Source organism: Diadema antillarum, unplaced genomic scaffold (assembly GCF_040938485.1).
Source record: "Diadema antillarum isolate AM-2024a unplaced genomic scaffold, OU_Dant_1.0 seq00000781_RagTag, whole genome shotgun sequence".
Taxonomy (NCBI): Eukaryota; Metazoa; Echinodermata; class Echinoidea; order Diadematoida; family Diadematidae; genus Diadema; species Diadema antillarum.
The window spans coordinates 964767-1036855 of NW_027271669.1; the positions used below are offsets into that span (position 1 = coordinate 964767).

The 72089-nt window shown below is 39.2% G+C and overlaps 1 protein-coding gene across 1 annotated transcript; it reads left to right on the forward strand.

The window, feature by feature from the left end:
* Positions 1-34908: 34908 nt before the first annotated feature.
* Positions 34909-54496, forward strand: LOC139739057 (P-selectin-like). The gene is made up of 7 exons (XM_071649670.1): positions 34909-35116; positions 35697-35885; positions 36909-37100; positions 38028-38219; positions 46089-46292; positions 47624-47830; positions 54384-54496. The coding sequence occupies exons 1-7, from the start codon at positions 34909-34911 to the stop codon at positions 54494-54496; spliced, it is 1305 nt and encodes a 434-aa protein (XP_071505771.1).
* Positions 54497-72089: the final 17593 nt, after the last annotated feature.

Genomic DNA, 72089 nt, shown 5'->3' on the forward strand with positions numbered 1-72089 from the left:
CTGTCTCTCGGTACAAATAACCTTTTTCTGCACATGCTCAAACTGGTACCCCGAACTGGCTTATACTATTAGAACACATCAGTAAAAAAATTGAAAAGCGGACATTCAGTTCAAAAGTTAATAATCTTTAAATAATTTGTGCAGTCGCAGCAGAGTGAAAAGAGTACTACCGTTTATGATGTCACATGCGTAGAACAATTCAAGGAAAACCTAAAGAGAATTTCACATTTTTTTTCTTTTAGGAAAAACATGCACATTTCCTCGACAAGTCACTGACGTATGTAAGGGCAATGATAATAGTTTCTGCCTTCTTAAAGAGTGAAGTCCAGTGTTCTTTTATATGCAAAAAAAAAGTAGATATGATATGTTGAGTTTTCTCAGGTTTTGGAACAAACTCTATTTTTCAATCCTTATATACATAAAGGGTTTGTGAGAAAAATCATGCTTTTGTCAAGTGTCACAAAGCTACTCCACTTATGACATTGCATTGCCAGAGATTGCCCAAAATTGACATACATTGTGTGGCTGTCTACTACAAAAAACAGCAGGCGACTTATTTACTTATTTTTTTTTGTTCCCTACTTAAACAATCAATTCAAAGTGTGCATGTGTTGTTGAAGCACTGAGGCTATCGATGGTGAAGAAATATCTAAAATAATATGAACAATACAAACTAACCCATCTAGTATGAAATATAATGGAAAGCATACTTTGAGTATTTCATATCCATTAGCAGATTCATATTTTCATCCATAATCCACCCTCCCCCCCCCCAAAAAAAAAAGATAAAAGTGAATAGAAGTCAAGTTCTCTTTAGGTTGTGTTTAAATTTGTAATTTGCAAGTTCGTTCTCTTGTATTTTTCTATTATATATTTCTTTAGAGTATTCTTGTAAATATTTAAGGCCAGTGCATTCTAAGAAAGGGAATAACCTGACAACAGTTTAGAAGACAGAATAAATAGTTATCGTTATCTATGAAATTAGACATTTTCACATATATTTTGCAAAAAAAAATGCTAATCTTCATTTCATGGAGTGGCTTCATGCTCACCCTCGGCTAAAAACAGGGAGGTGATTACTTTCTGGATTAAAATGGAAAGATGTTTCTAGAGCCGTGGTGTTTAGCATTTCTAATGGGGGGGGGGGGGGGGGGGTTCAATGTGACCCGTCTCAAATTTTATAAGGTTTAAACATACATGACATATAGGAGTCTCATTATTATGCCTCCGCCCTGAATGGTGCCGGAGGCATATGTTTTCAGGTTGCCTGTCTGTCTCCCGGTCTGTACGGATGTATCTACGGAAAAATTGATGGGCTTTCATCAAACCTGGTTCAGGGATACTACATGATGCTGATGATCTTATTGGCTTTTGGACTATATCTGCTAAAAGTCAAAGAAAATTTGAAAATAACTTTTTTGCTACTTCTCTAGTCAGGGAAATCGGTGTACTCGTTTGTACTGGTTGGTTGGCGCATTCAGTTGGGTACAGCAAGGTTTCATCCTCTGCTTTCACAGGAAAGCCGACTCCCAACTTCTTGTTCTCGTAGTCAAGGTATATCTGCTCCTCTGCTTCAGCAACCTGCAGCTTGGTCTTCATAGCTAATCTCATCTTACGCTGCATAAGTCGAAACTCCTCGAGCTCTAGTTTTTTATGCGTTTCTATAGCAGCTGTTTCAGCTGCCAAATAGTATGCCCTTCTGGCCATCACTCTCAGAAGAACTGGCATGGCTTCCACACTGACTCAACGAGGAACCAGGATTGACATCCTGAACATCTTCCATCTCCAGCTCTGGCATCCTATATGGCTCACCAGTCTCTCGAGGTTGACCTGCATCACTCGTCCTGAAGACCATTATTGAACTTGATGCATAGTGAACTCGATGATAAATAATCAATCAAACACAGGTCCCTTTGGCCCAGTATGAGACCAAGCTAACACCATGCATCAGCATGGATCAGAAAGGTTCAACCTGTAATTAAATAAAACAAAGTTCAACATACAATCAATATTGGAATATCTACCTGCTAAAGTATGGGATCAAGTAGTTGTACTTCTGAAGTGATTTACCGTTTACATACCTTGTTTGTGTGACTTATTTGATGTCATGTCTAGCACATGTAACTTCTCCAGTGGATATTATCAAAATTCACATATCGTGTATCATTGCTTATGCTCTGTGACTATGGCATTGCTAATTAATAACACACATTCTATTTTCATTGATAGACAACAAGGAGTCAAGGCCAACCTAAATTTTCTGACTTCAATCTTCATACATGTCTTAAATTCTCCTAAATGAACCAGGAACACTATTTTTCTTCATTAGGCACATCATACATGGCTATATCGTTCTGTGAACTTCACAGAAACCAATATCCAAACTGAGCCTCAACTCGGCTCAAACGTAATAATTCCATTAACGAAAATGATGCGACTATATCCGGTCACCTATTTACGTACGTACCTTGGTAACTGCGTCCAGCAGCCCCATACGCATAGCGTAATTGGGCCATTCTCAGATTAAGTGTTCAATTCCATGTGAGTAAAACCGAAAAAATCAACCACAAAGTAATACATTCAAAGATGTGTTTTCGGAAACTTCAAAACCGGTCAAATACGAAACAAAAAGTGGAACATTCTAAATGATGGCCATTCATTGAGTAAAAATGAATTGAAATAGAGCATCATATATGATTTTTGATCACCAATCAGATACGTTACCGCAAATTTACATGTTGTAATGGACTCCTAACTCTGAATTAAATTTATTGTTTTGATCCAATTTCTGTTCAGGAAAAGACATCTGTCCCCCCTAAAGATATTGGGGTTTTTCAAGAGGTAAAGATGTTGTCATCCCTTGCTAATTGGTAGAAATTATTTCTGTGTGGTAGGTTGAAATATGCTTTTTGCTGAAATGAAATATAACCTTAAAATTCACTTTGTATTTTTAGCAAATTTCGCTTACAAATAAAGTTTCGAATCCCACAAATCATGCAAAGGGAACGAGCCGATCTGGAATTTCACAGGAAACAAATATGAATTGCTTTCCTGGGGAAATAACTATTGAAAAACATCGAATCACCTTTGGTAACGTATCTGGTAAAATATAAGTAATAATTTTAGTTGTGTATGAATTAATGAATATCACCGGTTTAATTATTTACCTCATGAATTGATGTAAAAATGAATGATGTAAGCCCAAATTAACCATTTTACACATTGTACGTAATATTTAAACTATGAAATGTAGTGAAAGAGAACCTCAAATGTGAAAGCTGAGTTCTTCATTCACAGAATATTCTCATCTTACGTCTGAATGTATTTATCCATCTGACTATAGATATTCATTAAGTTTTGATGGATAATTCAAACAAGGTTTAAAAAATATATTTTTGCAGGCATTTAGAAGGAAGTAGGTACAGTCTTTATGAACTCGATATGCTAAACAGTTGTTTGACCTATGGTAACGTATTTGGCTCATCCCTTTTAATGAAAATGAATAAATAATTGTTCAACTTATCAATGAATCTTGAGTAGTTCTTCATATGTTGAAAAACACTAGAATAAATATGCAACAGAACGCTGAAACTTTTCTCGGAAGCGTTTCATAAACTACTTTTTACTCTTTCAAAGTTTGGTAACGTATCTGGCGTACCGTAAATGAATCTGTCGGTGAAGTTACAGAGCAATTTCTACTGAATATTCTTCATTTGAACATAACCTTAATTTTTTATGGAAGCGTCATTCTATGTAGAATTGTTTTATGAACACTTTGTTTTACATAACATTATTTGTCACCGTGGGTGCCCTGAATTATACGTAACGTATCTGCTAAATCTGAAAAGCAAAAAACTGATATGCTGAATCTTAGCTTCGTCTTGTAAAATAAACGTTCAAAGTTGTTGCATAGAATATGAAAGTGGCTGGGTTTTATAGAATAGAACTTTGGAGTTTATGAGCACACAACGATTTGTTTGTAAAAACATTTACAATTTCTTTTCAGCATTTTGATTATGTGGTAACGTATCTGTCGGAAAACTTGGCATTAAGTTGTGAGACACTGACGCAGAAAGAAAAATCATGTGGAAGTGTTGATCTTTTTCACCTCTCTGTCCTTTTGGTGTAAGAATATAATCCTGAGGTCCAACAAAACGAGGCATGTAATGTGTAGGGATGAATTTTGACCAGATTTGATCCCCAGAAAGCACAAGACCAATGAGCAAAATTCGGTCACGTATCTGGGGTAACGTATCTGTGGTAACGTATATGTCGATCATATTATTATGAGAGCGATATCTACCAAATATTTCTCACTTGTACTAAACTTTAATGTTGAATCGATGCGTCATTCCGAGGAGTAATGTATAATATACAATTTGTCTGACATTGCAATATCTGTCGCAGTGGGTGGCGTGAAAAGTATGTCACGTATCTGTCCAAATAAAAGTGTAGAAAACCGATATTTCAAACATTGTACCGTATTCTCTAAAAAGAGCTGTTGCACAAAAAATCTAAGTACTTGCAATGTATGAAGTATATCCTCAGGGTTTCATATACACAGGGTCATTGCATAGTCTTGTTATTTTCGCAATGCTGTAACACTAAAGAAACTGGTAACGTATCTGGCGGTGAACTTGGCGACAGGTTTCAAAAGGCTATAAAAAAAGAAGTCAATAAAAATTTTGGAACTTTTTGAGTATTGTGATTAGCACATATGATATGCTCATCGTCCATGAAAATGATATTTGGAAAGTGTGTTTGTGGACGGAGAGGAGCAATAAAACATACTTCTGAAATAGCCGGCGACACTGCGTTTTGGGGGTCTTAACGAAGTTTAACAGCAAAATTTTATACAAAAAGGCAGACAACCGCATTTGATCGTGTTTATTTTTAACAAATAAAGTCCTCGTGATATATTTTAAACATTTAAATAGTATCTAATAGGTTTCAGGGAACCGCAAACTGTCATGGAATGTCGGCGACACCAAAATTCCGTATTTGAACGCTTTTACTGAGAATGGGCCAATTACGCTATGCGTATGGGGCTGCTGGTCGTAGTTAGTACCTTGGTATAGGCCATGGGGTGAGCTGGTTTTTTCGCTTGTTTCGTTCCGACAACTGCGGCACTAAAATTTCTCCTCAGCTACGTGTAAACAAATAACCAAAAAGGCTACAGGAAAAAGTTCGACACAAACCCTCCTGCAGTATTTTGGTAATTTAGGGTGAAACAGTGAACTTTTTTGTCACTGAGGAGCTGAATATGTACACTTTGCCGTGTACGATATTCATTCGCGAACGATCATGTGATGTATGTTATCCAATCCGAATCGAGAATTATTGTTTACGAGTCAAAATGGCCGCCCCCTGTGAGCCTGTCGACGCGTCTACGTCGTCTGCTCAGCCGAAACTTATTATGCGTTATTATGCATGTAACATCGATGAAGTTTGAAAATTTCACGGCTATGACAAACCTAAGATAGACGAAACCTATTTTGTGTGCCAAAGAGTGGATCAAATTGAGTGGGGGAGACCGTGAAATCGCAGACCAGAACGAAGTGATTCACTGAGCTGCTCAGGGGGACTGACTGCAACCTACGTAGTAGGATAATTTACAGGTTAGTTTACGTGCGTACAGTCGAGTCGTAGCAGTCGACACTGTCACAGTGCAGTCTCACTCATAATGTTAATGACCATGATGACTACAAGTACAATTGTACAACGTTTAATAGCTATGTTATGAACGTTGCTTGTGTATGTTATAATGGGCGCTAATGCAGTAGCTTAGCCGTTAGTGTGTTTGTTACTAGATAAATTATCTTGAATTTCACCTTGGCATGGCATAGCGCCGTTATGGTTATAATGTCGCCTAGATGTAATTTTACATGTTGTTCTATGTACAGCCCAGGTTAGGTTGATGTAGCTGATCGGTGATATTGTTTTGTAAAAGTCTTGACACACAGCACAGGACTGGATTGAAAAAGGTCTAAACTGCTTGTAAATTTATATTTTCATAATCATGGCCATGGAGTATTAATATTAAAAATCCATCCTGTTTCTAGCGCTCTCACCCCGAAATTGGCGAATCCTCCCTCAAAACACACATTTAGCATCTCATTAAATTAATTTATTGATATTTGATATAAATAGATCTAAAAGACCAACAATGACAATAGCATAATTGCAACAATTAAACTCCCTAAAACATATGATTACCATTATGTTGTGCCAAACTATAAAGCAGTGGGTGGTGGTGATAGTGAAAGGCCAAGGATTACTAGTATTAATGATGATAATTCAGGCAGTTGTATTCATAATTATGATAATTGATATTGCATGTGATCAGGTGCTGAAAGTTGTAGATGTAATTTAAAATCAGTAATTGCACTGCAAGTACAAGTTGAAGTAGTTGATGATGACAATGATCATGAGGTGTTAATGATTACCTGGCATAGTACTAGGGCCTGTGTATTGGTAATTACAAGATTCAAATATTGGCAGTCAATAGTCTACCGTACATTTAATGATATATTGAGTGTAATGTTCAACCCCTCCCTCTAGCATTTAGCCTTTTTTCCCCCTAACAAAATCCAACGGCTAATCATTGCTGTTCATTTCTCCATTGTATTAAATAGGATTCCATGAAACGTGCTACAAGAGGTTTATAGATAGCAAACGCCTGAATCTCGCTAGGAAACGAAAGCTGAAGGAGGAGCCTGGTCCGTCAGCAGGAGCATCTGTTTCCTCCCCTAAGACGCTCACATCAAGATCAAGATTTTCTTCTGGAAGCTCTTCAGGTTCTGCTGTGTTGCCTGTGAAATGCATCATTTGCAACAGAGTCAACCTGCTCATTACTTGCCAAGGGAAATAGATTAATATGATTGATATTGAAGCATGAAAACATTGTCATGTTACTATAAGTTGTCCTTGATAAAATGGAGCAATATATAGGCCCATACACCACTGAAACATTCACACACATACACAAAGAACTTCAGTGCAAAGTTCAGAAACAACAGAATGTACTGTATATGCACCAATGCTTTGGTCAATGTGATTGATATTCAAGAATTGACATCTTACCAAAGTTATGCATGATAAAATGTCTTTGTAATACAGATTGCTTCCTGTATTTTGAATGCCAATGTTTATGCAACATGCTTTGACTCCTTGCCTCAGTATATGATTGTTCGCCCTTTAGCAAACATTTCTGCCCACTATTATGATTTGATTAGGGTTGAATTATTCTAAGAACAAAGATGTTTTCCTAAGTGTGTTTTTTTTTTCATAAAACTGAATGACTACGATTAAAATTTGTTTCTCCCACTCTGGGGAAAAAAACATGTAACTATTATTAATACTGAAACAGAATGTTCATGTAGAAAGGTCAGTACAAAATCAGTTTGCTAAAACTAATACACACCAGCCAAATGAAAATTGTGCATAAGTTGAGTCAAGTTTGCACAGATCCTCTGATATTGGATGTTAATTGCAATGTTATCATAATTTTTAATACCAAACCTGTTTTATTCTCTCCAAGATTTTCAGGTACACATTGCCTCCAATGCAGAATCCAACAGTTTTCACTCATGAATGGGTAAACTATAATTTTGCCTTTATTTTATATATTGGCATTTTTCAAAACTTTTACACCCTTTCAAGGATATTTGGACCATGGAATGTTCCAGGAAATTTATTAAAACTAGAAAATTTGACTGATTCTCATTTTGAGCTATCTTACATGAAAGGAGGTAGTGTCCCACCATGTTGTAACCTAATGATAGCAATGAAAACTTCAGGAAATTTTATGAAGATTAAATTTTCTAGTGCTAAAGTAATGTATAATATTTCATGAACAACGTGATTGCTATGTGATCTAAGTATATTAAAGCTTCTTAATAAGAAGAAGAAGAAGAAAAGAAAAACATATTTACTGATAAACAAAATGATCTGTTTAATAGTAATGTCTCATGTGTGTAAATGAGTTTGTATGTGCGCGTGTGAGTGTATATAATATGTCAGTATTTTTATGCACCTGTGTATGTGTAATGCACTGATCAGTACATGTATTATATCATTGTGTGTGTTCATGTTTATGATAATCTTTTTTATGATGCTGATGTGATAAATGGCCAAGGCATGTAGAATAGTATTTTAATACACTTGGGTATATTGAATCTTCATAACTATGTGTGTGCGTATGTGTGTGTGCATGTGAGGGTGTGTGTGTGTGTGTGTGTGTGTACAATAAGATTCTCCCACATGCACGCGGACACACACACAAACAAACACACTGATTTTTTTTCTTTTTTTTTCCTTGAATGATTAGTCATTTGATTAATAACATGTCTTTGAACAAAATATAAGGCATTTGCCTTGACCTCTGACGGTCAGTCAGTGCTCTCTCTCATATGGTCTTGAACCACTTTGCTCTTGTCCTCCTTTGCATAGCCAGCATCAGGAAAAGCTGAAACATGAGATATAATGCAACTATTAAACCAAAACTTTTTTTTTCTAGGTATATGGCTAAAAGCAGTGCTTTACAAATGTGTATATGCATTTCAGCTTAGAAACACTATGGGAACTATACTGCGGCTAGCAGCCCCATACGCATAACTGCGGCCAGCAGCCCCATACGCATAGCGTCATGGGGCTGTGAACTGTAGCATACAGGATCATGACAGATATTTTATCGCGGACAAATATCAACTTAAAATCGGGAGAAAATCTTCAATTTGAAGACTTATTAATACATTTGAAGTATTGATAACAGAGTTCGTGCAAGGTTTGCTTCTGCAAATAGTTCCTTTCTGTTCAAATTGATGACTAAATGTGACTCGGTCGAGAGGAAACTGGGAGAGCTACACTGAATTGACGGCCAGCGCATGCACACACAGACATCTAATATCCAGTCAATGGATACGAAATTTGTGCGCAGTGATGTGTGCGCCTGCGCTGACCGTCAATTCAGCGTAGCTCTCCCAGATTCCTCTCGACCTAGTCATATTAAGTCATCAAATCGAACAGAAAATGACTATATGTAGAACCAAACCTTGCACGAACCCTGTTGTCAATACTTCAACCTTACTTGTAAGTCTTCAAATTGAAGAATTTTTGTTCGATTTAAGGTTGACATTTGTCCGCGATACTTTCTTGTCATGATCCTAAATGCTACAATCCGCAGCCCCATTACGATATGTGTATTGGGCTGCTGGTCGCAGTTTATAAAATATGGATTTTCGCAAAAACTGCAGGATATTTCGAGGAGAACTTTTTACAGTATATTTAGGATGTACAAAACATCACATTTCCGCATTCAGAAAGTAGTGCCAGTGTTGCTGGAACGAAACCCATTTTCTAAGCCTCTTTTTCAGCTTCACCCCATGGCCTAGTAGAGGCTTTCCGTATTACCGTGCACTTTCATTAACTTATTCGCTATGCTTTACTGTAAGTATGATCGCACTTCTGACATGTTAGTACACATGTACCTCGATACAACTCTTTCGCATCAGTTTTCACCACTCAGCATTCTACGAGCATAATTCACACATATCATCATCGATTACTGTGAAATATTTTCAACGGAATTACAGTACAATTATCTACTCACAACGTTTGGCTCATCAAAAAGATAAATTCATCACCCCAACCTCACGGTCGTCTGTCCATTCCAAACGAGGAACGTCAGTAGTATGCATGTACGTATACCGCGCGACCTGTACGGCGTGGCGTGCGCATGCGATTTTAGCTTTGCCATTGACCAAGTGCTCAACGGTCCACGCGTGCACGCACAATACGTGTACTTGTACTCGTTTGCTTTCTCTCTATGATAACGTCATTGAAATGATATTCTTGATCCCGGTGCGAGAAGAAAAAAAAAATTTTTAATTCAAGTAATAATTTTTTTAGTACAGTATTACTGATGACACTGTTACTCTTTAACAACGTGTAGTTATATTTTCAAATAAAAATATACGATAATATCCAAAAATAGTGTGGCATTTTAAGCAAACACCATTCAACACCCACATGTCAGCTTTCGGGAAAGACTATGGAATGGTTCTAAATTTGAACCCTTAAGACCTGGCTCCATTTAGGGTTCGGATTTGCACCCCTACATCCATCCCAAACCCTATAAGGTGCCACTTAGCTAGATTTGCTCGTAGGGTGAAAATACGAACCCTAATAGAACCCTAATTTCTCTGTGTGTGCTTCGCGGGACGAAATTGAATAATAAATCTTTGAAAATGAATGACAAAAGTGCGAAAATGGATGGGAAAACCTATTATAAATTGAATTGATTTTAGACCAGTGTCACAATGGAAGCTCCTTTGCACATTTCTGGTCAGAAAGGTGCAAAGATGTACCCGTAATATTGGCCTGCGCGTTTTAAGGTGCAAAGTAGAGCCTATTTTTCTTAGTGTGTACGTTATTCAGGGATAACCATGCTTGACAGTATTCCTCTCTCTTTGTCAGTCGACAGGACGTTTCAAGCGAAATGATACGGACACTGTCGCGTCGTTTTCTTCTCCTGCTCATCGTCCTTTCTCTGCTCATTTCTCAATCAGGTAAGAAGCTAATGACAAGTGTTTTTTTTTTTTTTTTAGTAAAGAAATGGACTGCCGAATCAACATGTACGTCTTGCGATTTCTTTTTTGTTTTGTTTTGTTGTGAAGTTTAGACGTCTTTTTGCTTCTTCTTTCCAAGAACCAACCCAACCCCAAGCAAACAAACGAAGACATGCAATCAAAAGTGCCTTGTAAATGATCATCACTTTATTTCATCTTAATTCTGCATACCATTTTTGATATCGAATAATAAGATTTACCAAAGTGTTGGTATAATCATATGAATCAGTGAATTATATACCTCGATATACGCAATGTAAGTGACCGTGCATCACAAAACCAAAACAACAACAACAAAATAATAATAATAAATCACACTCACTGATTTAGTGGAGGGACTCAAAACAGGTGAAATGAGTAAACCTAGTCAATCTTAAATATTTTCTTAAAAGTGCAATACTTCTTCTGCAAATTTTTTTAAGTTTGAAATAACAAAACGAACCGAAAAAGGTGTTTTTAGCAATTTTTCTATAACACTTTTTTGTAGAATAGTGTGGTTAGGTGTGTCTTTATAGAGTCCTCTTTTCATTTCGTAAAAACACTTTACAATTTCTTCACTTTGAAATCTAATTACTTTTGAAAAGATGATGCTACTGCTTTGAATGTTTGTATAAGTCATGGATATGGCTATGGAATGTATTGATAGAGCACGATGAATTTCAGCTTAATCTAATAATTCTTCATAATTGTTGCTAAAAAGTTTTATATCCTTTGCACGGAGCACGCCTCGCTTGAATAGAACTTTGACTTCAGATCCTCTTTTCTCAGCATACACATTTGCAGGATGTGTGCTTTCTTTCTAGTACTCAGATAGGTTAGTAGAGTCCATCTGAGTTGAGTTATACATTATTCTAGAGCTCAAAGGTTCTTTCAGAATCTTCTCTTAATTAAAAACCCTTGTCTGGCGACTTTTTGCTGATTTTGTGATGAATGAATGAATGAATGAATTGCTTTATTGTCCATAAAGGAAATTCTCTTTTCACTGGTTTTTTTTTTTTTTTTTACATGTAGTCCACATAGTGAACAAGACAAAAAATTACAATTACATATTACAAATTGACAAATTCATCATAGTTCAAAGGTACATATTACATAACATATAATTCTGCTTGCCCAATGTATACATAAGGATAGCATATGAAATAGACCAAGTATGGATAATATACAACTGTCTTGTAAATCAATTTTGGCCAAAAAGTTCTGTATCATATAAATCATAGAAAGAAAACTTTCAATAATTGCTCATATAATGTTTTCGTTTAAAGAAAAAAAAACATATAATGATCTTTAATTACAACATATGAGTTCAAGTTACGAATATATGGTGAGATGTATGTGTGTGCAATAGCATTTGAGAGTAATATGAGATATAGTGTGAGTAAGGGTGGTATGTATTTTGTATGTGTGAGTGTGTGTATGGGTGCGCGTGTGTGTGTGTGTTTGTGTGAGTAAATTCTTCTTTACACACAAATATTTCAGAATTACGTCATCAATGTAATGTTACATCAATGTTACATCTGATACACCAAAAGAAAAAATGAGATTATCCATAATTATTACAATCAATTGATATCTGGGTAAGGTATTCATGACGGGTGTGACACAGACCTTCGCACTTGCGCATTATAGAGATGTATGGCGTTAGGGATGAACGATTGCCTGAAACGGGTTTTCTGAGTACGTGGAACACACAAGCGAATACCTGAACGGTTGAAGGTAAAGTTTTCGTTGAGTGGGTGGGTGGGGTCCTGCATAATCTTCCGCAGTATGGAAGCAACTCTCTCTTGATAGACATCATCGAGGGATGGGAAGTCTAGCCCTAACAAGCGTTGGACTATTTTTCTGGGACGATTTAGCTTCTTCAAATCACATTTTGTTGCTTGGGCAAAATAACACACAATATCATAAGTTAGAACACTCTCAATGATGGAGTTGTAGAATAAAGCAACGAGTCTGTCTTCCACATGGAGCTTTTTCAGGGTCCTAACGAAGTAAAGCCTCTGATTTGCTTTTTTCTGCAATAATTCAATATTTTTTGACCAGTTTAGTGAGTTGCTTATGGTCGTACCCAAGTACTTGTATTCCTGGACTTGTTCCACTACTACCCCGTGAATTGTAACTGCCCTATGCTCAGTGGCATTACGTCTGTGATCTATGATCAACTTGTGCTGTTCGCGCTGAATTTGTTTTTGCAATTTCGGCTTTTCATACGTAGGCTAGTGTTAGCGCATCAAACATAGCGATGATTGTGTGTTAAATGTATGCGCGCGCGCAATATATAGTAGTGTGATTTTCGGCCTTCCATAATGGGCTAGAAAGATGGCGCACGAACCGACGGTTTGCTGGTTCGTGAGTCTAGCAAAAATGCAGAAAATGTGCAAGATTATCACACGATAATCACAGAATCCCGGATGGAAGTTTTGCATCTGATGGTTCTGCGTAAGTTTACGATTATTACGTTGTTCACAGTTCTTGATAAAAGAGAATTTAAATGCCTTTTGTGTGTCCGGATATCATGAACGGTCTAGCGTAAGTGACGCTAGTGTAGGTTATGTACGGTGCATATTGATATAGCGTAGGATTGATAGCTTCGCATTGTGCATTGTACGTTGCGTGTAGAGTTACTGTAGTTGTAGCGCCGTAGACTCGCATTGACTTTGTGTTATCACTTGGCCATGAGCTGATATGATGTGTAGAGCAGTATTCAGAACTTGGTTTATATGGTGGTAATACATTCAGAATTAATTCACAACTCCTGTAAGACAGAATTTGATTTATACAGTTAAGCAACTCGGTTTGTTGAGTATAGATGTCTACTTCCAGGTGAAGATTTAAAAGTAGATATGAGGTTGGATTCGATATTAGTAACGATGAAGATTAGTGATAATTTTGCTGTGTGGACAGTTTCAGCCTAAATAATGCACTTGGACGTCAGGATGAATAAAAGACTGTCTTTTGTGTTTTTGTGCTTTTACATACGTGCTTTACGTATTACATTCATAAGTATGTGGTTTGATGTATGGTAGCATACAGGCTGAAATATTGTTACTTTTTTACGTGGTATGAAGTATACGTTATTAAGGCATCTTAAGCAGCTCTGGCTTAAGGGAAAGTATAATTTACCTTGCTTAAATGTACGAAGGCAAACGTAGTGCCACACATGTAGGCATATAATGTGTGATGTAAGTTATTTTGCATTTTTCATACAATCCTTTGCAACTTACTGTATTATTTCACAGCTTGGGACAGGGTCGCAATCGGAATGCATCCAGAAGGGTTAAGCTTCTAGGCTTGGAAGATCACAAGTCTGTAAGTCTGGTATAGGGTCTTTACATGTATATTACAGCCTTTAAGCAATATTTTTCTTGTTGATATTGCAACAGAAAATGGATATTGCAACAGTGTACAAGGTGTATAATTAACATTGCTATAGTGTAACAGTGGATGGATAATGACATTCAAAAGCTGCCATTTCATAATGTGTAGAGAATACATGCATGGATACAAAATGTTGATATGTATAATGACGCAGTACAAGACAGTGTACTATTGTTTGTTCAGAAGAAGCAAACCTTTTTGTGTGTGTGTTAATGGAGAATTATATCCATATACATTCAATTATTGTGATCCAAGAAATGTATATTTGATATATTCATACAGTGTATCATTCATTGTTTCACTCACAGTTTTACCGTTTCACATACATGCGCACACGCACTTGGGCTTGCGCATAGACAGCAAGGAGGAGAATTGATTAAAGACAAGAGTGCAACGTTCGACTCGACTGTCTTCGATTTTATTCTTGTTGTGCATGTGTATACGGTTAGCTGACTGGATAGGATCTAGTGGTACCTAGAAATCCGAGGCCATCATAGTAAAAAGACTTATTCTTCGGGCCGAGTAAAGGACTTTATCTTCAGGCGAAGTAAAGGACTGAATCGTCAGGCAGAGTGAAGAGATTTCACATCGCTTACCGTACGCAAGGTTTCATCATGTCGACGAAAACAGAACCTCGACAACAAGGAGCGGAGTCACCGCAAATGCCGTCGCTGTCCACGCAGGGTGACAGACGTGAGACGGGGAGCGTGTCTTCGAGACCGTCTAATGCAAGTAGACATTCGTCAGTGGCCTCTGAGGCTATATTAGCTCGTGCAAAGGCAGAGGCAAGTAGAGTAAGATTAGAATTTGCTCGAAAGGAAGCAAATCTTGCAAAGCAAAGGGCTGCTCAGGAAGCAGAACGTGTAGTGTTAGAGGCAGAAAGAGATGCTGCTGTAGCAGCAGCGCAAGTTTCTGTACTCGAAGCAGGCTTAAATGAAAGCGAAGAGTCTGTAAAAGGTGTTGAATTGAATCTTATGCAAAAAGATGTCAATGAACGTGTGGAGGATTATTTGTCCTCACTTGAGGTAGATGGTAAGATTCCAGTTGATGGAAATCGCATCAACCAGGGGAGTTCAATTCCCTCCCCTAAGTTTGTAAAAGAAAATCAGGAAGGTCAAGTACAAACGAAACTTGGTGTACCTCCTGAAGATGGTGTGTATTCATCCCAGTATGTTGGGATGTCCAAGTGTGACAATGAGACAAAGAGTGTTAATTGTAGGGAAGGCACTGCTATCCCACCTAACTTAGACACTGTTAACGTAGTTTCTGACATAAGTAATGTATTGCTTAAGAAGGAATTGGTGTCAAGTGGCTTGGTTAAATTCAATGACCGTGCATTCAGTTACAGATCCTGGAAAGCTACGCTCGGACGCGTTATCACAGAGCTCCAGCTGACACAATCCCAAGAGATGGGTTTGATCATGAAGTGGTTGGGTAAGGAATCTTCCCAACTGGTCTCTGCCATTCATGACATTCATGTTGACCGACCGAATGTCGGGGTGAGTAGAATGTGGGAACTCCTTGACAGGAAGTACGGCTCCCCAGAGGCAGTAGAACATGATCTTCAACAGAGGATTGAAGACTTCCCTAGACTTACACATAGGGAGAACGAAAAACTAGAGCAGTTTGGTCATTTGCTCCTGGAGATCGAGTATGCTAAAGAGAATGGGGATTTCCCAGGATTGCTGCATCTGGATTCTGCCAGAGGGTTGCAGGCCTTAGTGCAGAAGTTGCCGTACAATCTCCAGGAGAAGTGGGTAATGGAGGGATCCCGGTACAAGGAAAGGTACCGGGTGACTTTCCCTCCTTTCAAGGTGTTCAGCGAGTTTGTTCGCTATCACGCGAAGATCCGCAATGATCCCAGCTTCATGTTGCCTCGTGACATGAAGCATCAGGAGGTTGCGAAGAAAACGGTCAGTGTCAGGGCTACTGACGTGAAGGAGGTTCGTCCTTCGGCTTCAAAGGAGTTTTGTCCTATCCACAAGAAGCCACATTCGATCGTTGAGTGCAAGGTATTCCTTGCAAAAACGGTACCTGAGAAGAAGAATCTTCTCAAGCAGTACCAGCTGTGTTTCAGGTGCTGCCTCCCGGGACATGCAGCCCGGGAGTGCAAGGCAAGGGTGAAATGCGAATCGTGCGGAAGTCAACGCCACTTAACGATTTTTCACTGTGAAAATAGCAACGAATCTGCAAAGAATACGCAGAAACCTGAAGACCCTCCCAGAGACAATCCTCGAACCAACATCACAAGTGCATGCTCCAAGATGAAGGGTTCAAAATGCATAGGAGGCAAATCCTGTGCAAAGATTGTACCAGTACTTGTGAGGTCAAAGAGGGATAAGAGTATTGTGGTCAAGACATATGCAGTCATAGATGACCAAAGCAATAAGGCCATAGCCACATCTAAACTCCTAGATAAGTTCGATGTTGCCTATGACGAGATTAGCTACACTCTACGCACATGCAGTGGAGAGGTGTCTGCCCACGGCAGATGTGCTGACGATTTTGTGGTGGAAGACATCCATGGCACTGTCTGTTTGGAGTTGCCAACAGTCACAGAGTGTTCATACATTCCGGATTTCAAGGATGAGATTCCTACTCCGGAGATAGTCCAGGTATATGATCATTTGAGGAGCGTTGAGATCCCACCAGTTGATCACAATTGCACAGCAACTCTGTTGATAGGCAGGGATGTAGTTGAGGCGCACCATGTCCTAGACCAAAAGATTGGACCACCTGACTCTCCATTCGCACAGAAGTTATGCCTTGGCTGGGTTATCATTGGTGATGTGTGCCTTCAAGGTGTCCACCGAAGCGCTGGACAGACAGTGAGGATTTCTCCCTTGCGCACTCAGATTCTTGCTACGGGCCGGCCTACATGCCTAGAACCCTGTCCGAACGAGGTCAGGTTGAAACACCTCTTTGACAACGAAGATGACAGTATCAGTCTGTCAATCGAGGAACAACAGTTTGTCCGTTTGATGGTAGAGAAGGTAGGCCTGCAAAATGGCAAGTGGACAGCTCCACTACCCTTCAAAGAACGAAGGGATCGCCTTCCCAACAATCGTTCACAAGCTTTGAAAAGAGCTCAGATCCTCCAGACAAATATACAGAGGGATCCAATCAAGAGAGAACACATGTCGACATTCATGGAAGGGATGATTTCCCAAGGTCAGGCAGAGGTGGCACCACCTCTTAATGCACATGAAGAGTGCTGTTACCTACCGCTAGTTGGGGTTTATCATCCCAAAAAGAAAGGCAAAATCAGAGGAGTCCTCGATTCCCCAACGGAGTTCATGGGATACTCCTTGAATAAGGTTCATCATGAGATGAAAGGCTCATCGTGGCTTACCGGTCCTCAGAAGATAGCTACTCGGGAAGTAGTGAATCCAGTGTCGGAATTTCCACTTGTAGATCCTGACCTAGATGAAGAGATAAAGCAAGGAGTGAACATCCAGGTCACCAAAACCAGTGTGGAACTGCGAGGACTGGCTCCAAGGTTTGAAAGGTTCTCAACCTGGAAAAGCTTAGTCAGAGCGTTCCTTCTGTTCATACACATTGCTCACTCGTTCAGCTCCAGGAGTGGCAATGGTTGCCATGGCTGGCACACATGTAGCAACACAGATGTTGAGTCTGTACGTCATGCAGAGATGATGATCTTGAAGGAAGTACAGAAGCAGATCTTTCATGAGGAATATGAATGTCTCAGAGAGGGAGTACCTCTACCTTCTAAATCCTCAATACGGGACTTAGCACCCATCCTGAACCAAGATGGTTTGATTTGCGTTGGTGGGAGGTTGAGGAAGTCCTCACTTCCTGTGGTAGTGAAGCACCCGGTATTAATCCCCGGCAAGAGTCACATTGCCAAGCTCCTTGTGATGCACTATCACAATAACGGGCACCCTGGCAGACAGTTGACAGAAGGTTATCTGCGTGATGCTGGGTTTTGGATTATCGGGGGCAAGAGAGTCATATCTGCCGTTATCCACCGTTGTGTGATCTGCCGCAAACTCAGAGGGAAGACTGTGCTCCAACGCATGGCTGACCTCCCTCAAGAGCGTCTAAAGATCGGACCTCCTTTTTCCCAGGTCGGTGTAGATTGCTTTGGACCATGGGAAGTAGTCACCAGGAAGACCAGAGGAGGTGCTGCGAAAAGCAAGAGATGGGGAATGATATTCTCCTGCTTGACCTCCAGAGCTCTTCATATCGAAGTTCTTGAGGAACTGAGCACTTCGTCATGTATCAATGCACTGCGGCGATTCATGGCTGTGCGAGGCAAAGTGGAAACCTTTTGGTCCGATAGAGGATCAAATTTTGTGGGAGTCTTGAATGACAAGGTGTTTCGCACCTTTCTTGAGAGGAACAACACAGAGTGGAAGCTAAATCCACCCCATGCCCCACACATGGGAGGAGCCTGGGAAAGAATGGTAGGACTATTCAAGAGAATTCTCAATGGCATTCTGCTCGAGACTAGAGAGAAAAGTTTCACCCATGAGACTTTGGTCACATTCATGATGGAAGCAATGGCCATCGTGAATGCTCGACCTCTTGTTCCACTGAGTTCTGATCCAGAGGACACATCTTTCCTCTCACCTTCGGTGCTCTTGACTCAGAAACATGGGAGCATTGAAGAGGTGCTTGTCGAGGATTGCAAGCGTAACATGTACACTGCTCAGTGGAAACGCGTCCAAATCCTGGCCGACAGGTTTTGGAAACAATGGAGACTCCGCTACTTGCAAAGCCTTCAGCAGAGGCGTAAATGGACAAGTACGGAGAGGAATGTCATGAAGGGTGACATAGTCCTGTTGAGAGACAGGGAGGTCAAACGAAACCAGTGGCCTCTTGGGATCGTTGAGAGTGTTGGTTCTGGAGATGATGGTTTAGTCCGTCAAGTTGAAGTCCGTCTGCCTGCAACTGGAAAAACCTATTGTAGGCCAATCCAGGAGTTAATTTTGTTGCTTGAGGCGGAGTAAACGCCTGTTCATGGTCAGTATGAAGGCCACTTGTTGACAATTGTTCAGTTTTAGAGTTTACATTTCGCATGTGACATGTACCATAAGTTATGTGTATTTGTACTTATACATGTAATCAAAAGTAGATGTGTTATGGACATCCTAGGTAATATTTTAAGTTTTGAAAGTTTTAACGTCCATCGGACGTTGGGGGGGAGTGTGCTGTTCGCGCTGAATTTGTTTTTGCAATTTCGGCTTTTCATACGTAGGCTAGTGTTAGCGCATCAAACATAGCGATGATTGTGTGTTAAATGTATGCGCGCGCGCAATATATAGTAGTGTGATTTTCGGCCTTCCATAATGGGCTAGAAAGATGGCGCACGAACCGACGGTTTGCTGGTTCGTGAGTCTAGCAAAAATGCAGAAAATGTGCAAGATTATCACACGATAATCACAGAATCCCGGATGGAAGTTTTGCATCTGATGGTTCTGCGTAAGTTTACGATTATTACGTTGTTCACAGTTCTTGATAAAAGAGAATTTAAATGCCTTTTGTGTGTCCGGATATCATGAACGGTCTAGCGTAAGTGACGCTAGTGTAGGTTATGTACGGTGCATATTGATATAGCGTAGGATTGATAGCTTCGCATTGTGCATTGTACGTTGCGTGTAGAGTTACTGTAGTTGTAGCGCCGTAGACTCGCATTGACTTTGTGTTATCACTTGGCCATGAGCTGATATGATGTGTAGAGCAGTATTCAGAACTTGGTTTATATGGTGGTAATACATTCAGAATTAATTCACAACTCCTGTAAGACAGAATTTGATTTATACAGTTAAGCAACTCGGTTTGTTGAGTATAGATGTCTACTTCCAGGTGAAGATTTAAAAGTAGATATGAGGTTGGATTCGATATTAGTAACGATGAAGATTAGTGATAATTTTGCTGTGTGGACAGTTTCAGCCTAAATAATGCACTTGGACGTCAGGATGAATAAAAGACTGTCTTTTGTGTTTTTGTGCTTTTACATACGTGCTTTACGTATTACATTCATAAGTATGTGGTTTGATGTATGGTAGCATACAGGCTGAAATATTGTTACTTTTTTACGTGGTATGAAGTATACGTTATTAAGGCATCTTAAGCAGCTCTGGCTTAAGGGAAAGTATAATTTACCTTGCTTAAATGTACGAAGGCAAACGTAGTGCCACACATGTAGGCATATAATGTGTGATGTAAGTTATTTTGCATTTTTCATACAATCCTTTGCAACTTACTGTATTATTTCACAGCTTGGGACAGGGTCGCAATCGGAATGCATCCAGAAGGGTTAAGCTTCTAGGCTTGGAAGATCACAAGTCTGTAAGTCTGGTATAGGGTCTTTACATGTATATTACAGCCTTTAAGCAATATTTTTCTTGTTGATATTGCAACAGAAAATGGATATTGCAACAGTGTACAAGGTGTATAATTAACATTGCTATAGTGTAACAGTGGATGGATAATGACATTCAAAAGCTGCCATTTCATAATGTGTAGAGAATACATGCATGGATACAAAATGTTGATATGTATAATGACGCAGTACAAGACAGTGTACTATTGTTTGTTCAGAAGAAGCAAACCTTTTTGTGTGTGTGTTAATGGAGAATTATATCCATATACATTCAATTATTGTGATCCAAGAAATGTATATTTGATATATTCATACAGTGTATCATTCATTGTTTCACTCACAGTTTTACCGTTTCACATACATGCGCACACGCACTTGGGCTTGCGCATAGACAGCAAGGAGGAGAATTGATTAAAGACAAGAGTGCAACGTTCGACTCGACTGTCTTCGATTTTATTCTTGTTGTGCATGTGTATACGGTTAGCTGACTGGATAGGATCTAGTGGTACCTAGAAATCCGAGGCCATCATACAACTCCTTTGTTTTCGACACATTTAACAGTAGGAAATGATCATCACACCATTTTACAAAACTTTCAACTGTGCTGGTGTATGCTTCAATATCATCAGATGCAAGATAACCTGTGATGACAGTATCATCTGCGTATTTTATGATGCTACACTGGTTTGAGGAACATCGACAGTCACTGGTGTACAATGAAAAAAGAACTGGGGACAGGACGCATCCTTGCGGTGCTCCTGTGTTCAAAATTTTCATACTAGATTGAACATTACCCATTATAACCTTCTGAGGTCGGTTACTGAGGAAATCTTGGATCCAAAGGATGATTTGAGGGGGCACATTAAAAGAAATCAATTTTTGTATCAAAAGGTGAGTTACAATAGTGTTAAATGCACTAGAGAAGTCAGCAAAGGTAGATCTTACATACGTCTTACTTTTGTCCAAGTGGGAGTACATTTTGTGCAAGTATGTTAAAACTGCATCTTCGACGCCCCTCTTACCTCTGTATGCGAACTGCATGGGATCGATTTGAGAGGAAGAGTAGTTAAGAAGATGTTTTAGTACTACCTTCTCAAAGCACTTCATCAAGCTACAGGTAAGTGAGATCGGTCTGAAGTCATTTAACTCCGATGCCTTCTTTTTCTTTGGGATGGGTTTGATTAATGACATCTTCCATAGGCGGGGAATAGATCCATGGTTTAATGAACAATGGAATATCTTAGTTCAGATACCCGATAGTTGACTCTTACATAGGGCAAGGATTTTGTTGCTGATACCATCAGGCCCAGGGGCCTTATTAGGACGCACTGAACCAAGCACGACCCTAACCTCGTGTTCAGTGAGGTTTACATAGTTTTCAGAACCCATTTCAGTTAGTGCATTTCTTAAACTACAAGCAATAGCCTCATTCTGCAGGGTGAAGTCCACCTCAAATCTGCAAAAGAAATCATTTAAATCATCTACAAAAGTTTGTGTGACCTCGAAGTCGACGGTAGCCGACTTCTGTTTATACCCTGTGATCATGTCCATTGTTCTCCATGCAGAAGCCGGGTTATTTTCACTGAAGTTTCTTTCCAGCTTCTCTTTATATGACAGCTTACACTTATCAATCTGTCTTTTTATATCTTTTTGCAGCACCTTTTAACGTGTTTTATCACCTTCTGTTAATGCAGCATTCTTTTCCTTTAACAGGTCCCTAAGTTCCTTTGTTACCCAGGGCTTATTATTTGGGTAAACCTTAAAAGTCTTTCGGGGCACGATGGCATCAACGTTGAACTTAATGTAGCTGGAAATTATGTCCGTGGCCTCTTCCAGTGAATCGGCTGAATCGAACAATACATCCCAATCCGTGCAGTCAAGCGAAGCACGGAGTTTCTCAGTAGTATCATCTGTCCAGGCATATCGTTGCTTGGTAACCGGTCTGCAGCGTTTCAGTCTCGGTTTATAGGTCGGCAATAGTTGTACGTTAAGATGATCAGATTTCCCCAGCTGGTGACATGGTTTAGCGGTATATGCATTCTTCACATTCCCATAACACAAATCGAGTGTGTTGTTGCCCCTTGTTGGAATTGTAACATACTGGTCGTAAGTTGGCAATACATTTTTCAGGCGACAGTGATTGAAGTCGCCCATGATGAGAATGGGGGCATCGGGGGACCCAGATGCCAGTTGTTGTACTTTTTCCGCTAAGCATGCGCTCGCTACAGTAACATCAGCTCGTGGTTGTATGTACACTACTGTTACAAAGATCTGTGGAAACTCACGGGGGAGATAGAAGGGCCGTAGTCCTACCGCGATGAGTTCAATATCTGGCGTGCATACAGTATATTTCAATGACCAATTTTGACACCATTTCTTGTTGATGTACAAACACACACCCCCTCCTCTCTTTTTCCCTGACTCCTCAGTCCTATCCCCTCTCACGAGGTGGAAATGGGGGATTTCAACGGCGCTCTCAGGAATACTATCGTTCAACCAAGTTTCAGTGAAAGCTAAGAGACTAGAATCTCTATATTCATTCATATACCTAGTTAATGTTTCAAGTTCCTCCATCTTGTTAGGTAATGAACGTACATTTCCAAGAATAATCGTGGGAAGGGATGTCTTTGTACCCCTTTTCCTGATCCGTGTCCTGATCCCGCCCCGCTTACCTCGCTTACGTGGTTTGATATCACGCGGGAAGTCCTCATACCCAGTAGGTAGGTTATCCGCCGTAGCGCAGCGAAGGTTGAGCAGCTCGGTCCGTGTGTATATCAGACTGGCAGGTTGTGGATCCAATTCCAAGGTCAAAGTGGTCATAAACATAGTTCCAAAGACCAGAAATGTCACAAAAAGCGCCATGACTGTTCTTCGGGATGTGTACAACATCTTTGTCGTCCGGTTGACACGAATAAAACATAAAACCAGTTTTAAACAGACAAAGTCAGTAAGCAGACGAACCAGTGATGGTCGCCACTGTGCGGCGCCCAGAATATCACCGGGTCATATATGTAAATAGCAGGAAAAACGTGTGGAGTAAAAATATATTCGAAAGCAATGCCATGTTGAAGGCGCTCTAGAATAGCAAATACTTTGCATAAAAGGTGAGAACAGAGTAAGGAATGCAGGGGACTGTCTTCACAAGCAGAGCTTGACTATAGGATGTTGGCCGTGGGAAATGTAACAACATCAAAATGTATAATGTTATATCAAAATCTTGTCACTCAAAGATATTAATAGTGATCGTGTTTGGTATCATGAAATGCCTCTTGCTCCCAAAACTTTGTGTACTTTGGTAAATTTCAAGTTCTTGAAAATAGTTTTTGGTTTTTGCTGTTGTTGTTGTTGTTGTCGTTTACATTTCCAGTAAGCGGGAAATAATTAGATGTGACCCTGCATTATGAAACCAACAAAACGTCGCCAGACAGGAATTTTTAGTTAAAAGCACATTCTACAAAAGCAGAATCAAAGTTTAAAATGAATTATAACTCAATTTAAAGGGACTCTCCTAATCTATCGAAGTATTGGAAAGAAAGTAAACACTCTGAAAAAGTGTGAACTGAGAAAAGAGGCTCTGAAGTACAAGATTTATTTTAGCGATTAGTCTTTTCCAAGCCGGGACGAAAAAAAAATGGATGTTTACCACCGTAGCAACAACATTGAACAGATTATTGGATTATGCTAAAATTGAGTATGCTCTTTGAACACATTCTGACGATGACTACTGCCAATTTAAAAAAAAAAATGCTGAGAACACACTTTCCCTTCGTTTTATGGACCCAAACTTATAGAATGAACCTAAACAATGTATCTTTCATAATTTGATAAGAAAACTCAAAATTGACTTGGGTGACATGTTTCCCTTTTTTGAGACCTAATGTAAAATCAAGTGGTGCAACTTTGTGTCAGTGCAATGATTATGTTTAGATATTGTTATTTCTATTTCTTTGACTTATATTGTTAAAGTCATTATGGATGATCAACTGTTAAGCTAATAAGCGCGTTTGGCGTCTTTTGCAGCAAACACAATGTAAAATAAAACTAATGTTTTTATTCTTAAGCTTTGTGTTTGAACTATCAAAGCGCTACACTTCACTTGGATTTCCCTCTCCCCTTCTTATTAAAGACAAAAGGGAACGAATCTCTCATGGTGGAACATTCTGAGAAGATTATACTGATATGAACATTTTCAATCATCAGTTTGTAAACACTAGTGCACAATTTGTACGTGTAACTTTAAGAATTTATTTATGATACTTTCCTAATTTCAAATGTCAAGGCTATTTTGTCTATGTATGAAAAAAAAAAAGAAAATCGTGCAAAATCGATCTAAATGGGAACCATAATTGATTGACTTCTGTTTGTTGTACAGATTGCTGCGGGCGGAGACGGCGGAGACGGCACAATGGTAACGGTTTTCTTTATTTTTTCTTGTTTCAATTTCATAATCAAATTTTTCTTTCAGGTTGATTAATTATCTAATTTTTTGTCATTTTCTCTAAGATAGGTTTTGATGCGACATCAGTTTTTCCCTTTTGAATCATTTGTAATTATATTTTCCAACTTCATTTTTTGTGTGTGTGTTGTTATTCCAATGACCTTACCCTCTAAGTCACTGAATATACGGAACAGAGTGTCTTCAAACAATTGACGTAATTAAGCGATCGTTATTTTTTTAGCATAGTTATCAGTAGGGTGCCTATGTAGATACAATGTAGTAATATCACTATATAGCATATACATTAAAATGGTTCTATATAATATACTACCTCCAGTGAAATGGATTTCTTTGAACTGAAATCTGCATATCATTGCTTTGGTGATAAGGCCTCGTATCACAAAAATCGTGCATTATTAGGAAAGCGAAAGAAAAAAAAATCCTGTTCCACCAAATTGAGTGTTCTGACGACGTCCTTTCATTTTCAAGCTAGAATATGTCTAAATTTGTTTATTTCATTATAAGACAGAAAATCACATTTTCATATTTTAAACTGAGTAACGAGGTTTAGCTTTTATCTAGATTGAGATACGGGTTTTAATTTCTCATTTAAATTCACATACGAATTTTTAATTTTCAGCGAGTTACGAAGAATTGAAACTTAGGGTTGGAATTACGAGATTTTTTTGTTCTACGTTGTTGTTGTTGTTGTTGTTTTTTATGATTAGGCAGATATGCAGTCCCACGGTGGATGATGAGTCAAAACTTTTGTACAAAGTACTCTATTTCACTATGGTTATTGAATGTTTTCTAATTAAGACAAAGTCAGCGATCAGTGTCAATTCTTTGTTTTCATTTTGATTTCTTTTAGTTTTCCTCTTTCAATTTGCCATCGTAGACAGGACACGACCAACGTGGAAATCCCCATACGCGTCGTGCAACAGCGGACAAAACAAGAACTTGGGGATAAAGAAAGCCATTAAACCTGTTGCTAAATTCTGGACCAATCCCAAGGCCACCGATGACGACGTAGACTGCTGTGTAAAATACTCTTAGTAAGACTGAATGTCTCTTATGCTTTTGAAGTTTTCATATAACACAAAGAAAGATTTGATCTTCAGGAACTAACTTTTCCTGCAAATGAAAGAAAAACCACAGCCAATGGATGTATAATATTCATGGAGATACAACACACCAAGCTGTAGCTTCATGAAATAATAATGCAATATTCACAAGGCCTGACGTAAGCAGTGGAATAGAAAAAAAAAATGTCTATATCAAAATTATATGTTGTTGGTGGCCGGAATTGGCAGTACAAAAATGTTAGTGTGCGCATTGTTTCTGTTTTGTTTTGTTTTATATGTTTTGCTATTCTAGGCGGCTTGCAGTGATTGATAACTGCACGAATTTTAAGCTACTTTCGGCGGCCATGGTTGGCGGATCGCCACCAGTCTTTAAAGTAAAATTCAGTCAATTTTATGCCAAATTCGGCCATTGAAATAAAATATTTCCCAAATTTTACCTCTGAATTTCAACTCTCTAATAGTTAGAAGTAGGAATGCCTTTAGGCTAATGATTATAATTTCATTAATTTCATGAGTAGGTGCTGACATGGAATTTTATGCTTATCTACTTTAATGTCATTTTGGATGTGTGAGCGTGTGTTGGTAACTTTTGGTCTATTTGCGTTAACGGTTTAACACAACGCGCGGGGGGTAAAGCCAATAAACATGATAGAGTGAATAACGGTCAATGCACTTTGAAAAACAGAACTTCACTTTGCAAATTCAAATATTTATGTATCAACTATTGTATTGATATTACAGTCCACGTCTTCCGAGTCGCTTGGGTTCCGGGAAACATAAGTATACGTACTCGGGCAGAGACTGTTCTGACGCTTCAAACACAGCCGTCTGTACAGTGAACATGGATATCAGAAGTAAGCACTCGGCTTTTTAAGTATGATTTAGGCTCTGCATCGTTAGCCGCGACCACCCTTACAAAATTTATCAGGTAAACTTCGAGAAGTTTTGGATACACTCTTAAAATATTGGGTAAATTTAGTTGGGTAATTGTTGGTTGGTAAAAAAAAAATCATTATTCCGGGCAATTATAGCCAAATTGAGCTTTTAGGTGATTTAACCAACATTGGGCAAATATTTGTACTTAAAATGGGCGAATATTTACCAACAGAGTTGGTAATAGAGAGTTGGGTACTTTTTGCCCCGCTGTTGTGTAAGTGACGCTTTCCCTTTGCGTGTTGGGTAATTTTTGTTTGGCAACTGGTATTTGGGTAGAAATCCGCCTCATATGATTTACCAACATTAGTTTGCACATTAAGCCTGGGTATTTCTTACCAGTACTTGGGTAATTCTGTTACGTTCCTTTCTAAGTTGGTAAATTTTCATGGACAAGTAAAAAAGTCTGTGCGTGTACGCGTGTATGTGTGTATGTATGTGATATGTGTGGTATAGGCCTACGTATGGAAGGATGCATGGCCGAACCTTACGATTTTAGGGGTTACCAAGAATTACTATAGGGTATTGTCTATATGAAGAGTTTGTTTGCAAAAACCGATAAGTCCATTTTTGCAGATTTTGAAGTACGGTCTCTGTCATAAAGTACAAAATAATACCTTTTAAATGATATATTGGTCACTACATAAAAGGGTAAATTTTTAAAGTTATGGTCAAAAGAAGCAAAAATTTTCTTATTATTCTCTTTATTTTTCTTAACCTTTAATCGCAAATATCTCTATTTGGCAAATATGGACTTATCGGTTTTTGCAAACAAACTCTTCATATATACAGTATATAATAATGATAATACATTCTGCTTATATAGCGCATATTACACTGAAGTCTCTATGCGCTTTACAAAAATTTCTATAATAACAATACAATTAGAAAACTTTAATACATATGTAATACAATACAACTGACTACAACAACAACAAAGAAATTACGAAGAATGACCAAAGTATTGATTAAATAAATACGTCTTTAGTTTAGTTTTGAAAGTCTCTTGTGTTGGTGCGGTGCGAACAGAGTTGGGTTAGGTGTTCCATAGGGTGGGTGCCATGACAGAAAAGGAACTTGAGCCATAGTATTCAGTGTTGAAGCGGGGGACTTGAAGAAGTAGGTGGTGTTGTGATTGGAGAGCACGAGGAGGTGTGTAGACGTGGATGAGGTCAGAAATGTAGGATGGAGCTTCACCAGTGAGTGCTTTGTATGTGAGAAGAAGTATTTTGTATTCTACACGCTTGCAGACAGGGAGCCAGTGGAGGTTTCTGAGGAGAAGTTTGGTACTGGTGTGTGTGGTCGCCCTTTCTGTGATTCTTACTGCTATGTTTTGTACCCGTTGGAGCTTAGCGATGTTTTTTGCAAGTGCGTTTCCGAGAAGTGCATTACATGCGTCCAGTCTTGACGTGACAAAAGCATGAATAAGCCTGAGGGTGGTGCCACGATCTAGGACAGTGCGTATTGGAGAGATCTTCCTGATAGCTGCCATGGCGGATAGGCAAGTACTGTTTATCTGTGATTCTCGTGATAAGGTGTTATCAATGGAGACTCCCAGGTTCCTAACCTCACATTTCTCCTCAATGACTGTGTCGCCTACGGTCAGTTCGATTCCTCGCGGCCTTTCGAGGAACTTAGAGGATAGATGCAAAAGTTTTCTGTCTTTTACTCATTGATGACTAGTTTGTTTCGCATCGACCAGGACCGAATGTCAGCAACATTCTGGGAGTATCTGTCTATGGGAGCAAACTACAGGATACTCTTACAATATTGCTAGTTTGTGTTGTGTGTGTGTGTGTGTGTGTGTGTGTGTGTGTGTGTGTGTGTGTTTGTGTACGTGCGAGTGTGTGTCGATTTGTGTGCAAATAGTTAGATGACACAATTTGAAACCCATATACCTGACTGGACTTGCTTACAACTTCATTCCAGATTACAACCCAGTAACTAAAACATTGAAATTTTGATACCAGTTGATACCAGTTGGTTTCTCTTGGTTTCTACTGCTTTTTTTTTTTTCGCTCATGAATATTTACATGCTATTCAAATTCTCTTCGAGAAAAAGATAACATATTGTTAAATTTAATGTTTTTTATGATTTCAATAAACTCTGCAATGTCTAAAATGTATTAGAAATTTATTGAATATTATTGTATCTTTGATGAGGTATTTTCATATTTTCATAATGAAAGTGCAAGCTACATGATAACCATGTCTTAAAGCATTACAACTAAATGGTCCTATATATGTGAATGAAATATCCCTGGTACTAGGTCTTGGATGTACGCTAAGCCTAGACGTACTTGTACTCTCTAAAAAAAATCGAGTGAAAATGAACATTTTCACTCAATATCCACTCCAATTTCACTCGATATTCACTCTTTTTGTATTCACTCTTTTGAGAGTGAATTTTTTCACTCGATTTTTTTTAGAGAGTAGGTATGGGCTTTAAAACTAGCTGTCAGTAGGATTATGATAGGTTAGATATGAACAATGTCTTGACATACACATGTTCTGGTAAACGCCCATACATCAAATAATTCAACACAAAATTTTTGATTAACCAAAATTCAACCTGCTAAACTGGTGGACAAATGGAAGTCGGGCAATATCTAATTGGGTAAAATTGGTTGGGCAAATGATTGCCCAACTCAAAACATAACCAACTGTTGCGAAATTGCAAAGTTGGGTAAAGTCTGATTGGGCAACAGCTGATGGGCAATTTAATTTGCCCAACTACATAGCAAACTCATTACCCGACATCAGTTGGGCAGATTTTAACCAATAGTTGTGTGGACAGTATGTTGCCCAGTGTTGATTAAAAGTTGGGGATATTTTTTTTGCCCAACTATTTTAACAGTGTATACATGAGAGACATAGAACGTTAGGAGGACACATATTGTCCGTCAGGATACATGAGATCAAAATACAAAAATACAATAATTTGAAGACCTGCATTTACAAAATGTGACAGTAGCGGGAGGTGGCTGACAATAATTGGATATAGAAATGTAAATCTGATTTATAGTTACTCACCTCAAATGTTAATCATAAGAATAGTACTGTTGTACGTAGTATTGAATGTGGAAGTGAACATAGCATAACCAAGAATCAAGAACCCTTGGCGCAAATGTGACTCTCAGAAGAAGAAGAAAAAAAAAGAGGAAATAATCTCGTTAAAGGACAAGTTCTCCTTCATAGACATGTGGGTTGAGTGAATGCAGCAATATTAGTAGAACACATCAGTGACAGTTTGAGGAAAATTGGACAATCCGTTCAAAAGTTGTGAATTCTTGAACTTTCTGCTTGGTCACGGTTGGATGAGAAGACAACAGCTTGTAATGTCACATGTGTACAACGATATAAAGAAAGAATTTTTAACGTATTTAACATATTCTCACTTTTCTCGGATAACAAAAGAACACTAGACTTCTCTCTTTCAGAAGGCAGGGGGAATAATATGACCCTTAACATACAGTGTACGTCATTAACAAGGCGAAGATATTTGCACTTTATTCAAAAAGTAAAGTTTGTGAATTTTTTTTTTGTTTTCCTTATATCGTTGTACGCATGTGACATCATACACTGTAGTAGTCTTCTCATCCAGCAGTGACTGCGCAGATACTTTAAAAATTCATAACTTTGGAACAGATTGTCGGATTTTCCCCAAAATTTCCATTGATGCGTTCTACTAATATTGTTGCATTCACCCAATCCACATGTAAAGGTGGACTTGTCCTTTAACTTTAACTTCCATAAAAGCTATATTTATGCCTCAGAATTGAAAATAAAACGTATATTCCCCCTCTACCAATCAGTTGCCACTTGTGATGGTCAACGCCCGTCTAACGGCTACCACACTTGCTCCACGTCGAACGGAATATTCTTGGGGAAGGAATGCGTCTACAGTTGTTACGAAGGTTACGAATTGGTAGGTGGGGCGAGCAACCAGCAGTTATACACGCGAAAATGCGTCAAGGATAACACGGAGTCCGTTAAGTGGGACACGGCTTTACCATCATGTAAAAGTAAGGAAAAGATGCTGCCTTTGGGAGTAAAACCTTGGGAATAAAAGATATTAGTATAGCTCGTCACGTGCCTTCAAACTGGGATAATAGGAGTCAATTGAAATTAACGAGAAGCATCGCCTTTTATCTTTTTTTTTCTGATGGGCATATAAAGTTCTTAACGGTTAGCATGTTGACTTTTGAGACACACACAAAACTAGGAAGCAAACGAACAAAAAAAAAATGAAATGAAGACCATGCATCATGTATTGTCATGGTACTGAGGTGGAGAGCTATGCACGTTTGTCAACATCTTCACGATCTTCGCTGCTCCATCTTATCATGCTTGAAGTATCTCTCAATTTATGTATGACGTTCAAACATGATTGTGATATTCAAAAGTGAAGGGGAAGAGATTACGGTAATCGAAAGTAGCCACGGATATGTTAGATTTGATACGATAGATTACGGACGATTTGAGTATACATCAACTCTCTACTCATAATTATTAAATCTTTGTAGTAGTGTAATCATGCTGAAGAATTGTGTAATAGAGTGAACATGCACGCCATATGAGAATGACTAAACAAGACTAAATATTTCATATGTGATGTGCGTCCGTCAAGTGAGATATACACAGGACTTATGAGAAAAAAGCACACTTTTGCTTTTTTACATAGTACAGAGTTCGATCGATCAATGAGGTCGCTTGATTGCAAATAAAGTAAATCTATAAATACATCAATTACTGCATGATCTCTTTCACTAATTGAAATCTGTCCTAATTCTTACGTGATTACTAAAATATAACTTCAAATTTCCTGATTTCAGATGTTTTCATGACATTCAGTGTATCTCATTTTGCGATCGGGTAACATATAACATGGCTTTCATTTGTGTTATAAATAGATAAATAAATTAGGATACGTATTAATTAGAGTTGTGTTATCATTCATTCAGATATTGAATGCAGCGTCTTGACAAATCCTGCGAATGGAAACGTGGTTTGTACAAATCAAAACAAGTACAATAGTGTCTGCTCATATGAGTGCGACACTGGTTTTAGTCTTCCGGACGGTTCGCCAAGAGAAACGGTGTGTCTTAAGACGGGATGGACATCACCTCCAGTGTACAAGTGTGAAGGTAACTTTGAAACAGCAGAGTAGCCAGGATTTGATCTTATTTTTTCTTCTTTTTTTTTTGGGGGGGGGGGTTGTTGGAGGGGGCCTCGCCCTTTATACCGTGATACCTTTTTGCATTTTGATCTTGTAGATTAGGCAATTTGATGCATGTTTTTGCGTGTTTTCTCGACTTGAAACAGTCCTATTTGTTTAAGGTAGTGGTATATTTTGATGTTAATTACTATTGGAAAAGTTGCCTATTAAATGGTCTCATTTAGATAAACTTCTTGTATTAATTCTAACACTGAGGGGGGGGGGGTGGGGTGGGGGTGGGACGGGGCGTCCACCCTCTTGTATTAATACTTATACTGAATATCATGAACGCTCGACACTGAATATCATGAACGCGACCGAGCAAGGGGGAAGGTATGGTACCAATTAGGAGGAGGGTGTCCGCCACCCACAATGACAACTTTTTACATTTTTTAATGCATTTTTGTGAGTGTTTTATCGACTTGAAACAGTCACACTTGTTTAAAGGTAGCAATGTATTTTGATGTCAATTACTATTGAACAATTTGCCTATCAAATGGTATCATTCAAATAAACTTCTTGTATTAATTCTTACACTGAATATCATGAACGCGACCGAGCAAGAGCGAGAGGAGTGAGCCAGGGGGAGGGTGTGGGAGGTGGTGTCCCCCCTCCCACGGTAAGCATTTTTTTTTTCATTTTAATGTTGTAAATGGTGCAAATGATGCATGTTTTTGTGTGTTTATCAACTTGAAACAGTCCCACTTGTTTAAGGTTAGAGTATATTTTGATGTAGATTATCAAATAGTTGCCTTTGAAAATTAATGGTTTCATCTCAATAAAATTCTTGTATTAATTCTTACACTAAATATCGTGAACGCGACCGTGCCCGAGCGAGCCCGAGCGAGCAAGGGGAGGGGGGGGGGGGGGGGGATGGGAAGAGTGTCCCCCTCCCGAGGTTGTACATTTTCATGCTGTAAATGGTGCAATTTGATGTTGTAAATGGTACAATTTGATGAATGTTTTTTTTTTCTTTTTTTATTGACTTGAAACAATCCTTTATACCTGTTTGAGATAGCAGTACATTTTTATGTAGATTACTATTGTACAAATTGCCTATAGAATGGTACCAATTTTAGATAATATTCTTGTATTAATACTTACACTGAATATAATGAACGCGACCGAGCGAGGGGGAAGGTTTGGTACCAGAGAGTGGGAGAACTTTTCTTTTTTTGCATTTTTATCTTGTAAATGGTGCAACTTGTTGCATTTTATTGCGTGTTTTATGGACTTGAAACAGTCCCGCTTGTTTAAGGTAACAGTATATGTTGATGTAGATTATTATTGAACATTTTGCCTATAAAATAGTATCATTTGAATAAATTTCTTTTATCAATTCTTGCAATGAATATCATGAACAACGCTATTTTTTAAGCAATCAAACAGAAAAAGCATACGCACGAGGATGTACATAAATAAGGGGAATATCTCCTCCCACACGAACGTGATTTCGCATTTTCAGACCTGAAATTCAGAGATGCATTGTGCAAACTTTTGGTGCAATTCTAATGCCTCCCCCCCCCCCCCAAAGGAAATATAATAGAAACAAATAGGGCTTTTTTCATTGAAGTGTTAATAGCTAATTCACGCAATTTAGCTCTTATTTTGAGTGTGCATCATCTGTGTGTATGTACAAAGATTCAGAACTGAAATTCAACAATCTGGCCCACACTTTTGTCGGAATATCTGGAAGTTTGTCAATAACTGAAGTGTAGCAAGTCTGTGGAAGGAGACAAAGCAGGGGGATGTTGGAGGGGATAAGCCCTATTCGCCCTCCTACACAAGGGAGATCCTGTATTTTCTGATTGCAATTAAACGTTTTGGTGCACTTATTTTGTGGTATACAAGTGTATTTGGAAAACTGTCTATTTATTAGTGTAGCCACAGTCTACTTGCATGTATGGGGGGGGGGGGGGGGGGCAGGCGAGCAGGGAGAAGGCTATCACCACCCTTCCCATACAAGGGAGCTTTTGCTTTTTTAAAGTTGAAATTCAGATATCTCGTATACGCATATATTTGATGGAATATTTGGGAAATTAATTAAAAAAAAAACAACTGACGTGAGCGAACTGAGCGAGGATCAGGGTTGAATAAAAGGGGACATTCCCCTTTGTACATTAGGGAACTTTTGAGTCTTCGCATTATATTAGTGATAATTCTAGTGCACTCAGAATTTTTCAGAATTATTCAGATTTTTTTTTTGTAAATATGAAAAGTGCACTAAGGCTAGGGAAAGGGTCAGAGGGGGGAGGGTTTGGGAGGGGCTATCCTCCTCCGAAGCTAGAGAGATTTTGCATTTTTTTTTTTTGAATTTAGATTCAAAGATATTGAAAAAATATGTTCTTACTTGATGAAAGGTTGAAAGGGAGACCTGTCTCATGCACACGCATACAGTTTACATGCAATTAGTTTTTCCACATTCCAATCCCCGGTCCAAGCCTTGTGGGGGGGGGGGGCAGGGAGCGTCCGCCCCCACCGCCCTCCCCCTCCCCTTTGGCTACACCAGTGCTTTGAAATCATAATGTCCTGTTTCATAAGGAGAGCTAATGAGTATATTGCAGGTTTAGACCAACTTTCAACAAATTTACTGTCTTATCAATGTGGATTTCTGATCTCTTTGTAAGTTTCTGAATTCGTGCATGCATCTCTATTTCAATTAGGAAACATTTGTAAGACAAAACAAGACATAACTTTAGAATAGTCTGATGATTTTGTATTGAACTTTCCGGTAGATTAATCATGCTGCCCATTTTGATGTTTACTTCTGTTTTTATTTGTTCATTCCCCGAATCTCACCAACTAATCACTCTTCACTAGATGGAGAAGGACCGAGTTTTGATGACTGCCAGCCTCAACCTGGCTGCCCCTCCAACCCAATGGCGTTTTATGCGGAACCCAACGCTACTCAGGCTTTTGTGACGTGGTTAAAGCCGAATGCCTCAGACAATTCTGGTGGCTCAGTGACTGTCAGCGATTCGCCTCTTCGAAATACCTTCTTACCTCAAGGTGTCTACTCTGCGGAACATGAAGCCACTGATGTAACCGGAAATAAGGCTCTACTCAGCCTTACAGTCATCGTTCAGAGTAAGACTCGCCAATGACTGATGTTGGCCGTTTGTCATAGACCCGTTTAACCCTGAACTATTCAATATTCTGCCAAAATAGATTTATACACTACGACAACAGTGTGTTTTGATCTAAAGGCAACCTATGGTAGCGGCTAAAAGATCCATAAGAGATGGAAGTTTTTTTTTTTTTTTGTGTGTGTGGTTATTTGTAAGTCTCAAACATGTTAAGGTAGCCACGAAACGTATTTTCCTATTATCTGTAGAAACAACCACAAACAACCAACACCTGATGTGGGCGCCAACACATGGAAAGAAAAGTGAAGTACTGAAATCCTGTTAAATTCCGCAATATCATATGTAAATTATGTATTTGATTAATAGCCTTGTCATACTGTTTGTCGCTTGTTATGGTCGGTACGGGAAGAAACTGTCGAAAGTTGTCAGAGAGGGTTTTCTTCGTTATCTTTTGAGCCTTTTCATCGCCCGATGCTACTGACAGTAACTTTTAATGAAGTTGTTCGTTCATGTAGCATGTGATGTGTATTTTTTGTAGTTATCTCTATTTCCCGTGGTGTTTTGTATTCAAAACATTGTAGTTATTAATTGCCCGTACCTTGCTATAACTGAGGGGCTCCAATCAAGTTGCAGCCACGGCACAAGGCGGGGTTCCTTCTGCACTTTTTCCTGCAGCATTGGTTATCGTCTGGTTGGTGAAAGGACCACTGTCTGCCAGGGGGAAGCATCTCAGCAGGGGGAATGGCTTAATTCGCCCCCAACGTGTGAAGGTGTGCAAATCATTAAAACACTTCAGCCTATGACTGGTTTTAGATAACTAATTTCATTCCAACTTTGTGTGTTTGAGTGGCATTTTATGACAAACGCAATACTGCAACGTCAGTTTAACTAAGACACCCAAAATACAATATGAGCAATGCGGTTTACAAAATAAACTTCAGACTTAGTCGTAATAAAAAAGATATTAGTGCACAGATTCATGTTTTGTAATGTTTGTAAATTTATATAAGCCAAGACCGTACCTCTTGTTATAATATTGATGCACGCATAAACTCTGATAATGATCTAATCGTAAATATACATAAAAGTATAGAATGTGGGTTATTTCCTTTGTGTTTGCTTTGATATGAGTGGTTGGTTGCTTCTAATTATTTGAAAGAAGTTTCACCTTAAACTCTAACATTTATGGATGTTTGCCATCTAATAAATTATCCTCCAACTGTAAAAGATGCAAAAGTGACAATAGCAGGCACGGCACAACTACATGAATGTTATCTTGATTTTAGCACACACACACACACACACACACACACACACACACACACATCACAAACCAACGCGTCATAGCAGCATATTTATCGGTAAGTTCAGTACCTGGAATCTGGTCATATCTTGTGCTTGGCATCTTCTCTAGAGCCGAATCGATTTAAAATATTTAGACAATGAGAGGAGCAAGAATAGGAGGATTGTTGACAATACTACGGGAGAAGAGGTTGAATTACATCTTTTTTATTTCACACAACTGTTAAAATTGCGGCAGAACAATTTGCATTACTTATTACAGCACTGCTCACGACTGCCACCCATAAGGTATGATGATGTATTGGCAGGGGTTGTATTCCCTATACATGACTTTGAAAGTGGAAAAAAAAAACCTCATCAAACAATAGCCTGATAAAAACTGTATAAAGACATCATTGCAATAATGTTGCAATAATGAATGAATTATGAATGATAAAGACCACATTGTCATCATTCTGTGGGTAAAAATGCATGTATCTCGTCACCATCAGTTTTGGAGTGTCCAGATGCTCCTAGTCTTCCAGAAGGTTCATTTCAGCCGAGTTTTACATATCCCATGTACGGATCTACCCTTACCTACGAGTGCGACGCGGGCTACACCATTAACAACAGATTTTTGAGGTGCTCATCTGCGCTTGGCTCCGAGACCGCCTTCTGGGAAGGGGAAACCCCTGTCTGCGAGGGTAGGTCACACTGTGATGCAGGTCACACTGTGATGCAGGTCACACTGTGATGCAGGTCACACTGTGATGCAGGTCACACTGTGATGTAAATCATGATGTATCCAACCCAGTGGATGATTATGTTAACAGCTTTAAAGGGGCTGTACAGTACTGGTTGAGGTGGGGATTCATGTTTTTTGCACATTCCTAAGTAAGATAATTAGAAACCCTTATGAAATATGAAAGAGTATGCAATTTTAAGAAGGATTCAATGTTTATTTGATGAAAATTGGTTTTAAAATGGCTGACATATCCAAAAAAGTGGTAACAATAAAAGGCGACAGGCCACGCCTTTTATTAGGATCTCTTTGTTTCACCTTGTTTATGGATATCTCAGCCATTTCAAAACCGATTTTCATCAAATAAATTTTTGATGCCCCTTAGAATTGCATGCTCTTTGACAACTCATAGAGTGGTTTCTGAGTATCTCGCAAAACGTTAAATGCTAAATCCTCACCTCGACCAGAATTGTACTCACCCTTTAAGTGACTAGTAATGGAGCTTCGGGTATGACGGGGAGAGTTCTCGGCCAGTTTAAGTTTGCACGGCTGTTGTGGTTATGGGGAAGAGAAATATTCGTACTTTATATACTATGTGCATATCATGGCTATGCGATCTCATAATGAAAATAACTTTGAATGATTATATGATCGTGCTGTATGATGTTGTCCCATTCGATAAGGCGTCAATTTCAGCACCCTTCGCACACGTTCCCTTATCTAAACCAATTCATAGGCCTAAGTTGAATCACAATTAACTTGTTTAGATCTCTGAACTAACATTTTGCTTCCAACAATATAGCAGGTCTAAAGGTGATTCTTGTAATACAAAATCTAACATCATCAACCTACTTAATCTTGTTTATTTGCCAAACTATGTCTCCATCAGCTGAAACCTGTCCCAGACCGACGCGGTATGGCATGTCAGCGGTGGCTGGTTCAAGTTGCGCGCTGAACGAAGAGGTGCCATATGGAGAGATATGCGAGTTTCAGTGCGATGAAGGGTACACCATGAGGGGCAACAACACCATACTGTGTTGGTCGGATGGGGAGTGGTTACCGAGCGTTCCCTCATGTGAAGGTTGGCAAGGCAAACACGTATCATCTCGCAACATTTCGTGTAGTTCTCCATTCTTTTTTATGTCTAAGTCGATAAGATATTATCAGTAAATATACTTGTCCACGAATGGTTTTATGTTTTTTGAACGATGTTTTATTAACGAGATGTGGGTACAGGCATCACGCATTTTCTATTTGCCTTACGTTTGTGCAGAAGTAGTTACATTGTAAGAAATACCGTTGAAAGGATTGTGCAGTTTTGTATTATTTTGTTTTGTTTTATAAAGTCGAAGTGAGAGGCAATTTATTAGCAAGTATCCGTACGGGAAAACAAGAAGTTAACGAGTGCTTCTCTATGGCCCTTTTTTTTTCTTGAAAGGAGACCTCAGGATGATTTTAAAGGGACATTCCAAACGATTTTCATAATTTTATATCATGTAGTACATAAATCGACAGCTCCATGTACAGATTTGTGGAATTTATGGTGGTTCTTTAGCAGAGAAAAATACGTTAAAAACCTTAAACAAATTACGCTGAACAAGAATGATGACATAGGAGGTTCACATATTTCAGAAATGTAGAAGTGTAATTCCATTACAATACCGCTTGCTTGCGAGTTCACCTGTGCATAATCTATGCATGCCTTCTTCTTTTGTTCTGTTTCCTTCAGTCCCAGCTCATGTATTCGTATGGTGACTAGTCTGCCCTGTCATCATCCTTGTTCATTGCAATTTATTCTAAATTTTGAAAATATTCTTATTCTTCATCCAAATTATCACAAATTCTGAAACTCTGTCCTCAGTATAACTAATTCATACTTGTTCAAATGAAAAAATCTGAAATCATCCGAAGGTCTCCTTTAAGATTTACTACATTTGAACAACTATGAATTCGTTATACTGAGGACAGAGTTTCAGAATTCGTAATAATTTGGATGAATAATAAGAATATTTTCTTATGAAATTTATAACAAATGTATATAAAAAAAGATAATTTGGATGAAGAACAAGATTTTTTTTTAATTTATAACAAATTGCACATAAACAAGGATAATGACATGGCAGAGTCACCATAAGGCTGCGTTCACATAGAAGTATTCGGTATTCGCTATTCGCTATTCGCTATTCGCTATTCGCTATTCGGGCACCGAATACACCATCACCCGCACCGTCAACTCACCATCCCATGCAGTGAGGCTTTCTTCCTCCTACATCCCAGCAAATCTTATTAACAATTTCTAAACTGCATGAGAATGTCAGTCTACATGCTTATTTTTGCTAAAGGGCAAATCCAGACCAAAATTGTCATTATTTCATAAACGAGAGACGGTATATGCTGCAAGAAAATCGAACAAGCTCGATTCCCACTTTGCTATACTATTCGCGGCTATTCCGTACTTTCGAATAGTGCCCTCTTCGGTGTGAGGAAATCCTATCGTTCCATTCAAGCTATTCGCGTGCCCTCGAAAACGAGCCCCGAATACCTAACCCGAATAGTATACTTCTATGTGAACGCAGCCTTAGAATGCATGAGTTGGGGCTCACGGACCCCGTTTACAGTGCGAGGCTCGGCTGCGGCTCGGCCGCGGCCATGCCCAGCCCCGCTTCAGTGTAAACGCGCAAAAGGCCAAATGCGAGGCCAAAATTGGCCTCGCATTTGGCCTCGCTCTGGAGGTGGTCTCGGCCGCGGCCGAGCCGCGGCCGAGCCCGGCCTTTTCTTGGTGTAAACGCAAACTGGGCCAAATGCGCGGCCAATTGCGCGGCCAATTTTAGTCTGGCTACCAAACCCTCTGCCTGTACTATTTCGCTGTTCATGATATTAACCCCCTCAACGTCGAAACCTAGTATAGTATAAGGTGGTTTTGTCCTGCAAAGGATTTTTTCCTTCGGCAAAGGCCTTTGCCCGAACGTCGACTTCGTCGCCACGGAATTCATTTGGCAAAGGGTCTGAAAACCAGACAATACCAAATTGCGTATGTTTATAAGCAGAGCGCCACTACGACAAAATATTGAAAGGTTTGAATCAAAGGCGCGGCCGAGCCCAGCAGTGTAAACGGACAAAATTGCGAGGCTCGGCCGCGCAATTGAGGCCGGGCTCGGCCGCGGCCGAGCCGCGGCCGAGCCCGGCCCCGCACTGTAAACGGGGTCACGGAAGCAGAACAAAAGAACGAGGCATAGATTATACAGAGGTGAACTCGCAAGCAAGCTCTATTGTAATGGAATTACACTGCTACATTTCTGAAATATGTGAGCCTGCAATATCATCATCCTTGTTCACCGTAATTTGTTCAAGGTTTTTAAACGTATTGTTTCTCTGCTCAGGAACCACAATGAATTCCACATATTTGATTTGATTTGATTTGATTTGATTTTATTGGTTCCTGCATTATATCATTGCTCATGCAGATACATACACATATATCATATACATTGATGGTACCATACATACAAATGGATATACATAAACATTAATTGCTAACAAGGTAAGTTTCTTCATTACCTTTAGAATGTACAGCAATACAGTTTCTTCATTGCCTTTAAAATGTACAACAGAACATAATTATCAGTGATGCAATGAATAACGCAGAAGGGCTACAGCTTAAGCATTGCTTGATTTGCATGCAGCCCTCGTACATGATACATAACATATAGAAAAATAAGGGTAGGGATGACTTGCATAGAGATAGGATAGGAGAAAGGAGAGAGGAGAGGTCTGTCTGCTTTCGCTAATACACAAAGTGAGATCACCTGGATCACTGAATAGTAAAGCATGGCAAAGTATTTTCTCACCGAGGTACAGGTGAACAGTTACAGGTCATGGTCGGTTACATAACATTACGCAATGAATTCTGAACGGCGATAATTCAACAAGGGATTTTCACATACCATACAATTGCAATGACATTATAAGATCACTGATATCCAGAGAGCAGCATTGTCTTTACAGCTTTCTTGAAAGAATACATAGACTTTAAAATTCGAATTTCTGAAGGAAGAGAGTTCCAAATATCAGGTCCAGTGTGTCTGATAGATTTCAGAGCCATCACGGTTTTAGGATTTTGTAGATGAAATTTATCAGATTGCCTTGTGGGATAAGAATGTATATCCTTGTTTAGCTGAAATAATGAGAAGAAAGAAGATGGCAACTGACCGTTATACAGACGAAACATAAACAGTGAATTTTGCAAAAAATTAATATCATTTACCTTTAGTGTTTTTAATTCTACGAACAAAGGATCTGAGTGGTCCCAATGACCTGAATTGGTACATATACGTATAGCTTTCTTTTGTAGGAGCAATATACTGTCAATGTGACTTTTCGCAGTTGCCCAAACAATGTTACAATATGAGATATTCGACAATATCAACGAATTATAAAGCATAAATAGAATATTCTTTGGGACATAATACTTAAGCTTACAGAGTATACCAACATTACGAGACACTTTATCTGAGATGTATTGCACATGAGCATTCCATTTCATATTTTCACTGATATATATTCCAAGGAATTTGACACTTTCTTTTTGCTCCAATAATATACCATCCACCATTATATTCAATTGGCGCATTTCATTTTTATGCTTCTTATTATGAAAATAAATAAGATTTGTCTTTTTTAAGTTGAGTGACAATCTATTGCTCTTAAACCATGTAGATAATTTCGGCAATTCAGTATTAAGAGTTCTTAAAAGCGACTGAAAGTCAGAATTGGAACAAAATACATTGGTGTCATCGGCGAACAGAATATATTGCAGTAACCTAGAGGAATTTGTAATATCATTTATATACACTAGAAATAGTAGTGGTCCCAATATGGATCCTTGTGGGACGCCACAATGTATGGGTAAAACTTCAGAGTTTACCGATTCATAGTATACGTATTGTTGTCTATTTGATAAATAATCTTCAAACCATTCCAGTGGAATGCCACGAACGCCATAACAATGTAATTTGCGTAAAAGGATAGTGAGATCAAGAGTGTCGAATGCCTTGCTTAGGTCCATGAACACACCAATGACATGTTTTTGTTCAGCTAAGGCAGTCGACACTCTGTCATACAACTGGGCTAGTGCCATATCAGTAGAGTGAAATTTCCTGAAACCATATTGGTCTTGGTTCAGTATATCATTTTGTAATAAAAAATCATACAGTCTGTTATAAACAAGTCTTTCTATGACTTTAGAAAGACTAGGAAGAATAGAGATAGGTCGGTAATTCGAAACAAAAGAAGAGTCATCTTTTTTGTATATTGGAATAACTTTTGCAATTTTACATGCGTTCGGAAATACACCAGTTGACAACGACAAATTACAAATATGTACTAAAGGTGTCAATATACTCCCAACAATCTGTTTTAAAAAAGACGTGCTCATTTCATCATGACCACATGTATGACTAGATTTTATAGAATGCACAATATCAAGGATCTCATTAAAATCTGTTGGTTTGAAAAATAATGAATTATCGTTTGACGTGCCCAAGTACTGCGAGAAATCTGTCTGTGTATGATCAATCTTAGAAGCTTGACTAGGACCTACATTAACAAAGTACTCATTAAAACAACATGCTACATCTTTAGGATCACAAAACGTTTGTCCATTATTCGTAATTTGAGATGTTGACACCTTCTTTTGCTTACCAATGACGTCGTTAATAACCTTCCAAGTGGCTGACATATTTCCAGTAGCATTTTCAAAAGCTTCCGTATAATACATTCTGCGGGAAAGCCTGATAATCTGTGTAAGTTTATTTCTGTATAATTTATATCGATTAACATTATCATTATCAGAATGCCGTAAACTGTTTTTATATAAAACATTTCTTTTCTTAATGGAACGAAAAATTCCCTTTGTTATCCATGGATTTTTGATTTTTTTATTGTTTTTCTTTGCAATTGTGGGGATATGTTTGTTAAAATAAGAAAGGAATATATTCCAAAAGGTGTCATAAGCAATGTTTGGGTCTGCAGAAATTAATACATCATCCCACGTTTCCGTGATTAAATCATCGTTGAGTAATGATATATTTTCTAGAGTGAATTTCCGCTTCTTTTTACGTTCTTTCTGCTTAACATAAGAATTCTGTGTGTCGCCACAAATGAAAAATATAGGTAAATGGTCAGAGATATCACTATACAAAAGACCAGATTTCGAATAATCTGTGTCAATATTCGTAAAAATATTATCGATCAACGTTGATGAATTGACAGTAATTCTCGAAGGCTTATCAATTGTGATATTACAAAAATTTGCTTGCAAGATATTGCAAAATCTATTTCTAAGAATGTGCTCCTCTTTCAAAAGATCAATGTTAAAGTCACCCATAATATATACATCTTTGTTTTCTTGATTGATCAGCTCTAATAAGACATCAAAATTATCTAAAAATGAATTACTATCTGTATGAGGGGGCCTGTATATTACACAAAATATCATGTTTTTTCTATTATACATATTAATTTCAACATATGTGCAATCAAATTCATTTCCATTGTATGTCAAATCAGGCCTTTCTTTATACGATAATATGTGTGATAGGAACAGGGCGACTCCGCCTCCCCTTCCGCATTTTCTATCAGAGCGGACAACAGAATACCCATCAATGCTATATAAAGGGGGAGATTTGTCGTTAAGCCATGTTTCTGTGATGCCAATAGCGGAGAATTTCATATTTATCGTAGACAATAATAATTGCATATTTTCATAATTTCTTAACAGACTGCGGGCATTTACATGTAATAAACTGAAAGAATGCTCGTTATTAATAAATTCTGAATTGAACTCATCCGGCAAATAATATCGACACTGGACATTTTTATGTAAACATGGATTAAATTCATCCATATTTCAAAGGAGGACAACATATGGACCATAACGTTACCATCAGCAGTTGTTTAAAAGTTGCCGAAAGCAGACAAGAAGAGAAGGAAGGCATATAGCAAGTCATACAGAGTGTAAATTGTTAACGAAGTACTGTCAAGAGTAGTGGCCGCATCGCACAGGTGAGATGTCACAGTAAAGATCATTTCTACATCAACTCTCCCTGTACATATATATATAAAGTCAAAATATCTTTGGAAATATTCTATATCTATACATGGAGCTATTGATTTATGTACTACATGATGTGAAATTATGAAAATCGTCTGGAATGTCCCTTTAAAGTGGAAATTCAAAGAAAATTACCATTTTTGGCACAATATTACATGCTGTGGTTACTAGATTCTTGTGAATGACAAAATGTCAGACTTTTGCTCATTCTACAATGGGGAAGCAAAGAGAAATTTCATACGATGTCTGCGGTAATGCAGGCACTCCGACTGAATTCGAAAAAAAAAAATCGGCGATAATTTTACTGACGTCATAAAATGGACCAATGCAACAGCAGCAGACGACGTTTCACAACTAAAACACAAATTAAGTGCATTCATTGTCACTAAAAAAGGGTTAAACTACTTCTAATTACGCTAATTGTAATATTCTTTGAAAGAAAATGTGGCACAGAGCGCATGCCAACACCCGGCTTAGAAACCATTACTGAAAAGGAATATCTAAGACTTTAGAATGAAAAGCCCGCCTAACAATGGTGAATGTAAATGAACAGCAAACCACCTGGCGAGGCAGTGCGGCTGAATGTATAATTCAAACAGTAGCCACGGCCAAGCGAAAACAAACAACTTTTGCCGAAGTGTTCAGGGCGGGCAAGTGAATGAGAGACATGGAATAAGCTAGTTCGGAGTTAGCTCATGGGCGACATAAATCATAAGCTTTACATAACAATTTATGGGATTCACAATCCTGTTCAAACAAAGAATAGAATTGTGTAGACCAGATGAGCAGAATGATCCGACAATTTACACTTGGGAAAGCATCCATTTCATCATTTTGCATTGAATGTGTTCATTCATTTATTCATTCATTTATTTTATTTTGTCACGGTACCGGGCTCAGTCGGAGGCTGTTTTTCAGCCAGTCCGTAAATTAAAAATACACGTTACACAATGAATTGTACCATACAAAAGTTACATAACTGAAAATGACTAAGAAAACAAAACAAAGCAAAACAAAACAAAGCAAAACAAAACAGCATAGCAAAAGTTTACAAATAACATGAGGTAACATGAGGTAACAAAAGTACAAAACTTAAAATCTACAAATATATACAAAATTTAAGATAATTGTCAATAAAATACACAAACGAAATCAGCTAATTGCAGACTGATCCCTCCCCCCCCCCCCCCCCCCCCCCCCCCCCACGCCGATATTGACAATCTCTTTCTTTTGATATTGCCAAATACCACTTTTGCTGTCAGGTGGATGTGCTGGCATTTATAAGTATCTCATGAATAATCATTACAATACAGATGCTTATCCCAGTGAATTTAAAAACCATTATGCCTGTTGGTCCGAATGACCTTGTTTCTGCTCATGCGCAAAGTGGAACTACGAACTGGCTTGTTTTACCTTGTTTTTGAAAGATTGTCGATTCTGTCGACGTTTTTAAAGCAGATTATTCAAACTACACTTAAGAAGCGTTTGCAATTAGATTCACTTTGCATTAGTATGGTATTCATCCCGGCTAAATATCAATAACACGCTCACTTTTGAGAACAGTTATATCTTTGAAACGGTGCATTGTATGTAGGACGTTGTCTGCTTTTGCTTGTGAGTCCATTCAGTGACGTCACAAATATCAGGCGTGTTCGGCGAGTTTCGGTAGGTTTTTAAAATAGAAAGGAGACTGGTATTCTCATCGCTTTATGTTGCACAAATCTTTTCCGTGAGGTCGGGAATGGTAAAAGTGGAGCTGACTTAAACTAAATGACAATTTATTACTCGCAGTCCCATGGAATTTCTTCCTGTTTAATATCTTTGAATTTACAATTCAAGTCATCACCTGTGAGGGCAGTGCTCTTCCAAGCCCCATGAATGGCGGGAAGAACGGTTGTCCACTCTCCTCGGAAAGGTACGGCACTGAGTGCACCCTGTACTGTGATGTCGGATACCAGCCTTTGCAGCCGGTAACGAGGACATGTCTGGCCGATGACAATGGCAAGGGATACTGGAGCGACAACGGGACCATCACATGCTCGGGTGAGGGAGTAAACCGAAAAACGTGTGTGTGTGTTTTTTTTTTCTTTCAATTACAGGCCTGTATTCCACTTTTGTTTTTCATTATACTTTCCATGTCCAAAACTTTAATTTCGTTTTGTTCAATACCTGAAGTAGGACAAGACATTTTGGAACAAAATGAACTTCCAATAGCCAAATGGACGCCTGAAAGGAAGTTATAACACTGCACATTTATTCCGTCATGCACCTACGATCTCCATTCATCTCACAGGGGACATGCTGCGACAGTCCGTGCAGATGGTTGACTAGTCTATGCGCAGCCATCGCATCGGACATAGCATAAAATCCCTACTAGACCGCGTGACCTGATTATTAAAGCGTCACCTCTGTTTGCTTCCCAGTCCCAATTAGAAAGTTTTCGCTACACGACGGGAAGACCGAGAATACGCGGGAGCAATCAGTTGTGACAGTCCCCGTATAGTACTCGGACTCCCGTCACCATATCTAAGCAGTTTCGCTTTCCTGTTAGGACGGAGGTGTCGGGACAAGATCGCTGATTGGCTGGCTTGCTGGCTGGCTCGTTCCTGCCCAGTATCGGGACCGAACGCTATTTTGGCCGACTACTGTACTTGTTTTCCCCAGGACGGGACGTTTCTCGGATTTGATCATGCGCAAAAGCAAATAATTTTGCACACGGCACGCTCAACTCCCGGCCACGTCGTGCTTGCGAAAACTCCCTAAATGTCTTGTTAAAGGGATAGTACAGTATTGGTGGAGATGAGAATTGGACTTTTAACTTTTTGCGATATACCAAGAAAACACTTATGAAATAGTACAGAGCATACCATTTTAAGAGGTATTCAAAGTTTATTATATTGATGAAAATCGGGTTTGGAATGGCTGAAACATCCAAAAACAAAGGAAAACAAAGCGATCTTAATAAAGTGTGGGTCCCACACTTATTAGAATCGCTCTGTTTTGGATATCTCGGCCATTTGAAAACCAATTTTCATCAAATAAATGTTGAATTCCTCATTGAATGACATGTTCTTTCATATTTCATAAGAGGTTTCTCATTATCTCACCAAAAAATGTTAGAAACCTGAAATCAGGTCTCAACCAAAACTATATGATCCCTTTTAAGCAACGCAACACGTATTACTAACGAATGATAGTATATTATCAAGACAATTACAACAGATGCTAACTGGTTTATGAAATTTCATATTTCAGATTTAACCTTGTTGGAAATCACAAAATGAATCTTAATAATGTTTTCATCATTCTCATCATCAGTAAGAAGATGTTTGATACATTACCTTACTTTGTTGGCTAATATTTTTGCTTTCAAGGCGTTAGGTGTGCTCCACTTCCCGAGCCAGAGAACGGTCTCGTGGCGTCGTGCACTCTGGAGGGAAATGGCGTCAACGTCACAGCCCTGCAGGAGTATAACAGCCGTTGCCAGACGGCTTGTAACAATGGCTACACGCCTCTCAACAGCGCCACAAGGAGGTGTCTTGAAGATGGGACGTGGGACGGGTTTGATCAGATTTGTGAAGGTATGTCAAGTACGACTGTTGCGACAAAGATTGTCGCCCCGTCAAAGATTGTCATCTGGAGACAATCTTTGATGAGGGCTGGCGGCAAAGATTGTCGCCCGCCCTCGAAGCACATTTTGCTGGGTAATATCGTTCTTGACATAGTCATTGAAATACCTACACATCCATGCAAGCATGCCATGTAAAAAGTCATGATGAGGCTTCAAGGAAGTGTGTATGTGCGCGTGCATTTTGCTCATGTTGTGTGTGTGTGTGTGTGTCCGTTTGTGCGTGTGTGTGTGTGTGTGTGTGTGTGTGTGTGTGTGTGTGTGCGTGTGTGTGTGTGTGTGCGTGTGTGTGTGTACGTGGTAGTGTATAATGCCCTGGTGGAAGAACGTGTTTATTAGGCTGCGTTCACATAGAAGTATACTATTCGGGTATTCGGGCTCGTTTTTCGAGGGCACGCGAATAGCTTGAATCGAACGATAGGATTTCCTCACACCGGTTCACATAAGAGGGCACTATTCGAAAGTACGAATAGCTGCGAAAAGTATAGCAAAATGGGAATCGAGCTTGTTCGATTTTCTTGCAGCGTATACCGTCTCTCGTTTATGAAATAATGACACTTTTGGTCTGGATTTGCCCTTTAGCAAAAATAAGCATGTAGACTGACATTCTGATGCAGTTTATAAATTGTTAATAAGATTTGCTGGGATGTAGGAGGAAGAAATCCTCACTGCATGGGATGGTGAGTTGACTGTGCGGGCGGCGGTGTATTCGGTGCCCGAATACCGAATAGCGAGTAGCGAATACCGAATACCGAATACCGAATACTTCTATGTGAACGCAGCCTTATGTCAGCGTATGTTATTTGGCTGCACGTGGAGAGGGATAAGCTGTTGCTGGCATAAACGTTATATTGATTTTATCATCAGCTTTGAGTTTGATGAGTTTGTTTGACGGATTTGTACATGAATTCGGAGTATCGCTTGCGTGCGGGCTGATGCTGCTTTTGTGCATACGGTCCATTACGTCTTATGTATCAACATTGGGAAGTCGTTTCATCAGGAAGGAAGGTGGTATCGGTTTGGGTGTGTGTGTGTGGGGGGGGGGTACATTTCGTTATTGCGAAGGTTCGTTATTCTGAAGGCTCTTTAGTCCGAAGGTTCGTTATTCCGAAGTTTCTTTATTCCGAATGTCATTTTCGGATCAACGAACCTTCGGAATAACGCCACAAATGTTCGGATTAACGAACCCTTTTTCATTTTCGGATTAACTAACCTCTAGGTATAGGGAATTGTGTGTTTCGGATAAATGAACCGTCGAGAAAACGAACCTTCGGAATAACGAACAGCACCTGTGTGTGTGTATGGGTGTGGGTGTGTGTATGTATGTGGGTTGGTGAATGTGGGTGTGGGATGACTTAAGTTTTGGTTAATCGGGTATTGGTTGGTTGAAGATTTGATTTGAAGAAGGATAGTTATAAATGGTATTACAGATTTTGGTAGGATTTAATATCTAGAATAGATGTACAGTGTGTCTCTAAAAAAAGTAAACCCAACTTCAACAGCAAATTTTCAGAAAACTATAAATTATTTGCACATTATTTTTTCATGGTTAGATAGTTCAATAAGTCCTCTATCCAATGATACCACATAGGTTATGTAACTCTCATGCATGACTGAGCATGATTCAACTTAGTGAATGGGTGTGAAATCATCACTGTGGCAAGTTATTTCTTGCTATTGTCATGCATTCAGGGCATATTTGAAGTTAAATTTTTGTCAGCAAAGGTTGTTCCTGACACAGGCACACTTCACATGCTTTCCAAACATGGTACAGTTGACAATTGAGCAGAGAGTATTCCTGGTAACTCGATACCAGGAAACAAGAAGTTGCGTGGAAGTTCAAGAGGCTTTTCGGGTGCAGTTCCCCGACAGGCAGCCTCCAACACAAAGAGCCATTTGGTATATACAATGTGAGAAAGTATGCTGATCACGAAACTTGCCACAGTGATGATTTCACACCCATTCACTAAGTTGAATCATGCTCAGTCATGCATGAGAGATACATAACATACGTGGTATCATTGGACAGAGGACTTATTGGACTATGTAACCATGAAAAAATAATGTGTAAATATTTTATAGTTTTCTGAAAATTTGCCGTTGAAGTTGGGTTTACTTTTTTTAGAGACACCCTGTAGATTTGTTTGGGGGGGGGGGGGTTCGTTGGGGTTTTTTATGACTGATTTCATTCTAGATTTGTATAATGTATTTGTGTGTTCTTTTTTAAATGCATATGCCATTGTAAGTAAGAAGGCGTGTACATGATCCAAATCCAAACCAATATATTCAAGGGATATAGGTTTGTTACATGCATGGGCGTAAATCCCGGGGGGGGGGGGATGTGGGGGATATATCCCCCCCCCCCCTTTTGAAGGAGGGGGGGGGGATGGCCTGTACAAATATCCCCCCCCCCCCCCTGAAATTCTCCCAAGAAAAAGATGTAGGAACAAAAAAAAATGTGGTGATATTGATTTCAGCATGATGGATTATTGCATAGCCTATAATCTAGGCGGAGAATGCAGTTATTGTCTTTGTAATTTGCTGTTAAGCTAAACGTATGATGCAGCGAGATAATCGTCTTTGCCAGGCGATACATCTGATGCGGCGAGACTACGAACAGTGGACGCATCTACCGCGTTAGTCTAGCGGGCGACGTATTTTTAGCCTGAATCAGTCTTTGATTGGCAGTCAACAGAGGGCGCGACGATGTGGAAGTCAAGTTCACTAAAAATACGTCTAGTAAGAAACCTCCGAATAGAGGCGTGGAACCGGGCGTGGCATGACAGTTGCCAGTCTTCAATATCGAAGTTTCATTGGCTGAGCATCAATGTCAATCAAAATACATTACAGAACCCAAAGGAATCCTAGTCTACTCTCCTAGGTATAATACATTATTGTCTTTTAGGGAAAATAGAATTTCCCTGTCTCTTTCACATTATAATAGTATTTTGCCATTCTTTCCCATTCATTTTGAGGTGTATAACATCTTCTCTTACTTCAAATAAGAGAATGATAGAAGTCAATGCGACTACATGCATTTGAAAATTCATGAGGGTTCTGCACATGGAAACTACTCCAAAATTACTGCCGAATGCAAACCTCTCACTGTTGTTGTAAAGTCTACAAGATATTCACTGTCATTATCGGTTTTGAAAGTGTGATTTATGAATTTTTCCCACTGGTATGTCTTTCACTTTTAAATACTCTATTTTTTCATATCAAATCTCCTAAGATATTTGCTAAATATCAATTAAATCTGCCGTCAAGATAACTAATCACTATTGCCAAGCACCATCTACATTAAACAGACATTTCGTGGGTGATCACTCTGTAAGGCTGCGTTCACATAGAAGTATTCGGTATTCGGTATTCGGTATTCGGTATTCGGTATTCGGTATTCGGTATTCGGGCACCGAATACACCGCCGCCCGCACCGTCAACTCACCATCCCATGCAGTGAGGATTTCTTCCTCCTACATCCCAGCAAATCTTATTAACAATTTATAAACTGCATCAGAATGTCAGTCTAAATGCTTATTTTTGCTAAAGGGCAAATCCAGACCAAAAGTGTCATTATTTCATAAACGAGAGACGGTATACGCTGCAAGAAAATCGAACAAGCTCGATTCCCATTTTGCTATACTTTTCGCAGCTATTCGTACTTTCGAATAGTGCCCTCTTATGTGAACCGGTGTGAGGAAATCCTATCGTTCGATTCAAGCTATTCGCGTGCCCTCGAAAAACGAGCCCGAATACCCGAATAGTATACTTCTATGTGAACGCAGCCTTATAGGAAAATCCGTCCGTGGTACATTTCCTGTGAAAGGGGAAAGAGAAGATCTGCAACACAAAAGGATTCCTGCAGAGCCAAAGGCCCGGGGAAACATAGTGCATTCTTTGCAATCCGTAATTAAGATACGTCAGTCTAACAGATGGCGGTACAGTTATAGTGAAGGGAAGTCGATGCTGATTGACATTCTCTATTCGCAAATAATTAAGGAGATGAGGACATCTTTTTTTGTGTGTCCATTCGGAATGCATGCTTATGCAGAAAAACGTGAAGCTTAATTGAGTAACACCAACAAGTTTGTGGATGATGCACAAAAGAACGACATGTTGGGAAAATGGGGCGCAACACGCAAAATCTATGACTGAGTCCAAAGCACCCTTCAAGATCCGTGTGGCTCAACTGAAGCGTTTGGCACCTTTTTCACCAGAAATATCTCGTTTTGAGGAAAGCTATTGTGGATTACGTAGAGGCACTAATTTGTTTAGATCTGTCAGAAATAAACTTTTCCCATCATTCTCGACATGATTTTATTAATACTGTGTTCTTTCATTTTCTTTGTCGAAGGTACTCGAAGGATCGTTAATTCGAAAACGAAATAAAGTTCAAATTCCGAAAATGAAGTGAACTTGTTTTAGAGACAAATCACAAAAGACTGTAATAATTTTTTATGGTTACTCCAAGGTTCCGCAATTATATTTTCTCAATTTACTTTGTTTTGATTATGCAACCTTATTCTCTGTTACCCAAAAAGTTAAATGTTTATGTTTTTTTTGAAAAATGAAATAAAATTCGAATTAATTTGAACATAACAAAAGGTGTGATAGTCCTATTACGCAATGAAAATTGAACAAAAACAGAGAGAGAGAGGGGGGGGGGGAGGGAGAGAGATGGAAAATACACAAACTCCCCGAAACACTCACTGGCGAACTGGAATACAATCGTACAATTTGCAAATTGCATTTTTCATGGAAACATGAACAATTTATCCCTCTCCGCCGTATGCTCCCATAGTCATCTATGGCATCATTATGATGACCATGCATGACGTATTATTATAGAAACAAATATTACAAGAGGCCACCTAAGGGCTCTCCGCCCCCCCCCCCCCCCAAAAAAAAAAAAGTCACGCATGTGTGTACTGATGATACGCTCTGAAAGACTACTGTATACACCCTTGATCATTATCAGCCCCCTCCCACCCTCAAATAACTAATCTACAGAAACAATGACCCTCCCTCTTCTCGACAGTAACAGCTTCTCCACAAATGGATATAGTGTTCGGATTAACGAACCTTCATTGTTGGATTGACGGAGCTTAATTCATGCTGGGATTAACAAACCTTATTACATTTTGAATAAACGAATCACTGGAAAACCGGACCTTGTTTCATTTTCGTGTTAACGAACCTTCTTAAAAACAAACGCAATTTCATTTCAGGCCATCACACCTTCGGAATATCAACCCATATATCATTTTAGATCAACAAATAAACTTTAGGAATTATGAGACTTATTTCATTTTAGGTATATCGAAAGGGTCTATAAACCCTTTATTATAGCAATATTCTTGATGAAACTGATTTTGTCAGCCTCATGTGAAGGGTTTGAGTTCAAACAGGGTAAGATCCCAAAAGTATGATTTTACGACATTGATTTGGTCTAGAATAATGCTCAAGTAATATAACTTGCATACCAGTTAATTATTGCACGTTCTCAATGTGCGACATCACGAAGTTTCCACCAAGAGACATGTGTTATGGGTTAGAGGAATCAAATACATGAGACACGAAAAAGGTGAAAACGGTGACGTCAGATCCGAAACATAAATTTCATGTTAATTCGAGGTTCCTTTGTTACCATCGCTCCATAGGAAGAGTGGAAACCAGATACAAATGTTAGTGCACCAATATAAAGGGCGAAACTGCTTTCGCCATCCGTGCCGGCCTGCTCTCGAAAGTCTAAAGCTGTCCTTCTGCTACCCAATGGGAAATGTCAATTCTGAGCGTTGATGAAATGATTTATCGAATGGAGATTATTTCTTGTTATTACCTATTCAAAACCGTACATCCTTGGAGCTATGACAATACTCCTTTAGTTCGCCATATTCTGGGAAACATTATTTCCTCGCAAAATTTCTCCTAAAGTCCGGAAACAATCTTATCATAACTACTGTTCACGTTTTGTATACTTAACAATACTGTTGTTGTTTCAATCCCTAACTCACATTTTAGAACTATTTTAAGCACTAATGCTAAGTTATTGTTTCATCTGCAAATGGTAAATTATGCCTTTAATGAAACTTGGCAGCCATGTATATTTATGAGTTGGTGACGTTATGCCTATCAACTGTCAACTTTTGGGCACACGTGCTCAAGGTCAAAGGTCAAAAAGGTCAAATGCCAAAAAATTAACTACAGTATTTCCCCCATATCTATGCAATGCCTGAAGGTACTTCTTGAAATTTCGTTTATACATGAACTACGACCAAATGAAGAATCTCCAGAGAGTTTTGTGTCGTGAGGTCAAAGGTCAAAGTTCAAGTGAAAATGTTAACTTAGATTTCACTTTCTCTCCATATCTCACAAATGGTTCAAGATATCTTCATGGAATATGCATGCACTGACTGGCAGTGATTATGCAGGGAATGTAGGGGTCATGGGTCAAAGGTCAAGGTCAAAATACTCTAAATTTCACTATTTTCCTCTTATCTCCCCAGATGCGATGCATGCAGGATTTTACTTGAAACTTAATGTATGCAAGTACTACCCGAAGAGATTCTGTTGGAAGTACCTGGCCATGAGGTCAAAGGTCAAAAGGTTCAAGGTGTAGTGAAAGTGCTAAATTTCACTTTTTCCCTTAACTTATATGAAAGGGTCACTGAAAAGTTAAGTAAAAATCCTCGAATCTTCAAATACACGCGCTTTTAGACAATAATAGCCATTCATCCAATCAAAGCTATTTCAACGAAAGTGAGCATTCAGCACATTTGTGACAAACCTGTCATTTGAATGTTTTCTGATAGGTATTATGTGAAACTGTCATCACACGTCAAGACATTGTACATGTACTCTAAACTTACAAGGTGAACCATGCATTATGGCGGAAACATACCAGTCGTCATAGCAGCATTTCTATGTGTGTGTGTGTGTGTGTGTGTGTGTGTGTGTTATTTTCTTTTAGGTGGCCTCTTAATGCAATAATTGTTTCCACAAATGGCTCATCCTGATGATGGGTATACAGAGGAGAGGATAAAAATACCTAATTTTTATCTATAATACAATTTACAAAATACGATTGTATTCCGGTTCGCCAGTGAGTGTGTCTATCGGTAGCGTTTGTATGTTTTTAAATACATGTGCGTGTGTGTATGTGTGTGTGCGTGTAAGTGTTGAGTACTTGACCATGTTTTTGTTTAATTTTCACTGCGTAATATCCTATCCTTCCTTGTTATATCGACATAACCTTTGTCACTAAAGACAGCTTAGTTTACTTCATCTTCGGAATTACGAACCCTATTTCGTCTTCGGATCAACGATCTTTCGAACAACTTCGGAAAGTACATCAAGAAACACAATTCTTAATTCACAGTTCTGGAATCTTGGCATAAAAGGCAGACAGTGTTTATCTCTGACAGATCTAAACTAATTTGTATATAATACGTTATCAACAATTCATGGCTTTCCTCTAAACGAGATGTTTCTCATGAAAATGGTACCAGACATTTCATTTGAAGCATGCATGGGTCTTTTCTGGCGCTTTTGACGTGGTCATAGATTTTGTGCGTTGTGCTCTAGTTTCGTAACATATCGTGTTTTTGCTCATGTTGTGTGTGTGTGTGTGTGTGTGTGTGTGTGTGTGTGTGTGTGTGTGTGTTTACACCATTCACATAGGATAGCTCGTTAATGCTATTTCATTTTTTCAGCTTCACATTTTCTACATAGGCATGCATTTCGAATTGCCAGGAGAGATGTCCTTATCTACATTTGAGTTGTAAATGTTAATCAGTACTTATATAATTAAGTCTTCTGTGAGACTGGCGTCTCGTAATTTCATGATTTCAAAGAATGCACTATATTCCCCTGGCACTTTGGCTTAGCAGGAATCCTTTTGTGTCGCAGATCCTCTCTTTCCCTTTTCACAGGAAATGTACCACGGACGGATGACAGTGTGATCACCCACGAAATGTCTGTTTAATGTAGATGGTGCTTGGCAATAGTGATTAGTTATCTTGGCGGCAGATTTAATTGATATTTAACAAATATTTTAGGAGATTTAACATGAAAATATAAAGTATTTTAACATGAAAATTGCCAATGGGAAAAATTCTTAAATCACACTTTCAAAACCGATAATGACAGTGAATATCTCGTAGACTTTACAACAACAGTGAGAGGTTTGCATTCGGCAATAATTTTGGAGTAGTTTCCATGTGCAGAACCCTCATGAATTTTCAAATGCATGTAGTCGCATTGACTGCTATCATTCTCTTATTTGAATTAAGATAAGATGTTATACACCTCAAAATGAATGGGAAAGAATGGCAAAATACTATGATAATGTGAAAGAGACAGGGAAATTATATTTTCCCTGAAAGACAATATGTATTATACCTAGGAGAGTAGACTACAATTCCTTTGGGTTCTGCAATGTATTTTGATTGACATTGGTGCTCAGCCAATGAAACTTTGATATTGAAGACTGGCAACTGTCATGCCACGCCCGGTTCCACGCCTCTATTCGGAGGTTTCTTACTAGACGTATTTTTAGTGAACTTGACTTCCACATCGTCGCGCCCTCTATTGACTGCCAATCAAAGACTGATTCAGGCTAAAAATCACAGAACTCTTATACATAGAAGAATCATACCCATTCACAACCCGCTGAGCTCGGTGTCGCCACCGCGCACCCCGGATGCGACGCCTCAGTGCACACGCCGCCATGTTGCTTAGCGGTACCTCCGCAGCTCCTCGCGAGTACGGTACGGTCAACTCACTGATCGGACAGTATGACAGCCGCTATAGCCCTTGATATTTACTTGAACTTGTAAACTGTCAAACTGGTACTTCTCAATCCAGCGTTGACCACAGATTCATGTACTCATTTATGTTATTTATTTCACACTCTTCCCTGAAAGTTGTCTGTATTGAAACAGGTGTTTTTTCCCCTTTCGGATAGATCTATTTGACTTCGGAGACGTGATCTGCTTTGGTATAAAATAATCTAAGACGCGCGCCTGTCCTTGTCTGTGTCCTGCCATTTTTCTGATACCCCTCTCACCCCTATGTCTTGCATTTTTCCCCCTCCAATGATATTGTAAGAAGATGTGTGTTCGTGCTTTTGATTTTTCTCCCATTAAACAGGTCAAATTAAATTTCCAGTCAGTCCAGTTGTAAAAATCAGTGATTTGTGGATATGATCATGTAATACATCTTCCCCATCTGACACTCGTTCAACATATGAGAAATTTGGAAGACAACATCACCTTAATTAGCTATATTCCTGCTGTTATCATTATCATTAGTAGTGTGTAGTACAATGTAGTTACCACTATTGCACATATTGGTATAGGAAGCAATATGCCTATAGGCATGTATACACTGTATATCTGTATACATGAATAAAACAGAAATCGAGTTCATGCTAATCACCAACAATTTATTTCACCACACCAATTTTTGAGCGATTTGCAACAACACTTGAGAAAGAGCGAATCGCTCAAATATTTGTGTGCTGTAAATAAATTGTTGGTGATCAACATGAAATTGGTTTCTGTTTTACTTTCGATATCATGATATTGCTGCACCAACATGTAGACTACCTGGTACTCAATCAATATATATATATATATATATATATAATTATCTATATGTATTCACACACTCACACACACACATTACAAGCATGAACTCCTTTCAAGATTGTCTTCCACAAAAAACAGAAAGTTAAGTTGGACAGAGTTAATTTTCCTGATTTTTTACAATTTATTTGACATTCATCAAGGTCAAAGTTGATTGCTGAGAATCAACCACAGTAAAGTGATATACCATTTGCTTGAAGTACACGTACCATTATCATACCTAATACGGCGGCTATAATCACAGGCAGTACATGCGTCAGGAACATATTATGCAAATGATAGGCAAGACCACCAGTGTCGCAAATTTGTGACAACTATTGTAATCACAAAATCAAATGCATATACATCTATAATGGACATGCAATAGGGCAACAACATAAAATTCATGAATAATGAACACTGTCTGGCAAGATTATCTAAGGCAATACATCAATATAGTGCACAATTTCACTTGCCCTTGATAGCTTCAAGCGTGATTCAAAAAGAAAATCCTAATGAGTGTAAAAACACACTATGGTATAGTATGAAAACATATTGTGTTGATCCGCATGCACTATGGCAATATAAATCTACGAATTATGAACACTGAAAAGAACACCAAAGGCATTCCTGGCAACAGTATTAAAGGCAATACATTTGTAAATGTAAGATTTCACTCGTACTTAGCTCAGCATGATTCAAGATTAAATCCTTAGTAATGAGTTTAACAAACACTATCCCATACACTGTGTAGTATGAAAACATAATTTGGTAGCAACATGTAAGCAAAACAAGTATCACAGATATACAACAAATGTTGTATATCACGAAAGCAAATGCCTGTATAATCAACTATCATGCAATATAGCAACAACATAAAATCCATAAAGAATGAACACTGTCGGGCAAGAATATCAAATGCATTCTTGGCATAACAATATCAACTAAAGGCAATACATGAACATCTGTATAATGCAAGATTTCACACGCACCCATTGGCTTCAAACGAAATTCAAGGTGAAATCTAAAGAGTGTGAAAACATACTACACTGCATCTCAAAGTATGTACATGTAGGCAAAACAAGTGTCACAAATAAGACAACTACATGTATTATATATCATGAAAGCAAATGCATGTACAATCACTTAGCATACAATATGGCAGCAAAATAAAACCATGAATAATGGACACTGGCAAGAATATAAAAAAAAAAAATACCAAAGGCAATACTGTATAATCCAAGATTTCACTTGCACTTGTTCGCTTCAAGCACAATTCAAAATGAAATCCTTATGAGTGTGAAAACATACTATATGGTCTAGTACGAAATGTTAACGTGGCAACAATATGTAGGCAAGACAAGTCTCGCAAATACATGTATGACAAATATTGCATATTGCGAAAGCAATGTCCTGGGGTTACTTTAATACTAGAGTACACAGTCAGTCTAGACAATCTAGTATCTAAACGACCATAGTGTTGTCACTGACACTGACACTGGCCCACCACTAGTACTGTGACTCTAACTACCTAGACAAGAATAAATCTACGTGTAAAGTTTACACCTAAGCTCAAATTTACATAAATTTACACTTTTTTCATGTACAAAGCTGTTTGCCCCAACTCACAACGTACAGAGTGTAATATAGCCCCAGGGCCTAAATTAGGCCTAGATCTAATTCACAGTAATTGATCTTTTTTATTTTGCATAGTAGTTGGTGGTAAACAGATATGTCGACGGCAAACACAAAATCCAGTGTCTGGGACTACCTTTGCTACTGCGCTCACAAGAAAGCCAACATACGACCGATCCGCCTAATTGTAACGTTACTTGGGGAATTACTACTTCTTATTCTCATCATGGCTTGGTGTCAAACTTACCTGTTTCCAAATCCTTTTTTCAAGTGATTTGTGCAGTTTACAGCCGCACAATATGGCATTTTAATGCCTCGCTCAAGGTCTCGGAACGTCAGAAAAACACGGTACAACATGCAGTCACTGTATGTGGATAGCGTCTGCTGGGATTTGCACGCAAAAAAGTTCCGCTAAGCAAAATGGCGGACGTCACGTGACAATGAGTCGAGCGACGGCGACAAAACGGGTGGCGAGTGATTCTTCTATGTGTAAGAGTTCTGTGCTAAAAATACGTCGCCCGCTAGACTACTACCGCGTCCGCTAGGCGCCACGATCGGTGGCAGTTTTTTTTTTTTCCGTATAAGAAGACTGCCACCGATTAAAAAAAAAAAATAAGAAAACAGCGACAAACAACTGGATCATAGGTGGTGTATTCGCGCGCATCCACTGTTCGTAGTCTCGTCGCATCAGACCAGCTGCATCCCCACCTAGGTTATGAGCCATGACGTTCGCACGCCCGCCTCGTGACGAGAGCATACTGCTGAACAGTGCTAGCAGCGCTCGCGTACTTCTCTCGCACGCCAATGCATGTAAAGCAATATCGACCGTAATGCATGCTTCGGATCAGGGAGGTGCAACCTCCCTGTTCGGATGTTGAACTACTATAGTAGCCACACAACCAGATGGCAACCAGCTGCATGCAACCAAGGAGGTGCTCTTTCCACCTCCTTGATGCAACACAGTCTGTAGGGCAATGGACGTAACCGTGAACGAGTGCACCATGCCGAGCACGATACGAGTCACGTCGAGCTCCGCATGGGTTACCCAAAGATCTAGATAACAAACGAGTTCGTTAACAGCCTTGTACGAGTTTCAGTCGTAGGAATTGCAACCCATTTACCCTCTCCATATTGGCAGTGATTTTGCTCAGTTAGTATAATTCGTTTGTCTCCAGAAAAAAAACCCCCGAAAGGAACGGGTGTCGATTCCCATATTTTGCCATATGCAAGTACCTCCTTTTATCTAATGAACATTGCTTTAGATTAATGGTTCAGACCTATTGACCAGATTTCTTTTTGTTTTCATGGGAGATGTGCAAAAAACACAAGAAAGTTCACCTTTTAACAAACATACATCAATAGATTAATAAGACAAGTTTATTCGCTGCCAATTTTATTGATATGCAACATTCATCTCACGAACAGAAAAATGGATTCTTTAATCCCTAATCAAACAATCCCACAGAAAAGGCAAGACATTCTAACAGTTTGCCAGAATAGTACGAAAAGATTTTCACTTTTTTTTTCCAGGGAATAGGACCTTCTTGGAATTGAGTACTGAAGCGGATATTGTACCTTACCAAATCATTTTCACACGTTGGTAAGAATGTATAAAACCTGAAGTTTTATACATTTTATACGAAAAAGAAGGGCTGAACTCATTTTGATTTCTGCAAATATGAATGGTGTTTAAATGGTAATAAATTATACAAAAGAATCTTTAAGGAAAAATCTCAGGAAATTATTCAAATTGTCGGCATCATATGCCCAATTATGTTTGAACTTTCAAAGGCTACAGTATCTTAACATCTGATAGACCTGCGGGGGGGGGGGGGCGTTTCATGAAGCGTTTTGTCAGATATTTCGTCTGACAAAATGTTAAAAGCTACTGAAATCCTTGCATCTGATTGGCTGAGAGCAAATTTGTCCGACAAGTTGTCGGACGAAAATGCTTCATGAAATGCCCCCTGGGCTTCAGAAGTGCTCTGATATGTAGGCCTATGTTGCGAGATTTATAGTTAGTAAACGTTGGGTTGTCTTCAATTAAAGTACGGTTTGCTTAATCTATTCCTGTGGGGTAACTGAAGTTAAAAGGTGAAATTTCCTTCAATACGAGATGAACTTTAAAGTTTTCAATCTCTGCCTATATAACGGTCCTTATATAACTTTGCGTTTCTGATAATTTTTATTGTTTACTCTCCAAAGGAACGGGGTTAGACATAAAAGATAATATTCTATATGGTCGATTGGAATTACGGAACATAATTATGTTACTATAGAGTCCACAAAGATTGTCATAGAGACACATACGGAGAAAAAAACTGTGCTTGTTTGTTTAACCTTGTTTGCTTTGTTACTGTTGTAAGAATGCTGGTTTTATGGTGTTGGTAGCGTGGTGTGCACTCTCAACTATAGTATATGATGTCAAGCCACAATTGAACATTAGTCCATGCAGGAGACAAGGTGGTGGTTCCAAGATATACAATTTAGTTTATTTGATATAATAATCAGGAATTCCAGAATGGTGCATAATATTGACGAGGGAATATTGTCGGTAGTATATATATAAAGAATACTGTTCCACTCCTTCTTGGCACATGACCGAGCAGAGTCGGGGCCGGAGTAAGATTGATTCCTCAACTCCAGAAGCATAAGATATATAGGGACATGGATAGAAGTTAAGAGATTAGCAGGAGAGGGTCTATGATGTGGGGATTATAGGTTCATTGAACAGTACTGTGTAAGGGACTGGCGGTGGGAATTGTAAACACAGATAGTCTGAATTTACTTAAACTTGATTGAGGACAAAGGGAAGGATTAACTTTTGAGTAGAGATTAACCAAAGTAATAACAAAGATGGTTGGGTTCTGAATGGAAGTTTCATTGGAGGTTTGATGGTCTTGTTAATAAAAGGATATGAGACTATAAAGCTGGGAAGTGTACATAGGGTTTTGGATTGGACTGGTCGTATATTTAGACAGCATAATTGGGGCAGGAAATGGGGATAAATTCTTAACTTGGTCAATCAAGAGACACTTATAAATTACATGAGGTTTGTTCTGTTTTAAGGTATAAACTCCCTATTTCTCCATCTTACATTGTTTTATGTTAAGGTTTTTAAAGGGGATGGCTAGTAACCGATCAGTGGGAGTCAGTGGGAATGCTGAGGGATGATTGTTCCAATCCTTGTGGGATTCATTTAAGAGTACATTATATATCTACTGTTGTGTAAAAATTATTTGCTTCAGAACGGTCTCATATTCAAGTAATGTGCAGATTAATGCCCCGTCACTGACCAGGGACGCTTACCTGGAAGCATTAAACTGCACATTACTTGAATATGAGATCATTCTGAAGCAAATAATTTTCACACAAGAATAGATATATAATGTACTCTTAAATGAATCCCACAAGGATTGGAACAATCATCCCTCAGCATTCCCACTGATTCCCACTGATCAGTTACTAGCCATCCCCTTTAACACATAATGTACAAAACTGATCTCGCGGAATAAATTTATTCAAGTGAATAAAACTATATTCACCTTTATCCAGCAATTTGTTCTCAATAGTGTTTAGATCAGAGGAAAACTAGTGTGTTAGTTGTCGCATGTCACAAGTTATCCCGGGTTACATGAAGAGCTGTTACTATACCTTGCCACTACAACTCGACTTCTGTGGAAACCGTTCTTCGTTATTCTGCCAAGCACCATTATATCCCCCCCCCCGAAAAAAAAAAGCGCAAGCGCGCGAAACCGAGCGCTTTAAAAGTTCAATCGTGTGCAGTGGATGAAGTTGGGGGAGACAAATCATTTTGTCCCCCAAGCAATTCCCGAGATGAGGACAAATCTCGAACTTTCTTTATGGAAAATTGGACAACTACCGCCAGAATTATGCACCGGATCGCTGAATTGCAATCATAAATATGCAAAAGCTACTGGGTCCCTTTCGATAGACTTTGTACACTTTTGAGATTGACGTTTTATTTCCTTATATTTATCAAAGAGTGTGCAGCAGATCTTTCACTTACAAAAGCTCCCTCATATGCAGAGGCGTCGATGGAGGGGGAGGGGGATGGTTCCCCCATAAAAGTATTGGGGACAAACAGATCATTTTGCTCCTCCTCGTAACTCCCGAGATGTGGAAATGTTCTTACTTTTTTTGATAGAAGACTGTCTAAATATTTCACCCCAAGATGGCTGAATTTCAATTCTGAAAATACAAAATCTCCCTCGCGTAAGAGGGGGATATAGGCCTAACCCCCCCCCCCCCATACCCTCCTCGTTCAATCATTTCTACTTAATACACTTTAGATTGACAGATTTCAAAATGTTTCATCCAAAGTGTGCACCAGGTCTGTTACTTCAGTTTAAAGAAATGCAAATGTTCCTTGGGTGGGAGGAGATATCTAGATACTTTCAATTAACGGAGGATCCCCCCCCCCTAAAAAAAATAGTATACACTTCTGGGATTGAAATTTCCCCAGATTACATCATAAATGTGTTTACGAGATATTTGTTGCTGCCAGTAATTGCCAGCAATTGCGCCCGGTGCGCCCCCATCCCTTAATTTCCAAAGCGAAAAAAGTACAGCTACAAACGGCAGTTTTTGGACTGTAAAATGTCAAAATTTTCAAGCTCACTCGCTTCGCTCGCTCGCATTGAATCGTCATGCCATTCTCCTGATGTTCCTGCCGGGTAATTGCCAGCAGTTGCGCCCGGTGCGCCCCCCCCCCCTTATTTTTCAAAGCGAAAAAAATATAGCTACAAACGGCAGTTTTTAGACTGTAAGATGTCAAAATTTTCAAGCTCGCTCGCATCAGGGAGGTGGGAAGAGAAACACCTCCCTGCTCGCATTTAATCGTTATGTCATTCTCCTGATGTTGCTGCCAGTAATTGCCAGCAGTTGCGCCCGGTGCGCCCCACCCCCCTTAATTTCCTAAGCGAAAAAAGTACAGCTACAAACGGCAGTTTTTGGACTGTAAAATGTCAAAATTTTCAAGCTCGCTCGCTTCGCTCGCTCGCATTTAATCGTCATGCCATTCTCCTGATGTTGCTGCCGGATAATTACCAGCAGTTGCGGCCGGTGCGCCCCCCTCCCCTTATTTTTCAAAGCGAAAAAGATGTAGCTACAAACGGCAGTTTTTGGACTGTGAAATGTCAAAATTGTCAAGCTCGCTCGCTTCGCTCGCTCGCATTTAATCGTATGTCATTCTCCTGATGTTGCTGCCAGTAATTGTCAGCAGTTGCGCCCGGTGCGCCCCCACCCCCCTTAATTTCCTAAGCGAAAAAATATAGCTACAAACTGCCGTTTTGGGACTGCACAATGTCAAAATTTTCAAGCTCGCTTTCTTCGCTCGCTCGCATTTAATCGCTATGCTATTCTCCTGATGTTGCTGCCGGGTAATTGCCAGCAGTTGCACCCGGTGGCCCCCCACCCCCCCCCCCCCTAAATTTTCAAAGCTAAAAAATGTAGATACAAACCGCAGTTTTGGGACTGTAAAATGTCAAAATTTTCAAGCTCGCTCGCTTCGCTCGCTCGCATTTAATCGTTATGCCATTCTCCTGATGTTGCTGCCAGTATTAAATTGCCAGCAAATGCGCCCGGTGCACCCCCTTCATTTCCAAAGCGAAAAAAATATATATATAGCTACAAACGGCCGCTTTGGGACTGTAAAACAATGTCAAAATTCATGATCGCGTTCATGATCTTCAGTGTAAGAATTAAGACAAGAAGTTTCTCTAAATGATACCATTTTAAAAGCAAAATTGTTCAATAATAATCTACATAAATGTACTGCTACCTTAAACATGTTGGACTGTTTCAAGTCGATAGAACACGCCAAAAAATGAATCGAATTGCACCATTTACAACATCAATATGCAAAAAGTTCTCACTGTGGGAGGGGGAAACCCCCCTCCAACACCCTCCCCCCTCGCTCACATCGCTCCCTCGCATCTAACCGCTCCCCCTAAGATCAAATCCTGGCTACGCCGGTGATAGGCCCCACTATTTAGTAGGCCTTCACAGTGATGTCGTACAGGCGGAGCAAGAGCTGAAATACCACGATGTAGTCATTCAATTATCTATGAATATTATACAAATGATGCACAGGATAGAGTGCGTTAGTGAAGGCGTTCGCCTCGTGCATGTTTCACAATTGTAAATACCCTCGAGTGAGCAATACGCCTCCACTAACGCCACGAAATAATCCTGTGCATCATTTGTTTTATAAAATGGGTCGAAAATTCGAAAACTAACAGCATTTTTCAGCGTTTTTCACGTACCTTTGTGGGTCAAGACGTCCGAAGATGTTCGTCCCAAACATTTACGCACGTCGCACTCGGAAATCCCGCACATATAAGTATATATGATGGGGGGTTGGGTTTCTTGACACTTAAGTTCCCGCATGAAAACTTACTTATTTTACATAGAATATGCACCCTTTACCTTAAAAACTTGATATAGACTCCTCATATAGGCCTACTAGACAACATACTTTGAAAACGGCGTGAGAATTAACCTGCTAAATCGTTGGATTTGCCCTTCAAAGTGACTCCATGTACGCGTCCGGTCCCACAACGCTTGGTCTACTGTACTGTACGTATAAGAGTATACGTACGCCACACATGGGATTGTTATGCACATCACAGCACAAGGGAAGAAAGGCCGGCGGCCGGCAGGCCGAACTAGAAGTTGTTTACAGGATTGACAGCACGTATGTATGCAATTCAAAGGAGCCGCCGCGCGCACAGACGATCGGCAATATGATTTAACACGCAGTGCAATGGGACTAGAATAACCAAAGCACACGTGACTCATTTCAGCGCTTCCTATTGGCTACATTCTTGAACCCATTTTATAATTCTTTTTCTTATTTGTTTTTTTATAGGAAAAAAATCCCAAATTTCTCCAAAAGTGTGCACCAGATCGCTGAATTTGAGGTCTGAAAATGCCAAATTTTCCTCGTGTGGGAGGGGGATACCAAACTCAAAGTCCCTCCCCTACCCCCCATCATTCAAACGGAACGATGCCCCTGTGATGATTGCTTTACTGACTTAAATCAAGAAAATTGAAGAATACAATTAATAGCTACAGGAAAATATGTACTACGTTATTCAAGAAATGGATATCCTTATTAGCATTTTATTGAATTTATTTGGGCATTATTCAGGGCTGCGCTACGTTTTTGAAAGGGGGGGGGGCAAAATCGCCTGTCAGTCAAGAAGAAAGAACATCAAAAGACAAGAGAAACAACAACAAAAAAGTCTTCATACTTTTAAGGTCTGATTTTCCGCCGAAAGTCGGCTGACAAGAAAAAACAAACAAACAAAAACAAGAACAAAAATTCGTCATATTTTTGCTGCCACTTCCCTCCCACTTTGCATGAAAAAGAGTGGGACATTTGATCCCTGTAAAGTGTGTGTGTGTTGGGGGGGGGGGGCAAGCTTCCCCCCCCCCCCCCCCCCCAGGGCTGTGCCGGTCCGGTTATGGGCTTGTAATCGTGGTGATGGTGACTATAGCCAGGGAGGTCACCTCCCTGCTAGCCAATCATCCCCCCCCCCCCACTCCTCAGTACGGATTTACGCCGTTCGTTACATGTCAAACTTTCTCGTGAAGAAATTGTTAGTAGGGTTGATTTATAATCGAGTTATCTAAATGTTGAAGTGAGATTATTTGTAGTATAAATTGACAAACGGATTTGTTTGTGTTTTAAATTGCATTTGTAACGTTTTTGTTCATCTTACACCAAGAATGGGTTCATTTATGAATGATTTGAATGAAATCAATTAATATCAAGGAAACACACACAAAAAAGTGTTGAGGTGGTTTATTTGCATTATGAGGATTTGTTTGAGTGTTTGTTGGTGTTTGTTTACAATACGTATGTATTGGCGGTGTGCATATGACAAAGAATAGTGATATGGAAGTTAGTTAAGACTGATGGAAGAATATGTCTACAGTGAAAAATGAACAAAGACAGATAACATTTAGGTGCCAGGTAAAAATGGCAGAGGTAAAAATGGCAGAGGTAAAAATGGCAGGGGTAAAAATGGCAGAGGTAAAAATGGCAGAGGTAAAAATGGCAGAGGTAAAAATTGCAGGGGTAAAAATGGCAGAGGTAAAAATGGCAGAGGTAAAAATGGCAGAGGTAAAATTGGCAGGGGTAAAAATGGCAGAGGTAAAAATGGCAGAGGTAAAAATGGCAGAGGTAAAAATTGCAGGGGTAAAAATGGCAGAGGTAAAAATGGCAGAGGTAAAAATGGCAGAGGTAAAAATGGCAGACGTAAAAATGGCAGAGGTAAAAATAGCAGAGGTAAAAATGGCAGGGGTAAAAATGGCAGGGGTAAAAATGGCAGAGGTAAAAATGGCAGGGGTAAAAATGGCAGAGGTAAAAATGGCAGAGGTAAAAATGGCAGGGGTAGAAATGGCAGAGGTAAAAATGGCAGAGGTAAAAATGGCAGGGGTAAAAATGGCAGAGGTAAAAATGGCAGAGGTAAAAATGGCAGGGGTAAAAATGGCAGAGGTAAAAATGGCAGGGGTAGAAATGGCAGAGGTAAAAATGGCAGAGGTAAAAATGGCAGAGGTAAAATGTTAGAAGTAATGAGAGCGATTTCGTCAGAGATAAGCGTATGAAGAGGTTTTGAATGATAACCTAGCCAGATCAAACTGTTATCGAATTATCAAATCCAAACTGCAGATTTGAAGAAAGTTTATTGGATTATGTTTTAAAAAGATTATAGCACTCTCATTCTGAGTTTGATTCAAGTGCAGTGGTGTAATCTGTCTGTTCAGAGGAATGATAAACCAGCTGAGAGCCTAGCAGGCCTATGGGAAATTATTTTTATTATTCAGTATTATTATTATCATTATTATTATTAATGTTATCTACAGTGGCGGATCCAGAGGGGGCGCAACCGGCGCACGCCCCCCTTTAGTTTTCTCTAAAAACAAAGAAAATAAAAAGAAAAAACCTGCAATGAAACCAGGAAGTGTCACCAGAAATATTAGTCACGCCCCCCCCCCTCCTTTACAGAATTCCTGGAACCGCCCCTGATCTATCATTATAAGGGGGTTGCAACAATGCTGCAAAGCCCTTAAACAGTATAATCCTATTGTTTCGCCCAATGAAGTTATCACACACACACACACACACACACACACGCACGAACCCACTTTTGGTATAAACATATATTCTATACGCAGATATGCACATGTACATACTCTCACATACACACCCTTACACAAACGAATTCCGCTCACGTCCAGGCTATTGTCATTATATATATATATATATATATATAAGTATATATTGTCATTATTTTTCATTTTTTGAACTGTTTAGTGTAAAGAAGTGAAGGAGACATAGTCGAAGCAAACCGCTAATTTTTCACCTGTTCTATGTTATTTTCTCACATTCATGTTTCGTAGGAGGCTATTTATCTCACAAGGCCTGATCGCGACATAATGTACAAGTAAAAATACAAAACGCAAAAAAAAAAAAAAAAAAAACTACAGCAGACGTACCGGCAGACATAAGTAAGCTCTTGCAAAACATTTTATTACATTATTACAAGTATCACATGACGCAAAAACAAATATCTCGAAGTTTAATGAACACTTTGTGGTCATTTTACAAACTTATGCCTATTAAAACTGGAGAGAAACATTAGCAATAGACTGTTCTAGTGAGAGTAAAAACCGATAGTTTGCCATTGGATTTCTTTCAACTATTGTTGAACGAATCCGCAGGCGAAAAAATATAAATGTTTGATGCCTCTCAAACTTAGCTGTTGCCCCAAAGCATGGGTGTAAATCCCGGAACACACCGGGTCAATAGCACCATTAGACCCTGAGATAATCGCAACTGTAGATTTCAAATGGCGACCATTTTGAAATTCAATATGGCGGAAAGAGAGAATTCCAAGTGGCCCAATATCTGAAAATGTTTGCAATATGTTAATGTAAATTTTGTGCTAAATTTGGTGCTTGTATCCCAAAATGCACGATAGGTTTGCTAAACTGCCCCACTAAGAGTATTTTATAGTGATACCCCAAAACATTTTCGTGTCATTAATTATTTCTTTAACCCCTAATTTTGGGGGAGCGGGACATCAAGCGGGGAGAAATGAGACAACCTGGAGAGAAATTGGATAACCATCATGACCAAAGTAGGATTTACATGTGCCGCGGGGATAAATGTAACACTGCCCTGTTAAATTTCTCCCAGTGATAACAGAAACAGTAAAAGATCCCTGCCAATTTTTCATACCTGCATGTTTGTTATCAAGCAATTTTATTTTCAGAAGTTTGCACACTGATATTAAAATACCTATATTAAAATAGTATAGGACCTACCAGATCTATAGTAAGTTTGATATTTTACTGACAAGATACCTGTAGAGCTGTATAGTGGTTAATATGTCCATTTTCAGGTGTACCGAGGCTCATCGTTTTACTGATATAATTGGATTGTTGACTGGCCGAGCATTTTTCAAGTTACATGAGTGTCACATATTTCTCGTGTCCCATTTCTCCCCGGTCTCCCCCGTGCTTTATTTCAGAAGGCACGAAAAGCGCGTATTGCGAGAAAGGTGTCAGAAACATGAAGAAAAAAAATCTGTCACTTTTACCTCGTCCTTTTGCATTTCAACGACTAAATTTTTATCAATGGCATTTTTATCTCTAGCATTTTGACCATTGACATTTCGACCACTGACAACTTTACCTCTGACATTTTTACCAATGACATAATTATTTACCTCTGACATTACCCCTGCCATTTTTACCTCTGCCATTTTTACCCCTGCCATTTTTACCTCTACCATTTTTACCCCTGCCATTTTTACCCCTGCCATTTTTACCTCTGCCATTCTTACCTCTGCCATTTTTACGTCTGCCATTTTTACCCCTGCCATTTTTACCCCTGCCATTTTTACCCCTGCCATTTTTACCTCTGCCATTTTTACCTCTGCCATTTTTACCCCTGCCATTTTTACCCCTGCCATTTTTACCCCTGCCATTTTTACCTCTGCCATTTTTACCTCTGCCATTTTCACCCCTGCCATTTTTACCCCTGCCATTTTTACCCCTGCCATTTTTACCTCTGCCATTTTTACCTCTGCCATTTTTACCCCTGCCATTTTTACCTCTGCCATTTTTACCTTTGCCATTTTTACCCCTGCCATTTTTACCTCTGTCATTTTTACACCGAACCAACATTTAGGGAAGGTACCTCCCTCGTGTGCCTTTTCTCTGGGTCTCTCTCTCCTAGCCCGCCTCACCGCTGAAATTGACACACCCATACTATTTTGAAATCAACGCTGCTGTGAACTCTATAAATATGCGCTCATACACGTTGAAGGCATTTTCATTGCCACAGTAGTGCCTGCTGCTCAAAAAAGATTGTTCGCACGAACATCAAAACACAAACACAAACAGACACACGTACGTAAGGAGGGCGCTGTTCGGCTTTGCCGGATATGGTTGTGTGAAATCCCATTCCTGCAGTTTTTTGTTGAGTTTTACTCATTTTAAATCCCGGTGGATTATGAACTTGCTACTATGAATTCAGAATGACATTTTGACTCTTTGGGACTTTCATTCATATTCCAGAACGTTTTATCTTCGGTAAGTTCCTCGTTATTCCTGTGACCGATTACCGTCTTGCCTTTGGCTCCGTTTGTTAAAGTGTGTGCGGGAATATGATGAAGAAACGAGACCGTCCAGCCCCCGGCCCCGAGTGTGCCGGGGCGATGAAACCGGTGCCGACAGCCCCCGCACCAACGCCCACAGGATCCCCAGATCCGAACAAGTGTCGTAAGGATACGAAAGACAAAATGCCGAGTGAAACTGAAATGATCAGAGACATGTGGCTTCGCATGCCTACTCTCGATAAGCTTTCCAAGCAATTGGATAGTCTGTGTAGCCGTATGGACACACTGGAGACAAAGGTCAAAGATCTCGAAAACCAAAACAGAGATTTTGAAGAGGGGGTTGGGCATATTGAAACTGAGTTGCAGGAGATACGAGAGGTACTCGTCACGAAGGCATCATCTGTAGAGTTGAAGAAAGTCAATGAGCAGATTGTAGATCTAGTGAATAGGAACAAGCGAAACAACATTGTGATTCACAACATTCCTGAAGGTGCTGAGGGTAGTACACCAGATTGCTGTGGGCTTGTACACAGCATCCTCCGGGACAAGCTAGGAATCCAGGCCAGTATGGAGATAGAAAGAGCCCACAGAACCCCGATGGCTAGACCTTCCACCCAACACCGCAACGCCAACGGAAAGCCTCGACCAGTCCATGTTAGATTCCTTCGTTACCGGGATCGCGAGTCAGTACTGAAGAAAACCACACAGACAAAGAACCTGGAGGTCCAAGGTCAACGCATCTTCATTTCTGACGACATACACAAAACCACACGTGAGCAACATCGTCGCATGGTCCAGAAAGTGATGCAAATGAGAAAGGAAGGCAAGTTTGCCTTTATCCCTTGGAGTGTACCCAGAGTCATCAAATACAAAGATGGAGGGAAGGATTCTGCAGGCCCGCTAAAAACCCTGAAAGACTTTGACTCTGAGTCTTAAGCTGAAGGCTGCTGGAAGTGTATGATTTGCAACACCACATTCCACTGTGGATTGAGTACCGGGTATAATTGTATAGTTTCAACAAAAGACTGCAGGGATTCAGTCAGTATTTTGAGAGCTGCTTAGTTTGTGTTAGAGTTCAAGTCAGTAGTGTATTACCCTGTCAGGCAGTATTGCATAAAACTGCACTGCCTGTGTGTGTATGTATGCAAGGTCACAGTCAATACGTGTTACGACAAGGTTGTTTCTGATTTGAAACCTTGTTTTTCACCTTGCACGTTTGTCGTCTTTTTGTTGTAAAGTTATCTCAATTACCACTTTTTTGTTTTGTTTCGTTTATTTTTGGCAGAATAATTTT

What these genes read in the sequence shown, in the direction of transcription:
- LOC139739057 (XM_071649670.1), top strand. Translation starts at nt 34,909, where the DNA reads ATGGCGTTTTATGCGGAACCCAACGCTACTCAGGCTTTTGTGACGTGG. An exon ending in GGAAACCCCTGTCTGCGAGG is followed by an intron (nt 37,101 to 38,027) that starts GTAGGTCACACT and finishes TGTCTCCATCAG; the next exon opens with CTGAAACCTGTCCCAGACCG. An exon ending in GAGCGTTCCCTCATGTGAAG is followed by an intron (nt 38,220 to 46,088) that starts GTTGGCAAGGCA and finishes TTACAATTCAAG; the next exon opens with TCATCACCTGTGAGGGCAGT.